Source organism: Cetorhinus maximus, chromosome 19 (assembly GCF_964194155.1).
Source record: "Cetorhinus maximus chromosome 19, sCetMax3.hap1.1, whole genome shotgun sequence".
In the NCBI taxonomy this organism is placed as follows: domain Eukaryota; kingdom Metazoa; phylum Chordata; class Chondrichthyes; order Lamniformes; family Cetorhinidae; genus Cetorhinus; species Cetorhinus maximus.
Window position 1 is genome coordinate 97,162,738 of NC_135897.1, and position 72,089 is coordinate 97,234,826.

General features: G+C 48.1%; 1 pseudogene across 1 annotated transcript; it reads right to left on the bottom strand.

The window, feature by feature from the left end:
* Nucleotides 1-11,746: 11,746 nt before the first annotated feature.
* On the bottom strand, nucleotides 11,747-31,800 carry LOC144694283 (uncharacterized; annotated as a pseudogene). Its single transcript, XR_013579701.1, has 3 exons — nucleotides 31,795-31,800; nucleotides 29,850-29,993; nucleotides 11,747-12,676 (listed from the first exon to the last, which is right to left on the bottom strand). The product of XR_013579701.1 is annotated as an uncharacterized LOC144694283 (transcript).
* Nucleotides 31,801-72,089: the final 40,289 nt, after the last annotated feature.

A 72,089-nucleotide genomic window follows, 5' to 3' on the forward strand; every position in this document is an offset into this window, starting at 1 on the left:
AGGGTCCTGGGATTGGACAGAGAGAGACAGAGCGTCCCGGGATTGGACAGAGAGAGACAGAGCGTCCCGGGATTGGACAGAGAGAGTCAGAGCATCCCGGGATTGGACAGAGAGAGACAGAGCGTCCCGGGATTGGACAGAGACAGAGCGTTCCGGGATTGGACAGAGAGAGACAGAGGGTCCCGGGATTGGACAGAGAGAGACAGAGCGTCCCGGGATTGGACAGAGAGAGACAGAGCGTCCCGGGATTGGACAGAGACAGAGCGTCCCGGGATTGGACAGAGAGAGACAGAGCGTCGCTGGATTGGACAGAGAGAGACAGAGCGTCCCGGGATTGGACAGAGACAGAGCGTCCCGGGATTGGACAGAGAGAGACAGAGCGTCGCGGGATTGGACAGAGAGAGACAGAGCGACCAGGGATTGGACAGAGAGAGACAGAGCGTCCCGGGATTGGACAGAGACAGAGCGTCCCGGGATTGGACAGAGAGAGACAGAGCGTCCTGGGATTGGACAGAGAGAGACAGAGGGTCCCGGGATTGGACAGAGAGAGACAGAGGGTCCCAGGATTGGACAGAGAGAGACAGAGGGTCCAGGGATTGGACAGAGAGAGACAGAGGGTCCTGGGATTGGACAGAGAGAGACAGAGCTGCGCGCCAACATATTCATCCTAGAGTTGCCGGGGTGAGTACTGTGCTATTTGATCAGTAATGGCTTTCTTCCTTTCGGAGGCACAACACCTCTCATTCCCCACAGGAAGATGCTATCCTGGCAGGTGAGCCTCTATCTCCTATTAAAAAAGGCTTCATTTCATCAAACTGACTCATTAGACCATCCCTGCAAGACTTGCTCCTTACGTGAGACAACACTGGATCGCTGTTTGTCCACTCTCTTATTTGTTTGGCATGTACTGGTGACAAATCCAGAAAGTTTAATAACTAGACAAGTTCTTGGGGAATTGAGACATTCACATTGCTGTCGTTTAGCAGTAATGGGCTTAATACGTCGGCATTGGCAATCAGGCTTCCCGGCCAGCGGGTAAAAGTATATTCGTAAGCAGCGAGAATCAATGCCCACCTTTGGATGTGCGCAGAGGCAATTGGGGATATTGCCTCATATTCCCTGAACATCTTTGTGATCAGATACGATGGTGAAGTGCTGACCATGGATGTATTGGTGGAACGTCGTAATGCCAAATATAATGGTTAAGCCTCTTTCTCTATTTGTGAGTATCTTTGTTCTCTGCAGCACTGAGTGTCCTTGAGACGGAACCAATGGGTCATTCAGAGCCATCCAGTGGGTGACCATCACTTCACCATCGTATCTGATCACAAGGCACTACTAGTCTTGTTCAGGAAATATGAGGCAATATCCCCAATTGTCTCTGCACACATCCAAAGCTGGGCATTGATTCTCGCTGCTTACGAATATACTTTTACCCGCCGGCCGGGAAGCCTGATTGCCAATGCCGACGTATTAAGCCCATTACTGCTAAACGACAGCAATGTGAATGTCTCAATTCCCCAAGGACTTGTCTTGTTATTAACCTGCCCCTACTCCATAAGGGGGTGCATCGCAGGTCAAAATTAATTCTTTCTTTAGGTTGAAATGTCCCAACAGGGCCGGTGAATGTAGCAACTGCTTTACAATCCAACAGGAAAGGGGGCGCTGCTAGACCTGGTTCTTGGGAATGAGCTGGACCAAGTAGAGCAAGTGACGGCGGGGGAACATTTAGTGAACAGTCATCATTGTATCAGGAGGTTTAGGAAAATGGTGGAAGATGACATTGGTCAATCCAGAGTAAGAATAATCAACTGGCAGAGAGCCGACTTCAATGGGGCAAGAACGGAGCTGGGCCAGACAGACTGGAACCAAAGGTTGGCGGGAAAAACAGGAGCTGACCAATGGGCTACCTTCAAAGAGGAGATGGACAGTCAAGGGATGTTCCCTCAAAATGGAACGGTAGGACAAGCAAATCCACAGCTCCCTGGATGACAAAGGAGATAGAAATTAAATTAAAGAAGAAAAAGGGTGTTTACGACAGGTGTAGGGTAATAAATACAATCGAGAACCAAGCTGAACACAGAAGGTTCAGAAGGGGAGTAAAAAATCAAATACGAGAAGCAAAAAGGGATTATGAGAAAAAACTGGCAGCTAACATAAAAGGAAATCCCAAAGTATTCTATAAGCACATCAATAGTAAAAGGGTGGTAAAAGGAGGAGCAGGGCCGATTAGGGACCAAAAAGGGGATTTACACACAGCAGCAAGAGGCATAGTTGAGGTATTAAATGAATCCACCATCACCATCCCTGGGTATGTCCTGTCCCATCGACAGGACAGACCCAGCAGAGGTGGCGGCACAGTGGTATACAGTCAGGAGGGGGGTGCCCTGGGAGTCCTCAACATCGACTCCGGATCCCATGAAGTCTCATGGCATCAGGTCAAACATGGGCAAGGAAACCTCCTGCTGATTACCACATACCGCCCTCCCTCAGCTGATGAATCAGTGCTCCTCCATGTTGAACACCACTTGGAGGAAGCACTGAGGGTGGCAAAGGCGCAGAATGTACTCTGGGTGGGGGACTTCAATGTCCATCACCAAGAGTGGCTCAGTAGCACCACTACTGACCGAGCTGGCCGAGTACTAAATGATATAGCTGCTAGACTGGGTCTGCGGCAGGTGGTGAGGGAACCAACAAGAGGGAAAAACATACTTTTTTCCTGCCTGCCGCAGATGTATCTGTCCATGACAGTATTGGTCAGAGTGACCACCACACAGTCCCTGTGGAGACGAAGTCCTGCCTTCACATTGAGGATACCCTCCATCATGTTGTGTGGCACTACCACCATGCTAAATGGGATAGATTTCAAACAGATCTAGCAACTCAAGACTGGACATCTATGAGGCATTGTGGGCCATCAGCAGCAGCAGAATTGTACTCGAACACAATCTGTAACCTCATGGCCCGGCATATCCCCCACTCTACCATTACCATCAAGCCAGGGGATCAACCCTGGTTCAATGAAGAGAGCAGGAGGGCATGCCAGGAGCAGCACCAGGCATACCTAAAAATGAGGTGTCAACCTGGTGAAGCTACAACACAGGATTACTTGTGTGCCAAACAGCATAAGCAGCAAGTGATAGACAGAGATAAACGATCCCACAACCAATGGATCAGATCTAAGCTCTGCAATCCTGCCACATCCAGTCGTGAATGGTGGTGGACAATTAAACAACTCACTGGAGGAGGATTCTCCACAAATATCTCCATCCTCAATGATGGATGAGCCCAGCACAGCAGTGCAAAAGATAAGGCTGAAGCATTTGCAACAATCTTCAGCCAGAAGTGCTGAGTGGATGATCCATCTCAGCCTCCTCCGGAGGTCCCTGGCATCACGGATGCCAATCTTCAGCCAATTCGATTCACTCCACGTGATAGCAGGAAATGGCTGAAGGCACTGGATACTGCAAAGGCTATGGGCCCTGACAATATTCTGGCAATAATACTGGAGACTTGCGCTCCAGAACTTGCCGCGCCCCTAGCCAAGCTGTCCCCAGTACAGCTACAACACTGGCATCTAACCGGCTATGTGGAAAATTGCCCAGGTATGTCCTGTATACAAAAAGCAGATCAAATCCAACCCGGCCAATTACAGCCCCATCAGTCTACTCTCCATCATCAGTAAAGTAATGGAAGGGATCATCAGCAGTGCTATCAAGCAGCACTTGCTTAGCAATAACCTGCTCACTGATGCCCAGTTTGGGTTCCGCCAGGGCCACTCAGCTCCTGACCTCATTTCAGCCTTGGTTCAAACATGGATAAAAGAGCAGAACTCCCGAGGTGAGGTGAGAGTGACTTCCCTTGGCATCAAGGCAGCATTTGACCGAGTGTGGCATCAAGGAGCCCGAGCAAAACTGGAGTCCATGGAAATCAGGGGGAACCTTGGTGAATTCCTGCAGTGCATCTTGTAGGTGGTACATGCCGCTGCTTTGAGAAGATGTAACTCTTTTCGAGTCAAAACAATTAACTAAATTAACAATAACAAGGGATAAATCAAGCACAGCCCCTAATTCAGGTCAGCTGTAAAACCAAGGACAAAGTTTAAAGGAAACTTACAAACATTAAATCAAAATGTGATTAAAGGGGTCAACAAAACACCCCAGTCCCCGCGGCGCCCACCGGGCACGGAAGGCCTCGATGGTGCTGACAGACACCGCGTGCTCCCTTTCCAGGGACACCCGGCCGCAAACGTAGCCGCAAAAGAGGGACAAACAATCGGGCGGGACTCCCCCCTCGATCGCCCGCTGCCTGGACCTGTTAATGGCCAACCTGGCCAAGCCCAGGAGCAGGTTCACGAGGAGGTCCTCCTCCTTCCCGACCCCCTTCCGCACCGGGTGTCCGTAGATCAGGAGCGTGGGACTGAAGTGCAAACAAAACAGCAACAGAAGGTTTTTTAAATAACGGAAAAGGGAGTGCAGCCTACAACACCCGATATAAACATGGTCCACGGACTCCACAAGACCGCAAAAAGAGCAGGTGTCTTGGGAGTCTGTGAACCGACACATTCTCCGGTTGTAGGGGACTGCTGTGTGCAACAGGTCTCCACCCCAGGTCCCCGATAGAAAGAGGGAGAACACCTCCGTAGAGGGCCTCCCATCGGGGGCCTCCGCCGCCAGACGGCAACAAGGCACGCCAGGGCGTGTCCGGGCGGCGGACCAGGGCGAGAAAATGGAAGGTGTGCAGCAACAGTCCATACAGAAAACCCCTCCGCGCCGTGCCAAATGGCATGGAGGGCATGTCCCCGAGGCGGCTCATATTATTGCGGGGCACCGGCACCCGAGGGAGGGTTCGGGGCTTGGGGCCAATGTGGAATTCCGTCCGAACAGGGGAACGTTGAACCGGAAGATCACCGCGCACCTGGGCCACCTCGAGACCTAAAATGACTTCGGGTCCGAGCACGACCGTTCTTAGGTCTTGGATGGCATCGGTTGCGACCTGGACACTCACTGACGCGCGGCGCGCCAACTCCTGTGGGAGCATCCAGCCCAGTCCTCCGCCACCCAGCACGTCCCCGATCCTGGTCACCCCGGCAGCCACAGCCCTCCTCTCCGCCAGCCACTGAAAGGGACGGAGGGGCGGATTCCTGAGCAGCGGCTGACGATAGCTGCTACTCCTGACGGGGGAGAGCTGCGTCGCGAGGCGACCACGTTCCAGACTTTGATCAGGTCCTGGTAAAAGACAGGCAACGCCTGGAAGGAGCCACCGAGGCCCCTCTGCTCTATAAACAGGAGCTGCACGTTATAATTCAGGCCGTGCACCTGGCGGAAGAAATACGTCGCCAGGGCAACCATCTCGGAGGGGGCTCGACGTAAAGGTATCGCTGCAGGGTCTGAAGGCGGAAAGTTGCCTCCTGGGTGTATAGGCACAGCAGCGCCTGACCGCCCTCCACGCCAGCCCCTGACCGCCCTCCACGCCAGCCCCTGACCGCCCTCCACGCCAGCCCCTGACCGCCCTCCACGCCAGCCCCTGACCGCCCTCCACGCCAGCCCCTGACCGCCCTCCACGCCAGCCCCTGACCGCCCTCCACGCCAGCCCCTGACCGCCCTCCACGCCAGCCCCTGACCGCCCTCCACGCCAGCCCCTGACCGCCCTCCACGCCAGCCCCTGACCGCCCTCCACGCCAGCCCCTGACCGCCCTCCACGCCAGCCCCTGACCGCCCTCCACGCCAGCCCCTGACCGCCCTCCACGCCAGCGCCTGACCGCCCTCCACGCCAGCCCCTGACCGCCCTCCACACCAGCCCCTGACCGCCCTCCACGCCAGCGCCTGACCGCCCTCCACGCCAGCGCCTGACCGCCCTCCACGCCAGCCCCTGACTGCCCTCCACGCCAGCCCCTGACCGCCCTACACGCCAGCGCCTGACCGCCCTCCACGCCAGCCCCTGACCGCCCTCCACGCCAGCGCCTGACCGCCCTCCACGCCAGCGCCTGACCGCCCTCCACGCCAGCCCCTGACTGCCCTCCACGCCAGCCCCTGACCGCCCTACACGCCAGCGCCTGACCGCCCTCCACGCCAGCCCCTGACCGCCCTCCACGCCAGCCCCTGACCGCCCTCCACACCAGCCCCTGACCGCCCTCCACACCAGCGCCTGACCGCCCTCCACACCAGCGCCTGACCACCCTCCACACCAGCCCCTGACCGCCCTCCACACCAGCCCCTGACCGCCCTCCACGCCAGCCCCTGACCGCCCTCCACACCAGCCCCTGACCACTCTCCACAGCAGCACCTGACCGCCCTCCCTAATCGGAAGACTCAGGACCTCAGCCGTGACCCAGCGCAGCCTTTTGTCCCAGAAGAAGTCGACGAGCATTCTCTGGATTTTTGTGACAAAGTCCGGGGGAGGGGTCAAAGTGACCAGCCGGTACCACAACATGGCGGCAATCAGCTGGTTTATGACCAGAACTCGACCCCGGTAAGACAGCACTCGGAGCAGTCCTGTCCAGCGCCGCAGGCGAGCGGTGACTTTCCTCTCCAGTTCCTGCCAGTTCTCCGGCCAGGATTCCTCGGCAGGGCAGAGATGGACCCCCAGGTAGAGGAGGCTGGTCCTGCTCCAGGTGAAAGGCCTGAGCTCCTCGGGTAGTGGATCCATCTGCCACGGACCAACCAGGAGTCCAGAATATTTACCCCAGTTGATCCTGGCAGAGGGCGCGGCAGAGTAAACCTCCTGGCACTCGCGCATCCTCCGCAGGTCAGCGGGGTTGGTAAACATGAGGATCACGTCATCAGCGTGAGCCGACAGGACCACCCCGATACCCGGCCCGTGCAGAACCAATCCCGACAACCTCCTCCGCAAGAGGCACAGGAAAGGATCCACACAGATAGAATACAACTGGCCAGACAGGGGGCAGCCCTGACGTACCCCTCTCCCAAAGCGAAGGGGCACCATCAGGGACCCGTTAACCTTCACTAGACACTCCGCGGCCGTGTACAGAAGTCGGATCCGGGCGACAAAATGCGTCCCGAACCCGAATGCTCGCAGAGTCCCGAGTAAATATTCGTGATCCACCCTGTCGAACGCCTTCTCCTGATCAAGGGACAGGAAGGCGCTCGACAGACCAGCCCTCTGGGAATGGTGGATTATGTCCCGGACCAGATGGATGTTATCGTAAATTGTACGGTCCGGGACGGTGTAGGACTGGTCAGGGTGGATCATGTGGTCCAGCACGGTGCCGAGCCCAGAAGACATGGCTCTAGCGAATATTTTATAGTCGGTGCTGAGGAGGGAGACCGGGCGCCAGTTTTTAAGTAGGCGGAGATCCCCCTTCTTCGGCAACAGGGCAATCACGGCCCTGCACCACGAAAGGGGCATCTCCCCGGTAGCAATGCTCTCCCCCAGGACCCCCGCGAAGTCGCTCCCCAGGACGTCCCAGAACGCCCTGAAGAACTCCACGGTCAGCCCGTCAAGTCCCGGGGATTTGCCCCTTGAGAGACCATCGAGGGCGCCGGTCACTCCCGCAGACTTATAGGGGAGTCAAGCTTTCTGGCGCCCTCCGGGCCGACCTGCAGCAGGTCCTCCCACAAAACTCTGCAAGCATCCTCGCTGGACGGATCCGGAGAGAACAGGGCAGTGTAATAGTTTCGGGTCATGGCCCTGATGCCCTCCGGATCCGAGACAAGGGATCCGTCGTCGGACAGCAGCGTAAGGAGCTGCTGACGGACCCCGTGCCTTTTTTCCAGCGAGTAGAAGAAGGGGGAGCCACGGTCCAGGTCCTTGAGGAACCGGATCCCTGACCTCACGAACGCGCCCCGGGACCCGGCGAGTTGCAGGTCCCGCAGTGCGCCTTTCCTCTCATCGTACACTGACCGCAGGGCCGGGTCCGCATCGTACACTGACCGCAGGGCCGGGTCCGCGTCGGGCTGACGGAGACGTGCCTCCAGATCGAGCACCTCCTTCTCCAACTCCTCGACCCTGGATTTCCGCTTCTTTGTCGACCCCTTCGTGACCTCCTGACAGAAAACTCGGACGCGAGTCTTGCCCACGTCCCACCTGAGCCTCAAGGAGGGGAAGCCTCCCCGCCTCCTTCTCCAGCCGGCCCAGAAACAACGAAACGAGTCCAGGAACCGCTCGTCCTCCAGCAACAGGTTGTTAAAGGGCCAGTACGCGGACCCCGTCCGAGCGCAGAACGGAGCGAGCTCCGCCCACACCAGACGGTGGTCCGTGCACGGCACCTGCTGCACAGAAGCCGCCGGAACGCAGGACACGTGCGCCCTCGAAATGTAAAGACGGTCGAGTCTGGATGCTCTGACTCCAGGTAACACAAAGGTGAAAATGCTGGAATCAGGATGGAGATTTCGCCAGACGTCCACCAAGTCGAAGGGCCTGACCAGGTCCTGTAACTTACTCACACCGAGCGGGCGGTGCTGGGCACCGTGACAGTCCCAGGCCTCGAGGGCACAGTTAAAATCCCCCCCGAGGACGATGCACTCGCCCGCGTCGATGGAGCCCAGACGAGTGGACACTTCCTCAGAGAGTCTCGCTTGCTGCTGTGCGCCCAGGGGAGCGACACACTCACACAGTGAAGCGCCGCCCCCCCCAGTCGCACAGTCAGGGGCAGCAACCGGCCCAACACCGGCTCCTTGACCCCCAAGATCTCCGGCTGAAAATATGGGGCCAACAAGATAGCCACCCGGCCAGAATTGGAGGCTAGGTGACACATGTAGACCCCCCCTCGCCACTCCAGGAGCCTCGTAGCTTCGTCTCCCGGAACGGTCTGGGTTTCTTGCAGGAAGCTCACCGCATACTCCCCATCCCGGAGGACCGAGAAGTTCTGGAACCTGTGCTGTGCGTCCCTGCTGTCGTTGATGTTGAGGCTGGCTATAGTCGTCTTCATTGTCAAAGAGTATATACCACCATCACCTTATTTAAAAGGAGAGGACTTTTTAATCCTTCCTCTCCCTCAAGAGCCCAGCGAGAAACGTTTGGACCCTCCGCCGGGCGTTCCTGTCCAACTCGGGAGCCTTGAGGGCCTCGCGAGTGGACCAGAACACCAGCGGAAAAGAATGCCACCGGGCCAAGGCCAACTGGACTCTGTTTCGGCGACCGCGATGACTCGCTAAAAAGTCCCGGAGTTCCCGTGGGGGGATGAGGGGAGAGTCAGTGGAGGGCACCAGGGTTTCCATCGACTCGCTTGAGAACGAGTCGAGGTCATCCCCGGTGCTCACCACCGAAACTCCGTCCTCCTCCAGGTCGTCGCCTCCAGCTTCCAACCCCTCCCCTGTATTGAGTACGGGGGCTGGTCCGGAGCTGCCAGTAAGCTCCACCTCCACCTCGATCCCACCCCCAGGATCAAGGCCAGAGTGGTCCTCTCTGGTCTCCTCTAATAAATTGGGGCCAGAGGGTGGCGGCACTACGGATGCCCGCTCTCCTCCTGGCACCGGGTCGTCCGGGGAGCTCAAAATGAGTTCCTGACCTAAAAAGATGACGCCCGGTGCTAAGTTCTGGGAGGGAGTGGGAAGGCCTTCCTCGCCACCACCACCCAATGACCCAGTTAAATTTTTAAAATTATTAATCTCACAGTCCCCCGACGGGCCAGAGGATACCTCGGGGGTATTAAGTTGTTCTAAAATGGGCACCCCCACAAGGGAGGTGCCCTCAGTGACCCCCGAGGGGCCCTGCTCAGAGGAGTGCAGCAGGTTGGTGGGGGGAACTGTGGGTGCAGGGGTAGGGGTATGTGATTCCCCCAGAGGGCAGGTCGAGGTCTTGTTGGGTGGTGGAGACTACCACCTCTTCATCAGGGGAGGGGACACACCCAACCTCTTCAGATTGGGCGTTGCACTCCCCCTCCTCTTCCTTCTCTGAGGGGTGGTGTCTCTTCTGAGGGAGGCTGGGGGCTAGGGAGACCTCCATCTCTGGGGCCTCCTCCACCTTGTCCAGCCTACCCGGACGCCCCGCCCTCTGGGGTTTGGGGTTTTCCTTTTCCCCCGGCTCGGGGACACGAGTCTCGCCCCCGCTAGCCCCGGGAGCTCGCGCGGTGACGACGCAGGGGCCGGATGTCGAATTATCCCCCGAGCCGGTGTCCACAGGGGTCTGGGGAGTTTGAGGGGTTTGAGGGGTCTCGGGGACCGCCCCCAGGTTGCGGGTCTTCCTCCGCGCCTTCTTATGATGCGGGGGCTCTCCCCCCGCCTCACCGGCAACCGAGATGGCAGTGGCTGCCGGCGACGCCTCCCCTTGCGGAGAGGTAGATGGAGTAGTGGAGGGGGGAGGAGGGGCGGTGCCAGCCGCGGCCGCCTGAGTGGTGCTGGCGGCCTTGAGGACGGGGCGGTTCTTTCGGACATGCCCCGCCTCCTTGCAAGCCCTGGCACCGCATGCCCTCCGCGGTCCAGAAGACCCGGTAGGCGGTCCCCTCATAATTAATGGAAAAGGCCCCCTCCAGGCACTCCTCCCGGTCTAAGCGGACGAATACTTGGTGCCGGAAAGAGTACACGTGGCGGAGGGGCCGCGTCCTTGAGGCCGAGCGGGATCGGCACCACCCCCGACCTGACCTCCCCCAGTTTACATAGGTGGGGGAGGAGGAGCTCACTCGGTAAAAAGGGCGGGACGTTGGAAATTAAGATCCTCTGGGCGGTGGCCTCAAGAGGGTCCACCGCCAGAAAGGTCCCGCCCACAGTGAGCCCCTTTTGTAGAGCGAGGTGCACCGCCCGCTCGGACCTCAGGAACAATATGGCCTTTCCGTACATTTTTGAGGCCGCGACTATGGCCGAGGGGCCGACGACCCCAGCCAGAGCCTTAACACAGGCCTCTATAGTCATGTCAGGGTGAGCGTAGCTCTTTACCCCTAGGGCCCTCGTGAGGAGGTGGAATGGCGACAGGGCCGCGGGAGCAGCAGGAGCTGCAGAAACAGCCACCCCCGCGTAGGTCTTTTTCGAAGGCCCTGCCACCGGTGACAACACCACCTCCACGTTAGCCCTCGAGGGCCCGGCCACAGGCGATGGTGACTTGGACTTTGGGCCCGAGCTACACCCACCCTGGGAAGGATTGGCCATTGTATTGGTGTTTTTTTTTAAATATATATAAGTTTTTTAAAAATTTTTTAATAAAGCTCCTTCCTGGGGGGAAAGGGGGAGAGAGGGTGAAATAACCTCCCCCTTTTATGCAGGAGAGGAGCGGAGGGAGAGAGGCAGAGGACAGGGAGGCACAGGAGGGAAAGGGGAAAACTCTAGGTGGGTGTCTCTGGTTCTAAGAAGGAATGTGGGTGGGGGCTTGTTGGTCTTCCGGTAGGGGGGGGAGGCGATGGCTTCAGCCAATACTGGCCACTGGAAAAGGCTGGGTTGGGGGGTGCGGGAGGGGTGGTAGCAAGATGGTTTGTAACCACACACACACCCTCCCTCTTCCTTCCCCAAGTCCTCTGGATGGTCTTCTGGCCTCCCCCTACAATACACAGTTCTTAATAACCCCCACCTGAAAAACAAAACAGAAAGTCCAAACACCCACCTAGGATGTTGTAAGTCCCAAGGTCAGGCCTCCTGGCCTTCCTGTCCTGCAGCAACCAAACAGAAGAAAATGGTCTTCTTGTTCTTCTTCTTCTCTCTTCTCTCTTCCTCTCTCTCCTCTCTGGCCCCTCAGGAACACCAGCAGTATCTAAATGTTGAACTCAGTAGGCAAAGCAGCAGCAGCAGGAACACCTCCTCTCTCCTCAGTGTCCAGCTCCAAACTGAGCAACAACGAGCTCAACAAGATCGTTAAGATGTTTTTTTTTCTCAGGACAATTTATTTATTTCTGTTTCCAGATACAAAAATGTGATACACTTCAACAGGAATCTGATATTAGAACAAAAGAATACAACACAGTTATGCAGGAAAAATAAATGCAGGTTACTGGATTTAGTCTCTACTCTAAGATGTGTACTCTTTTAAAAAAAACATCAGTCCTACCCGCGCCATGTTTTCCACAAAGGGGGAAAAGGAAGCATGAAAAATTAAGTTAGAAACAAGCCCTTACATTTAAAATCAAATCAAAAACCCACAAAGAATGAAGATTCCCATACAACTTCAAAGAATGTAAACAAAAAAAAACATTCATTCTAAAGTTCTGCTTTGCAACTTAGTCATTTCGGTCAGGACTTGCACTTCTACGAGAGTTTTCGGATGGTGTACGACTTCGCTTTGGTGAAAGTGATCTAGACTGCGAGCGACTTCGAACCGGAGATCCGGACTTGGATCTTCTTAGAGGAGATAGAGACCTGCTTCTCTGCCTCGACAGAGACCTGGATCTGGATCGTGACCTCGATCTAGACCTGGACCTTTTAGGAGAAAACGACCGAGACCTTCTTGGTGAAAAAGACCGGGACCTCCGAGGAGAAAAAGACCTGAACCTTCTGCCATGGTTACGGCTGTGTGAGCGGGTGTACCTTCTTCCCCGCGAGCGTGAACGCAATCTAGTCCTGGACCTGCTCCTTCTGCGTCGGCTATAGCGAGGACAGTCATAAGCATAATGACCCTTTTCTCCACATTCATAGCATCGATCATTTGGGTCAAAGGGTCGGCGTGCTGGTGGCCGCTCAAAGCGTGAGTGCCGAGGCATTCCTGTTGATAGTTCCACTCAAACGCGTGAGCCACAAATGACCTCTTCCCTCCGCCCATTCTCCATTAACTGAAAGCGAAGCCCATGTTGCACAGCCTGGGCACGAGTATTAATCACTCATACTTAAAGTTCACTATTGTAAATAAACTCTCAAGAATGTCTCCCTGCCTGTGGTTCCTTGTTATGATGAGCAATGTTCGTGTCACTCAGATGTGAAACCTTCGTTCTTGCATAAGATAAAGGCAGGTGTCTCAGTCCAGGGCCACTTCCCTCGGCTCTGTGCAGCCTTCAGACCTCAGTGATGGTCCAGCCTCACACTCACTGGACACATTACTGATACCTGCACCTCGATGGTGTTGGTCTTTGCTGCCAGAATGTCGTGGGCAGGCGTTACAGAGTTCCATCATTCTCTCTGTGTGCTCTCAGCAACTTTAAGGTGGGGCTGGCCCCCACATCTCTTCAGCATCTGTGACCAGTGATGCTGTGCTCTTAAATTTCACAGCTGTGTCTCGATGATATGACCCTGATCGTGGAGCGCAAGCGATCTGCCCTTAGCGAGGCAGGAGTCAGACATTCTCAGAGGCTATGTGAAGATCTATGGAGTGTCCTCACTGCATGTCATCATCATCCTCTTGGAATCTAGCGATTATTAGGGCCCCCACTGTGTCTCCATGACAGGAGCCTGAGCGCTGAGAGTATGTGCGCTGCCATCAGCCCCACAGGAGTCATTCACAAATGCAAGGTGAGGATGTCAGGTCTGTCTTCACTGCACCCCGTCATCATCCTCCATGAATTTTGCAGCTATGAGGGACTCCCGAGCGTGCCTGCCTTGTCTGGCCAATGCAATGGCCTCATCACCTTCATCCCCTTTGGCGTCCTCCTCATCGGAGGATACGTGCAAGAAAGACCCAAACCACCCTGTCGCTTGCCATTTTAACACTCCACCCTGCTCTCTTGCCCACATGTCCGTCCTTGGCTTGCTGCATTGTTCCAGTGAAGCTCAACGCAAACTGGAGGAACAGCACCTCATCTTCCGACTAGGCACTTTACAGCCTTCCGGGCTGAATATTGAATTCAACAATTTTAGATCTTAAACTCCCTTCCCCATCCCCACCCTCTTTCCATTTCTTCCCCCTCCCTTTTGTTTTTTCCAATAATTTATATAGATTTTTCTTTTCCCACCTATTTCCATTATTTTTAAATCTATAACTGTAATACCCTGTCAGTCTTTCCTCCCCACCCCCACTAGAGCTGTACCTTGAGTGTCCTGCCATCCATTCTTAATTAGCACATTCTCTTAGATAATATCATCACCTTTAACACCTCTCTGTTCCTTTGTCTATAACATCTTTTGATTATCTGCTCCTATCACTGCTTGCTTGTCCCTACAACCACCACCCCCCACCCCCAACTTCTCTCTCTCTCTCTCTCTCCCCCCACACCTTAACCCAGCTTATATTTCACCCCTCTCCTAACTTCACTCAGTTCTGCTGAAGGGTCATGAGGACTCGAAACGTCAACTCTTTTCTTCTCCGCCGATGCTGCCAGACCTGCTGAGTTTTTCCAGGTAATTCTTTTGTTTTGGATTTCCAGCATCCGCAGTAGTTTTTTGTTTCCTCCATCTCCTCCTCAGTCAGTCCTCCCCTTGTTGCAGTGCCAGGTTGTGAAGTGAGCAGCAAGTGATGATAATGCACGACACCCTCTGGGGACTGGAATGCAGTGCTTCACCAGATCTGTCAAGGCACCAGGACCTCATCTTCAATGTGCCTATCGTTTGCTCCACCAAAGTCTGGGTCACGGCATGAGCCTCGGTACCACCATCACTGCAGCCTGAGGCCACAGCACGGGTGTCACCAGCCACGGCCTCTGTGCATAGCCCTTGTCCTCGAGGAGCCAACCCTGAAGCCTCTGTAGAAGGTGTCAGGGATCCGAGACCTGCTAAGGATGTTGGAGATGTGGACGCTCCCTGGGAATTGTTCGCAGACCTACAGGATGTGTTTGTGGTGGTCACACACCAGCTGCACGTTCAGTGAGTGGAAGCCCTTGTGGTTGATGGAGTTTGACTGCTGGTTGGGATCCAAGTGCAAGGTGAGTGCAGTCGATTGCACCCTGCACCTGTGGAAATCCAGAGATTCTGCACAAATCCCAGTGCTCTTGCTTCCTGGCCAGATCCCGGGTGAAATGTACAAAGTTCTGTGCATTTGCACAGATGGCAGCCATGACCTCCTGGATACACTTGTGCGTGGAGCTTGCGAAATCCCGCACAGGTCACCTGTGGAGCCCTGGAAGGAGTCACAGTTGTAAGAATTGAGCACCTCAGTCACTTTCACAGCCACTGGCAGTGGATGCCCTCCATGTTCCCGTGGCACCAAATCCCACAGCAGCTGGTAATGTGACCAGCCAGTTCCCTAGACATGCTCAGTCTTTGGTGACACTGGTTCTCAGTCATCTGCAGGATTGACAGGCACCGTCTATAGATCCTGGGTTTAGTGAGGTACCTACGAGCGATGGCTCTCTGTGGGTCTTCAGTAACGTGTTCAGCAGACCCTGCTGCCCCTTCATCTTGAGGGAGATGCTCCTCCCTTTGCCAAGCCAGGCGCCTTCACTGCTCTGAAGAAGAGTCACACGGATTTGAAACGTTAACTCTGTTTTTCTCTCCAAAGATGCTGAGCTTTTCCAGTATTTTCTGTTTTTGCCTCCGCTGCTGTCTTTGTCTTCTTCTCTGCTCCCTGTAAACCATGAGGCATCTGCTAAATCACCAGGCTCCATGATCCTGATGTTCTCCTCCTGCAGGATCAAAGAGAGAGATGCGTGGGTTAGTATAGGTGTACTAAGAATCTCTCTTGGTTAAGTCTGAAGACCCCTTCACACATGCACGAGAGTGCTGGCTGCTATTTGGATGGTCAGTGTGTAGTGTGCTCATTGGCTATCTGAAACCCCACCCACCTCCGCCCCATTCTTCTTGACCGATTGGCAGCAGCTTTGCCCATTGGACTGCACGCTGTGCTCTCAGCTCAGGCACAGGCATTCTCCTAACCCGCACTGCGAGGCTGCAGTGTTAGCTTGAACCATGGGGGAGACTGGTCCAAACCTCCTTAATAAAGACATTACAAGGGGCTGTGAGCGTCTCCGCCAGTGACTGTGCCATGGCCGCCTTTCACAAGGGGATTGTACAACTTGCCCAGTCGGCCAATAGCTTTGCTGCCCCTGAAACTCACATTAATTTGCAGCCTGCACCCGAGGGGTGAAAGTTCTGGAGCATTTGGTGGCACTTGCTTTTGTGTTGCTTGAGTGGGCAGAAAAGCTTCAGAGGCTCCCACTCCTGGCAGGTCAATGTGACACGAACATTGCTCATTGTCTTATGAGTAAAGGTTGGACAGACTGGGATTGTTTCTGCTGAAGTTTAGAAGAATGGGGGATGATTTGACTGAAGTTTATAAATGGGTCTTTTTCTGATTGGCAGAATGTGACGAGTGGAGTCCCACTGGGGCCTCAACTTTTTACAATTTATATCAGTGACTTAGATGAGGGGAGTGAAGACATGGTAACTAAATTGCAGATGACACAAAGATAGGTAGGAAAGTATATTGTGAAGAGGATATGAGGAGATTGTAGTCGGTGATAAATAGATAGAGTGAGTGGACAAAGATCTGGCAAATGGAGTTTAATGTGGGAAAATGTGAAGTTGTTCACTTTGGCAAGAAGACCAAGAAAGCAGAGTATTATTTAAACAGAGAACGACTGCAGAATTCAAGGTACAGAGGGATCTGGGTGTTCTAGTACATCGCGGTATCACAGTATCTTTACAGTGCAGAAGGAGGCCATTTGGCTCATTGAGCCTGTACTGGCCCTCTCAAAGGGCACTCCACCTAGTCCCACAAAAAGTAAGTTTGCAGGTGCATCAAGTAATTAAGAAGGCTAATGGAATACTATCCTTAATTATGAGAGGAATTGAACATAAAAGTAAGGATGTTATGCTTCAGTTATACAGGGCATTGGTGAGACCACATCTCAATTACTGTGTGCAGTTTTGGTCTCCTTATTTGAGGAAGGATGTAAATGTATTGGAGACGGTTCACAGGAGGTTTACTAGATTGATACCTGGAATGAGTGGGTTGTCTTATGAGGAAAGGTTGGACAGACTGGGCTTGTTTCCACTGGAGTTTAGAAAGATAGATAGGAAAGTAAGTTGTGAAGAGGACATAAGGAGGCTACAAACAGATATAGGTGGGTTAAATGAGTGGGTAAAGATCTGGCAAATGGAGTATAATATGGGAAAACGTGAAATTGCCCATTTTGGCAGGAAGAATAAAAAAGAAGTATGTTATCTAAATGGTGAGAAATTGCAGAGCTCTGAAGTGCAGAGGGATTTGCGTGTCCTAGTGCATGAATCACAAGAGACTAGTACGCAGGTACAGCAAGTAGTTAGAATGTTATCATTTATTGCAATGGGAATCGAATACATAAGTAGGAGGTTATGTTTCAGTTATACAGGGCATTGGTGAGACCACATCTGGAGTACTGTGTACAGCATTGGTCACCTTATTTAAGGAAGGGTGTACTGCATTGGAAGCAGTTCAGAGAAGGTTTACTAGATTAATACCTGGAATGGGTGGGCTATCTTATGAGGAAAGGTAGGACAGGTCAGGGTGGTATCCTCTGGAGTTTAGAAGAGTAAGAGGCGACTTGATTGAAGCATATAAGATCCTGAGGGGTCTTAACAGGGTGGATGTGGAGAGGACGTTTCCTCTTGTGGGAGAATCTAGAACTAGGGAGTCACTGTTTAAAAATAAGGGGTTGCCCTTTTAAAACAGAGATGAGGCAAAATTTTTACTCTCACAGGGTCATGAGTCTTTGGAACTCTCTTCCAGAAAAGGCAATGGAAGCAGGGTCTTTATATATTTTTCAGGCAGAGGTCAGTAGATTCTTGGTAAACAAAGGGGTGATAGGTTATCGGGGGTGGGTGGAATGCAAATTTGAGGTTACTATCAGATCAGCCATGATCTTATTAAATGGCCGAGCAGGGTCGAGGGGCTGAATGGCCTGCTCTTTCTCCGTGTTTGTATGTTCATAGAAGATTGAGGGGTGATTTGATTGAAGTCTACAAGATCCTGAACGGCCTTGACAAGGTGGATGTGGAAAGGATGTTTCCTCTTGTGGGTGAGTCCAGAACTAGGAGGCACTGTTTTAAAATTAGGGGTCACCCTTTTAGGATAGAGATGAAGAGAAATTTTCTCTCCGAGGGTTGTGTGACTTTGGAATTCTCTGCCTCAGAAGGTGGTGGAGGCAGGGGGGTCATTGAATATTTTTAAGACAGAGGTAGATAGATTCTTGTTAGACAAGGGAATCAAAGGTTATCGGGGGGTGTATGGGGATGTGGAAATTGAAACACAAACAGATCAGCCATGATCTTGCTAAATGATGAGCAGGCTCGAGGGGCCGAATGGCCTTCTCCTGCTCCTATTACTGATGTTCTTATAACAAGGAGCCATAGGCAAGGAGACATTCTTGGGAGTTTATTGACAACAGTGAACGTTAAGTACATGGGACTAATACCTGTGCCCAGGCTGTGCAACTAGGCCCTCTTAACCTCCCTAACCCTGCTACTATATCTTGGTGAATGGTCTCAGCTGAACATTCTCAGCTGCTAAGAATGTTCACTTTTGACAAGTCTTTCCAAGTGTGTGGCCACTTCCCTCACCCCCCCCTCCCCCCATCCCCTAAGCATGTGCTTGAATATTTCCTTCAGCCTGTCTGTGCTGCCTTGACCCCAAACCCTCCAACCCCCGCCCCCCCGAGCCTGACCTGCGCTGGAGCCCTTGCCCTGTCACTGCACCGGAAGCCAGCTAGGAGAAAGCGACTTGCCTGTGTCCCTGCGAATGTGCAGCGCCTCTTCCTTGATGTCCTGCAGGCAATGCTCGGGAACGCTGTGCTAGGCTGCGTTCACTCAGCTCCAAGTTCCCCTCAAAGCTCAGGTCACCAGGTGCACGCCTTTTATAGGCAGTCGTGAATCGCGGCATTCTGAAGTCAGGCCGATGTGGATGGTCAGTTTGACATGGGGGATGATTCCGATGAGCAGGGCTTATAAAGAGATGCAAATATATTAAAATGACATTACCGATGTGCGGCTGTGGGAAAAAATGGATTATCATCGACAGATGGAGTGGACAATCACAAAGTGGTTTTATGACGGCATTAAGCTGGTTTTTGGCCTTCTTGCCATATTGTTCCCCCAGCCTGCCATGATGCCCAATGCCAATGGGGCCGGAAAATTCCAGCCGTTGTGTCAGTCTTCATGGAGGAAAACACTAAAAACAGCCTTCTGTGGCAATGAATTCCATAGATTCACCACTCTCTGGCTAAAGAAGTTTCTCCTCGTCTCTGTTCTAAAAGGTCTTCCCTTTACTCTGAGGCTGTGCCCTCGGGTCCTAATCTCTCCTACTAATGGAAACATCTTCCCCACGTCCACTCTATCCAGGCCTTTCAGTATTCTGTAAGTTTCGATCAGATCCCCCCCTCATCCTTCTAAACTCCATCGAGTATAGACCCAGAGTCCTCAAACGTTCCTCGTATGTTAAGCCTTTCATTCCTGGGATCATTCTCGTGAACCTCCTCTGGACCCTCTCCAGGGCCAGTACATTCTTCCTGAGATACAGGGCCCAAAATTGCTCACAATATTCTAAATGTGGTCTGACCAGAGACTTATAAAGCCTCAGCAGCACATCCCTGCTTTTATATTCTAGTCCTCTCGAAATAAATGCCAACATTGCATTTGCCTTCCTAAATACTGACTCAAACTGTAAGTTAACCTTAAGAGAATCCTGGACTAGGACTCCCAAGTCCCTTTGCACTCCAGACTTCTGAATTCACTCCCCATTTAGAAAATAGTCTATGCCTCTATTCTTCCTACCAAAGTGCATGACCCCACTCTTCCCCACACTGTATTCCATCTGCCATTTCTTTGCCCATTCTTCTAACCTGTCCAAATCCTTCTGCAGCCTCCCCGCCTCCTCAATACTACCTGTCCCTCCACCTATCTTTGTATCATCTGCAAACTTAGCCAGGATGCCCTCAGTTCCTTTATCTCATTTATTAATGTATTAAGTGAAAAGTTGTGGTCCCAACACTGACCCCTGCGGAACTCCACTAGTCACCGGCCGCTATCCTGAGAAGGACCCCCTTATCCCCACTCTCTGGCTCCTGCCAGACAGCCAATCTTCTATCCATGCTAGTACCTTGCCTCTAACACCATGGGCTCTTATCTTACTGAGCAGCCTCCTGTGCGGCACCTTGTCAAAGGCCTTCTGGAAGTCCAAGTAGATAACATCCATTGGCTCTCCTTTGTCTAACCTACTCATTACCTCCTCAAAGAATTCTAATAGATTTGTCAGGCATGACCTCCTCTTGATGAAACCATGCTGACTTTGCCCGATTTTATCATGCACTTCCAAGTATTCTGAAATCTCATCCTTAATAATGGACTCTAAAATCTTACCAATGACCGAGGTCAGGCTAATCGGCCTGTAATTTCCTGTCTTTTGCCTCACTCCCTTTTTAAATAGGGGGGTTACATTAGTGATTTTCCAGTCCTCTGGGACCCTCCCTGACTCCAGTGATTCCTGAAAGATCGCCACTAACGCCTCCACTATCTCTTCAGCTATCTCCTTCAGAACTCTGGGGTGTAATCCATCTGGTCCAGGTGATTTATCCACCTTCAGACCTTTCAGTTTTCCTAGCACCTTCTCCTTGGTAATAGCCACCATTCTCACCTCTGCCCCCCGACTCTCTTGAACTTTGGGGATGTCACTCGTGTCTTCCACTGTAAAGACTGACGCAAAGTACCTATTCAGTTCCTCCGCCATTTCTTTGTTCCCCACTACTACTTCTCCAGCGTCATTTTCCAGCAGCCCAATGTCCACTTTTGCCTCTCTCTTAACCTTTATATATCTAAAAAAACTCTTGCAATCTTCTTTTATATTACTGGCTAGTTTACCCTCATATTTAATCTTCTCCCTCCTTATTTCTTTTTTAGTTGTCCTCTGTTGGTCTTTGTAGGCTTCCCAATCCCCTGGTTTCCCACTGCTCTTCACTACATTGTATGCTTTCTCTTTAGCTTTTATGCTGTCCCTGACTTCCCTTGTCAGCCATGGTTGCCTCGTCCTCCCTTTAGTATGCTTCTTCTTCCTAGGGATGAATTTTTGCTGTGTCTCCCAAATTACTCCCAGAAACTCCTGCCATTGCTGTTCCACTGTCTTTCCTGCTAGGCTCATCTCCCAGTCAATTCTGGCCAGCTCCTCCCTCATGCCTCTGTGCTTGCCTTTATTCAACTGTAATACCGTTACATCTGATTTCAGCTTTTTCCTCTCAAATTGCAGGGTAAATTCTATCATATTATGATCACTTCCCCCTAAGGGTTCCTTCACCTTAAGCTCCCTTATCAAATCTGCCTCATTACACATCACTAAATCTAGAATTGCCTGTTCCCTAGTGGGCTCCACCACAAGCTGCTCCAAAAAGCCATCTCGTAGACATTCCACAAATTCCTTTTCTTGGGATCCACAACCAACCTGATTTTCCCATTCTACCTGCATATTGAAATCCCCCATGATCACTGTAACCTTGCCATTCTTACACACCTTTTCTATCTCCTGGTGTATCTTGTGCATCCTGACTACTGTTCGGAGGCCTGTATATAACTCCCATTGTGGTTTTTTTACCTTTGCGGTTCCTCAACTCTACCCACACAGATTCTACATCATCTGACCCTACATCATTTCTTGCTATCGATTTAATTTCATTTCTTACTAACAAAGCAACCCCACCCCCTCTGCCAACCTGCCTATCTTTTCGATAGGATGTATATCCTTGGATATTTAGCTCCCAGTCCTGATCCCCTTGCAGCCATGTCTCCGTGATGCCCACCACATCATACCTGCCAATTTCAATCTGCGCCACAAGCTCATTTACCTTATTTCGTATACTGCGTGCATTCAGATACAACACCTTCAGTCCTGTATTTCCCGTCCCCTTTCTCATTGTCGTCCCTTTATCTGATGTGCTTGAAGTTAGATTCCTAGTCCTTTCCAAACACTCTGTCCTATTTTGTGTTCTGGAGACTTTAATAGCCTCTCCTGGGCTCTCCTTTCTTTTCAGTTTCTTCATAATTTTCCATGAAGTTGAATCCACCCCTCCACATGCTAACCTGCTGCTTTGTTTCCCATTAGTCATACTTCTTGGGGTTTTACCCTTCCCTCCCCCCCACTTTCTAGTTTAAAGTCCTGTTGACCACCCTATTTACCCTTTTCGCTAGAACATCTCAAACATGTCAATTGAAAATATAGGTTATGACAGTTATTTAAAGTTTCCCTCTGGGATTTTAAATAACTCAGCCTTTACAAATTGTTGTGTCATAACACCCGATGATCCACACCCAGAGTGTGAAAGACGTGGTGGCAGGGATAATGGATGCATTGGTGGCCATGGTTCCTGCAGATTGGAAACTGGCAAATGTAACCCCACTACTTGAGAAATGAGGGAGAGAGAAAACAGGGAACTACAGGCTTGTTAGCCTGACATCAGTCAAAGGGAAAATCTGTAACAAAGATGTGATAACAGGACACTTAGAAAATAATGGTAGGGTTGGGCAGAGTCAACATAGATTTATAAAAAGGAAATCAGGTTTAACAAACCTGTTGGAGTTTTTTGAGGATGTAACTAGCAGAATATATAAAGGGGAACCAATGGATATGGTATATTTAGATTTTCAGAAATCTTTTGATACCAAAAAGTTGGTAAACAAAATTAGAGCACATGGGATTGTGGGGAATATACTGGCATGGAGTGAGTACTGGTTAAAGGACAGAAAACAGAGAGTAGGAATAAATGGGTCATTCTCGCTTTGGCAGGTTGTGACCCGTGGGGTACCACAAGGATCAGTGCTTCGACCCCAGCTACTCACAATCTCTATCAATGCTTTGGTTATGGGGATTAAATGTTATGTTTCCAAGTTTGCAGAAGACACAAAGCTCGGTGAAAGTGTGAGTTGTGAGGAGGATCCAAAGGGGCTGCAAAGAGATTTGGAGAGGCTAAGTGAGTGGGAAAAAATTTGGCAGATGGAATACAGTATGGAGAAATGTGAGGTTATCCACTTTGGTAGGGGGTGGGAGAGGGGGGTGGGGGCAGGGGGCTGAACGGGTAGGGGGTGTGGGGGCATGGGGGTGGTGGGGGCTGGGAGGGGGGGGTTTGGTGGGGGCGGGGAAGGGATGTGAGGGCAGGGAGGGGGGGTGGGGGTGTGGGGATGGGGGCATGTGGGGGCAGGGGGGTATGGGGGCAAGGGTGGTGTGTGGGGGCAGGGGGGTGGTGGGGGAGGGGAAGGGGTGTGGGGGCAAGGAGGGGGGGTGGGGGTGGGGGAGTGGGGACAGGGTGGATGGTGGGGGCACGGGAGAGGTGTGGGGGTGGGGGGGGTTGGTGGGGTGGGGGGGAGTGTTGGGGGTGGGGGCTGGGGGGTGTAGGGGTATGGGGGGGGTGTAGGGGTATGGGGGGAGTGTGGGGGCAGGGTGGATGGTGGGGGCAGGGGAGGGGTTTGGGGGCGGGGGAGTGCTGGGGTGGGGGGAGTGTGGGGGTGGGAGAGGGGTGTGGGGGCCGGGGGGTGTGGGGGTGGGGGCAGGGGGGGCGTGGTCCAGAACGAGGGGATTCAGCCTCAGAATCAGGGTCAGGTCATTTAGGGCTGAAATGGGGAGGAATTTCTTCACTCAGAGGGAGGTGAATCTTTGGAATTCTCTACCCCAGAGGCTGTGGAAGCTCAATCATCGAGTATGTTCAAGACAGAAATTGATAGATTTCGACACGTTAAAAACATTAAGGGATATGGAGATGGAGCAGGAAAACGATGTAGAAGTATAAAATCAGCCATGATCTCATTGAATGGTGGAGACGGCTCGAAGGGCTGAATGGCCTATTCCTGCTCCTATTTCTTATGCTCTTATCTTCTTAACATAAAGACTTCCTTAACAGACATGTTCTGTAACCAACACCATTACAACCTGGTGTCAGCTGGGGATCAAAAAACCTTCAACCTCACAAGAATGCTGGAAAGCTAAGAAAAGGAAAATCTTCAATAGATTCTGAACTGAAAGAAGCTCCTACAGATGCTGAGAAAATTCATCAGGAAAAGCTGTGGAGAGAAGAGCCTGAAAGCTAAAGGCAGAAGTTTTGCTGCAGCAGAAGATTCCACACAACCTCCCTTGGAAGTTCAGCTTCAGCAGGCAGAGCTCATAGCCTGCGAGGGTGAGCGAAACCCTTTCCATAGCCTGTAGGAGTGAGCGAAACCCTTTCCATAGCCTGTAGGAGTGAGCTAAATCCTTTCCATAGCCTGTAGGAGTGAGCTAAACCCTTTCCATAGCCTGTAGGAGTGAGCTAAACCCTTTCCATAGCCTGTAGGAGTGAGCTAAACCCTTTCCATAGCCTGTAGGAGTGAGCTAAACCCTTTCCATAGCCTGTAAGGGTGAACTTAACCCTTTCCATAGCCTGTGAGGGTGAGCGAAACCCTTTCCACTTCCAGGCTGCAGCCCGTCCTGAGAAGCCCCTTTTACTAATTCACTCAGAAGCACCAATTGAATGGCATTGACCCTAATCCCCAACTCTAAACTTCAACACGTGGCACCGAGTTGAAAAGAACAAAAAAATTAACTTACTCAACTCTTGGGAACCTCATGACTGTCCGAACCCTTAAACAGCAAGCTTACAGTTAATTTAAATACTTGGTACTCACAACACTGCATCACTGAATAAATCAAGTCGACAGATAGCCAACCCATGCAGCCATTGTTAAAATACTTTTCAGCCAGAAGTGCACGGCTGCCATTTTGTGGAGCCCGCCAAAACCAGCGAGTGCAGGAACCCTCCTTTGTCTCTAAAGAGACTGGCGATGCCATCTTAAAAACAAGAGAGCAGCAATAAACTCCACTGAAGAGAAAAAAATGCTCAAAAACAGCAGGCAGAATTCAAAACACACTTCTCAGGATCTTTTGTCTGTTTTAAAAATTCATTAGAGGGCCCAAATGATTTGTTTCCAATGTTTCCTGCAGGGAGAACAGTTGATAAGTTTTTAAAAAAATAGCCTGTGATCACAGTGGGAGTTGGCCGAAACTGACACACAGAAAGAACAGAGAGAGAGAAAAGAAAAACAGCAATAAGGGAGCCATTTTGAAGGGGGAAAAGCACAGTTACTGCACAGCCATTCTTAAAAGGACAATGACATTTAAATCTCTAAGTGCAGAAAACCAGAGAAGAAACACATGGTTACTACATAGCCATTCCTAAAAGGCCAACCACATTAAAAGCTGTGACTGCAAAAGAAAAAAAATAGAATTCCAGGGAGCAGAGTCAGAGGATGGAGTTCCAGAGCGGTGAGTATAAAAACATGACCTCAGGGATTCGTGGCCTAGTTCCAGGGAGCAGAGTCGGAGGACAGAATTCCAGAGCAGTGAGTATAAAAACCTTACCTCGGGGATTCACGGCCTAGTTCCAGGGAGCAGAGTCGGAGGGCAGAGTTCCAGAGCGGTGAGTATAAAAACCTTACCTCGGGGATTCGCGGCCTAGTTCCAGGGAGCAGAGTCGGAGGGCGGAGTTCCAGAGCGGTGAGTATAAAAACCTTACCTCGGGGATTCACGGCCTAGTTCCAGGGAGCAGAGTCGGAGGGTGGACCTCGGGTCTTAAAAAAAGTTAAAAGTGGCGTCACGGTAAATCCATGACCTGATTGGCTGGTAGAGAATCTACACTGAATTTGAAACCAAGACATTTTTAAACTAATTAAACCAAATAAATTAATCACTTAATTAATAAGTAGAGGGCATCTTGACCAGAAGCAGGGGAATTACTGTTCTTAGAATTTAGCATTTATAGTAGAAATCTAGCCCTAGGGAATGTATAGTTAATAAGGAGTCAATAAGCAGTTATTAGATTTAAATTAATTTATTAAATAGTTGTAGAAATGCCAGTTGCTGGGGTGAAGTGCTTCACCTGTGGGATGTGGGAAATCTCTGACGCTTCAAGTGTCCCGGACAACTACATCTGCAGGAAGTGTCCCCAATTGCAGCTCCTCACAGACCCGCATGGATTGGTTGGAGCAGCAGTTGGTTGCACTTAGGAGCATTCAGGCAGCGGAAACCGTCATTGACAGGAGTTTTACAGACGTGGTCACACCCAAGGTACAGACAGATAGATGGGTGACCGCTAGAAGGGGCAGGCAGTCAGTGCAGAAATGCCCTGTGGCTGTCCCCCTCTCTAACAGGTATACCATTTTGGATACTGTTGGGGGGGGATGGCCTATCAGGGGAAAACAACAGCAGTAGCCAGAGCAGTGGCACCACGGCTGTCTCTGTTGTTCAGCAGAGGGGGTCAAAGCACAGAAGAACAATTGTCATAGGGGACTCTATAGTCAGGGGCTCAGATAGGCGCTTCTGTGGTGGTGAAAGAGACAGCAGGATGGTATGTTGCCTCCCTGGTGCCAGGGTCCAGGATGTCTCTGATCGGCACAGGACATTCTGAAGGGGGAGGGAGAACAGCCAGAGGTCATGGTTCACATTGGTACTAACGACATAGGCAGGAAGAGTGACGAGGTCCTGCAGCGGGAGCTCAGGGAGTTAGGCAGAAAGTTAAAAAACAGGACCTCTCGGGTTGTAATCTCAGGATTACTCCCTGTGCCACGTGCCAGTGAGGCTAGAAATAGGAAGATAGTGCAGCTAAACACGTGGCTAAATAGATGGTGTAGGAGGGAGGGTTTTCGATATCTGGATCATTGGGATCTCTTCCGGGGCAGGTGGGACCTGTACAAGAAGGATGGGTTGCATCTAAACTGGAGGGGCACCAATATCCTGGCTGCAAGGTTTGCTAGTGTCACTCGGGAGGGTTTAAACTAGTATGGCAGGGGGGTGGGAACCAGAGCAATAGGTCAGCAGGTGAAATAAATGACTGGGAACTAGTGAATATGGCCAGTAGGACTAAGAGGAAGAGCAGGCAGGGAGAAATTACTGAACACAGTGGGACTGGGGGTCTGAAATGCATTTGTTTCAATGCGAGGGGTATAACAGGCAAGGCAGATGAGCTTAGAGCTTGGATTAGTACGTGGGACTATGATGTTATTGCTGTTACAGAGATTTGGTTGAAGGATGGACAGGATTGGCAGATAAGCGTTCCAGGATTTAGATGTTTCAGGCAGAATAGAGAGGGATGTAGAAGAGGTGGGGGAGTTGCACTGCTGGTTAAGGGGAATATCACAGCTGTACGACAGGAGAACACCTCGGAGGGCTCATGCAGCGAGGCAATATGGGTAGAGTTCCGGAATAGGAAGGGTGCAGTCACAATGTTGGGGGTTTACTATAGGCCTCCCAATTGCCGGCGGGAGATTGAGGAACAGTTATATAGGCAGATTTTGGAAAGATATAAAAGCAATAGGATTGTTGTGGTGGGTGATTTTAACTTTCCCTATATTGACTGGGAATCACTTAGTGCTAGGGGTTTGGATGGTGCAGAACTTGTAAGGTGCATCCAGGAGGGCTTCCTGAGACAATATGTAGATAGTCCAACTAGGGAAGGGGCAATACTGGACCTGGTATTAGGGAATGAACCCGGCCAGGTGGTCGAAGATTCAGTAGGGAAGCATTTCGGGAAAAGTGACCATAATTCAGTAAGTTTCAAGGTACTGGTCGATAAGGATAACAGGAGTCCTCAGGTTAAGGTGCTTAATTGGGGGAAGGCTAATTATAACAATATTAGGCAGGAACTGAGGAATCTAGACTGGAGGCGGATGTTTGAGGGCAAATCAACAACTGACATGTGGGGGGCATTCAAACGTCAGTTGATAAGAACTCAGGACCGGCATGTCCCTGCTAGGATGAAGGATAAGTATGGCAAGTTTCAGGAACCTTGGATAACGAAGGATATTGTGAGATTAGTCAAAAAGAAAAGAGAAGCATTCGTAAGGGCTAGAAGGCTGGGAACAGATGAAGCCCGTGGAGAATATAAAGAAAGTAGGAAGAAACTTAAGCAGGGAGTCAGGAGGGCTAAAAGGGGTCATGAAAAGTCATGGCAACAAAGATTAAGGAAAATCCCAAGGCCTTTTATACATATGTAAAAAGCAAGAGGGTAGCCAGGGAAAGGGTAGTCCCACTCAGGGACAGAGGTGGGAATCTGTGTGTGGAGCCAGAAGAAATGGGAGAGATACTCAGTATTTACCAAAGAGAAGGACTTAGCGGTCGATTTGTCCGGGGAAGAGTGTGTAGATAGCCTGGATCATGTTGAGATCAAAAAAGAGGTGTTAGGCATCTTGAAGAATATTAAGGTGGATAAGTCCTCAGGGCCAGATGGGATCTACCCCCAGAGTACTGAGGGAGTCAAGGGAGGAGATTGTTGGGGCCTTGACAGAAATCTTTGTATCCTCACTGGCTACGGGTGAGGTCCCAGGGGACTGGACAATGGCCAATGTTGTTCCATTGTTTAAGAAGGATAGCAGGGATAATCCAGAAAATTACAGGCCGGTGAGCCTTACGTCAGTGGTAGGGAAATTATTGGAGAAGATTCTTCGTGACAGGATTTACTACCATTTGGAAGCAAATGGGCGTATTAGTGAGAAGCAGCATGTTTTGCGAAGGGGAGGTCGTATCTCACTAACTCAATCGAGTTTTTCGAGGAAGTGACAAAGATGATCGACGATGGAAGGGCAGTGGATGTTGTATACATGGATTTCAGTAAGGCCTTTGACAAGGTGCCTCATGGCAGACTGGTACAGAAGGTAAAATCGTGCGGGATCAGAGGTGAGCTGGCAAGATGGGTACAGAATTGGCTTGGTCATAGAAGACAGAGAGTAGCAGTGGAAGGGTGCTTTTCTGAATGGAGAGCTGTGACTAATGGTGTTCCGCAGGGATCAGTGCTGGGACCTTTGCTGTTTGTAGTATACATAAATGATTTGGAGGAAAGTGTAACTGGGCTAATTAGTAAGTTTGCAGATGACACTAAGGTTGGAGGAGTTGCAAATAGTGAAGAGGATTGTCAAAGGATACAATGGGACATAGATCGGTTGGAGACTTGGGCGGAGAAATGGCAGATGGAGTTTAATCCGGACAAATGCGAGGTAATGCGTTTTGGAAGGTCTAATACAAGCAGGAATTATACAGTAAATGGCAGAACCCTTAAGTGCATTGATGAGCAGAGGGATCTGGGTGTACAGATCCACAGGTCACTGAAAGTGGCAACGCAGGTAGATAAGGTAGTCAGGAAGGCATATGGCATGCTTGCTTTCATTGGCAGGGGTATTGAGTATAAAAGCTGGGAAGTCATGCTGCAGCTGTATAGAACCTTGGTTAGGCCACACTTGGAATATTGTGTGCAATTCTGGTCGCCACATTACCAGAAGGATATGGAGGCATTGGAGAGGGTGCAGAGGAGGTTTACCAGGATGCTGCCTGGTCTGGAGGTTATTAGCTATGAGGAGAGGTTGGAGAAACTCAGATTGTTCTCACTAGAGCGATGGAGATTGAGGGGCAACTTGATAGAAGTTTACAGTTTAAAATTATGAGTGGCATGGACAGAGTAGATAGTCAGAAGCTTTTTCCCAGGGTGGAAGAGTCAATTACTAGGGGACATAGATTCAAGGTGAGAGGAGAAAACTTTAGAGGAGATATGCATGGCAAGTTTTTTACGCAGAGGGTAGTGAGTGTCTGGAATTCGCTGCCAGAGGAGGTGGTGGAAGCAGGTACGATAGTGGTGTTTAAGAGGCAGCTTGACAAATACATGAATTGGATGGGAATAGAGGGATACGGACCCCGGAAGTGCAAAATGTTTTAGTTGACGGGCAATATGATCGGCGCAGGCTTGGAGGGCCGAAGGGCCTGTTCCTGTGCTGTACTTTTCTTTGTTCTCTGTTCTTTGTTCTTTGTAAATGGCCAAGGATCAAAAATGCAAATTACCAGATCAATTTAGACTGATCCCACTGCCAAACGAAATGGAAAATTGGGTGTTCTGGAGAACAGAGTTTTTAAACTGCTGGAAAACATCAGGTCTCAGTAAGAAATCTTTTTATCCTTTTTATCCTTGTTTGCTGAGTTGCTGATGATGTAATCCTGATGCAGTGTATCGATGAGTCCTCAACCAGCTTTAATGAAATATCAGCAGCCTTTAAGGAATTTTTTAATCTTCAAGTGGAGGAGTTTGCAGAGCTTGAAAGAGGCATCGAAACCCCCCAGCAAAACATTGGAATGGCAAAGGACAACACCTGAACAAAGCACAAGAGGGTGCCAGAGAGGCACAGAACTTTCCAGAAGCCCCAGTCATCGATCTCGATGGGTAACTTGAGCCAGAAGACGTGAATGATTTCTTTTTGGAAGGTGTGGACACGTTTCCAAAACCGTACCAGCAACTGGTAGTGAATCACAAAATCACAGAATCACAGTGCAGAAGAGGCCCTTCGGCCCATCGAGTCTGCACCAACATGTGAGAAACACCTGACCTACCTACCTAATCCCATTGACCAGCACTTGGCCCATAGCCTTGAATGTTATGACGTGCCAAGTGCACATCCAAGTACTTTTTAAAGGATGTGAGGCAACCCGCCTCCACCACCCTCCCAGGCAGTGCATTCCACACCGTAACCACCCTCTGGGTAAAAAAGATTTTCCTCACATCCCCCCTAAACCTCCTGCCCCTCACCTTGAACTTATGTCCCCTCATGACCGACCCTTCAACTCAGGGGAACAGCTGCTCCCTACCCACCCTGTCCATGCCCCTCATAATCTTGTAAACCTCGATCAAGCGCCCCTCAGTCTTCTCTGCTCCAACGAAAACAACCCAAGTCTATCCAACCTCTCTTCATAACTTAAATGTTTCATCCCAGGCAACATCCTGGTGAATCTCCTCTGCACCCCCTCCAGTGCAATCACATCCTTCCTATAATGTGTCGACCAGTCTGACAACTCTGCAGGGACTATTATTTATATGGACCATAGTCCTCTAACCATTTAAACAAAATTTTGCATCAAGGATCCGGGGAGATTATTTCATTGGAGTTTAATGCTGCAACCATATAATTTGAAAATCATTCATGTAGCAGGAAGAGACAATATCATATCAGATACTTTATCGAAAGTTTAAATATGGAGGAACATGGATGTTGTGATTAGAATGGACATGTGAAATATAATTTTTATGTAATGTCATTTTTCTTTGTATATTTAATGTAAATACATTGTTACTGCTAGAGTAGGTCTATATAATTAATATAGAGATAGTGATGAGAGGGAATTGTTTAGTAGAAAATGAAAGCATTTCTTAAAGATGCCTTTTCATTTTTTTCTGCGGGGAGATGTTTGGAGCAATATATAATTTTGAAGTTGCATATATATATTTGTTTGTGAATTAAGGTAAAAAGGGTTCCAGTTTCATTTGGGTTTTTAATGTGTGAACCTTGGTGCTGGGAAATCTGGATGGACTGTTGACTAAAAGGTCAGGTTTTATGAGTTTGTTTGTCTATATACATTTTAAATGAGGCTTTACAACCCCTGAAGTTAAGAGATGGGTTAGAAGTTTAGTGATTGTGGAGAAAATAACACAAAGGAGAAAAAACTGTGCTGTTGCTGGGTGACAGTGATCAAGTGACACAGAGACAGAGGCAGGAGAGAGTTCTGTGTGTGTCAGAGAGAGAAAACAGTGATTTTAAGCTCTCTGAGAAGTAAAGGCACAGTCTATTGGGATTTTAGTTAACTGAAGGATCAGTTATGGAACTCAGTAAAGTGATAAGTTTAGCAGAGGTGCTACCAGAAGAATGAGTATAGGGAACGCATGTGTTTTCTCTGCAATTGAAGCAATAGTGAGTTTAGAGTGCAGTTTTGGGAGTCTCAGAGAGAGATACGAGTTGGGTGAAAAGCGTTGAGTGAATGCTCAGGAATTCACTGGAAGAAAACCATTTGCAACTGTGCCAGTCTCAAGCAAGAAACCTTTGTGTCAAGTTACTGGTAAATCTTCACTGGTTCATGTGTCTGTAAAGATATTACTGGGTAAAGGAATAGTGTAATTTAAATCATTTTCTTGTGCTTGTATTGCAATCTTCTCAAATTTCTTTTTGTCTGACGTAATATAGTTCACTTTTCTTGTTTTAATAAATATTTTATTCTTTGTATTAAAAGCTCATCAGCGGGCTGTTGTGAATGTGTTCAGTAACTAACCTCCATGGTTTCAAAAGCAAAGTTAGGGCCTATCAAGCCAGGTTTCACTCTGGGATCTGACTTGTCCAGTATTAACAGCAGCTGGGATGGTAACAAGGAATGTTATGGGACCAGCGATTTCGGGCACTGAAACCTGAACAGAATTGTGAGAATGTGAGGGAGCTAATGATACTGGAAGAACTTCGAAACAGTGCCCCAGATTTCTAATGGACGGGAAGTGACTGTCCTGGCAGTTGGCTATGGTACATCACATAGGCAGCTAGGGGGCAGTGGATCTCCATTTGTAAACCCACAGGGACGCTCTGTGTCACTGGACTCCTGTCGGTCGGCAACAGCACTTTTTACTACATTACGTTTTTTCCAAAATCGTTAAACTTCTAATTCCTTTTAACCCATCCCCTCAACTTCAAGGGTTGTAAAACCTGATTAAAAATATATTTATAAAAACAAATCCAAAGAAACGGAGTTTTTTGTTAGGAGGCCAGTCAGACTCCCTGGCTACAAGGCTCACAAATTCTAAATGAAACTAAAACCACGTTTCAACTTCCTTAATACACAATTATACATATTCAACTCAAACATTATACATTGTTCCTAACAGTATCATTGTTACTGTTTTAACATCCAGATGAACATACAGACAAGGGGCAGGAGTCGGCCATTCAGCCCCTCGAACCTGCTCGGCCATTTAATAAGATCATGGCTGATCTGACAGTAACCTCAAATCTGCATCCCGCCCACCCCGATAACCTATCACTCCCTTGTTTACCAAGAATCTACTGACCTCTGCCTGAAAAAAATTAAAGACTCTGCTTCCATTGCCTGTTCAGAAAGAGAGTTCCAAGGACTCACGGCCCTCTGAGTGAAAAAAATTCACCTCATCTCTGGTTTAAATGGGTGACCCCTTATTTTTAAACAGCGACCCCTAGTTCTAGACCCCTCAGGATCTTATATGTTTCAATCAAGTCGCCTCTTACTCGTCTAAACTCCAGTGGATACAACCCTGACCTGTCCTACCTTTCCTCATAAGACAACCCACCCATTCCAGCTATTAGTCTGATAAACCTTCTCTGACTGCTTCCAACCCATTTACATCCTTCTTTAAATAAGGAGATCAATACTGTACACAATACTCCGTATCTGGTCTCACCAGTACCCTGTACAACTGAAGCATAATCTTCCTACTGTTGCATTCAATTCCCCTCACAATAAATGATAACATTCTATTAGCTTTCCTAATTACCTGCTGTACCTGCATACTAACCTTCAGTGATTCATGCACTAGGACACCCAGATCCCTCTGAATCTCAGAGCTCTGCAATCTCTCACCATTTAAACAATAAGCTTCTTTTTTATTCTTCCTGCCAAAATGGACAATTCCACATCTTCTCACATTAAACTCCACCTGCCAGATCTTTGCCACTCACTTAACCTATCTCTATCTGTTTGTAGCCTCCTTATGTTCTCTTCACAACTTATTTTCTGACCAATCGTTGTACCATCACCAAATTTGGCAACCATCCCTTCAATCCTTTCATCCAAGTCATTGATATAAATTGTAAACAGTTGAGGTCCCAGCACTGATCCCTGTGGCACACCACTCATTACATCTTGTCAGCCTGAAAAAGACCCATTTATGCCTACTCTCTGCTTCCTGTTAGCCAACCAATCTTCTATCCATGCCAATATGTTACTCCCTTTTATATGGGACTTTATCATCTCCCATTTCCTTTCCTGGCACAGCCTTTACTGAAGACTTCTTAAACTTTTCTATTACTGTTCCAATTTAGTGCTCAGCTTCCAACAATTGGCTTTAAGAGGCTTTGTTTTATGGAGAAGGCCGAAGCTGTTCCAGCCAATAGAAATGCTAGTTTAGAGATCAAAAATGATGGAAAGAAACAAGAATGCTTCCATTGCCATAAAACAGGTTTAAAAAAATGGTTAGGATCCATCCAGCCAGGTTTTACTCTTGTCCAGTATTAACACAAACTGGTATCATAACAGTGCAATTAAAAAGTTTCCCTCAGAACCTAGAAGAACAGCTCCCACAACACTCAAAAAGCTGGACACCATCCAGGACAAAGCAGTCCGCTTGATTGGCACCACATCCACAAACATTCACTCCCTCCACCACTGACGCACAGTAGTAGCAGTGTGTACCATCTACTGCACTGCAGGAATTCACCAAGGGTCCTTGGACAGTACCTTCCAAACCCACGACCAGCACCACCTAAAAGGACAAAGGCAGCAGACACATGGGAACACCACCACCTGCAAGTTCCCCTCCAAATCACACAACATCCTGACTTGGAAATATATCGCCGATCCTTCACTGTTGCTGAGACAAAATCTGGAACTCCCTCCCAAACAGCGCTGTGGGTGTACCTACACCACATGGACTGCAGCGGTTCAAGAAGGCAGCTCACCACCACCTTCTCAAGGGCAATTAGGGATGGGCAATAAATGCTGGCCCAGGCTGCAATGCCCACATCCCATGAATGAACAATAAAAATGAAAGGTGGATATGGCTTTCGGGTAGTCGAGGGGCTTCTTCCTTGAATACTGCTAAATTGAGGCAAGATTATAAAGGTTTCATACCAAAGGGAGGAGTGTTCCCTTACTCCTCCAACAAAATCATAGCTGGTGGCTGACGATACAACTGTGTTCCAGATGGTTTGATGAAGGGAAAGAAACAATACTAACAGGGTGTTTTCATGTAATTTATGAACTTATTCCCTTGTGTTATGCCAATTTATGAAGTGGTTTAGTAAACATAATTGTTACTATGGCAATTGTTCCTATTGAAGCGGTTGATTTTGTAACGGGTAATGATTTGACCAGCATAGACTGTAACATGGCAATGACTGTGTTACAGTAGTTGCTTGATCATACTGACTTTGCCAAATTCCCCAAAATTACTCTGGCCAAACACAAGGAGCTTATTGCTGATAACAAACAATTGAAGGAAAAACTGATCAGTGCAGAAAACCAACTTACACAAACAAAAGGTGAGTTTGCTCATGAGAAATGAGAGCTGGTGAGAGCACTGAAGTGTGGGTCACAGGCTGTACAACACTTGATTGAGGGCTTTAAATGTCTAACTGATAAATTTGTAGAAGCAAATTCAACAAAGATAGATCTTCAATTAAAACTTGATGAACTGCAAATATCAGAAGCTTTCGTTAAGCACCGTGAAAAAAACCTTGAACAGGAAAAGGAATTGCAGAACAGTTGGTTGAATGCTGAATTAAAAACAAGACTGATGAACTGTTGGATTTTCATCATGAATAGAGCAATGACATCCTTGAAATCTGATGCAATCCGGAGAACAAAAAGGATGGAATGTGTCGTATGGAGGAGTAGATGCAGAATTTTAAAGCAACTATGGAAAATTTGAAGAAACAGATTGATGATCGAACAAGTGAATTGAAAGAGTCTAAGGAGCAATCAGTGACCATGAAAGAAAGATTCTGAAATGAACTGAATGCCCGTGTGAAGTTGTTAAGCTAGCATAAGGACTCTGCGCATGACTCTGAAATGAAGACAACTGAACTGAGCTAGTAGTCGTTGAGCTGAAGCAACAAAATAATAAACTTGGAACAGAATTGTAAGAGAAGGGAGCAAACAACTATTTGGATGAAACTGTGAAAGAAATGGAGAAGGAGGTTACATTTTCAAGGGCAAACGAGGAGAATATGAGACTGAGAGTGGAGTCAGGAGTTAAAAGAGTGCAAGAAGGAGTGAGAATGAGAGTGAAGCCAGAGAGTTAAAAGAGCGCGAGAATGGGCGAGACTGAGATAAACCCAGTAAATTGTAGTGTACGTAGGAATTAATATAAAGTAAGGTAATAATTAAAACAAATTAGTAAATACTGTAGTAAACACTTCATATAAAGTATAAGGTATGTCAGTGCAGCTTGGAATGTGCATCTTGCAGGATATGGGAAGTCATGCAGGCACAAAGTGCCCTTGATGACTTCGTCTGCAGGAAGTGACACCAGCTGCAGAAAATTGAGCTCCGAGTTGTGGAACTTGAGCTGGAGTCATTGTGGTGCATCCACAAGGCGTAAGGCTATGTGGATAGCACGTTTAGATGGCAGCGAAGAAGTACACAGGTAGAGAGGGAATGGATGGCCACCAGTGTATCTGAGAGGAACATGCAGGTAGTCCAGGAATCCCCTGAGGCTATCTCGCTCTCCAGCTGTTTTTCCAGTTTTGACAGTGGTGAGTGAGGTGGCTCCTCAAGGGACTGTAGTAAAAGCCAGGTCCGTGGCACCACAGGAGGCTCAGCTGCACAGGAGGGGAGGAGGAAGAGTGGAGGTGCTATAGTATTAGGATATTCCATAGTTCGGGGACAGACAAGCGTTTCCGTGGCCATAGGCATGACTCCAGGATGGTATGTTGCCTCACTGGTGTCAGGGTCAAGGATGTCACAGAGTGGCTGCAGGACATTCCCTTGGGGGAGGTGAACAGCCAGAAGTCGTGGTCCACATTGGGACCAATCACATAGGTAGGAAAAGGGATGAGGCCCTGAAAATCAATTTTAGGGAGTTAGACCATAAGACATAGGAGCAGAAATTAAGCCATTCGGCCCATCGAGTCTGCTCCGCCATTCAATCATGGCTGATAATTTCTCAACCCCATTCTCCCACCTTCTCCCCGTAACCTTTGATCCCCTTACCAATCAAGAACCTATCTATCTCGGTCTTAAATACACTCAATGACCTGGTCTACAGCCTTCTGTGGCAATGAATTCCATAGATTCACCACTCTCTGGCTAAAGAAGTTTCTCCTCATCTCTGTTCTAAAAGGTCTTCCCTTTACTCTGAGGCTGTGCCCTCGGGTCCTAGTCTCTCCTACTAATGGAAACATCTTCCCCATGTCTACTCTATCCAGGCCTTTCAGTATTCTGTAAGTTAGGAAGGGGATAAAAAGCAGGACCTCAAGAGCAGTAATCTCAGGATTACTCCCAGTGCCACATGCTAGTGAGCATAAGAATAGGAAGATCGAGCAGCTCAACAAGTGGCTGGACAAATGGAGCAGGAGGGAGGGCTTTAGATTTCTGAGGCATTGGGACTGGTTCTGGGGCAGGTGGGACCTGTACAAGATGGGCAGGTTACACCTTAACAGGACTGGGACTGGTGTCCTTATGGGGAGCGTTTGCTTGTGCTGTTGGGGAGGGTTTAAACTAGATTGGCAGGGGGATGGGAACCTGAGGGGAAATTCAGAGAGGAGAGGAGAAAAACTGGCAGTGGGGAGTAGAGAAATATCAACTGATAACGAGGATATATCAGAGAGTAGTATCTTGTAGAATACTTGGAGCGTTTGATCGAATTAGAGTCGGCAATAGTAAGTCATTAGATAGGGTCAGAATAAGGGGGAAAGTTAAAAAGCCTAAATCAGGGTTAATGTGCATGTATGTGAATGCACAGAGTGTGGTTAATAAGATTGGTGAACTGCAGACACAGGTTGACAAATGGAATTATAACATTATTACTACAGCAGAGACCTGGCTCAAAGAAGGGCAGGCCTGGGTGCTAACTATTCCTGGGTATAAGATGTTTAGGAGAGACAGGAAAGGAAGTTCATCAGCTAACTCTTGTAACTCAGTTCAGTAACCACTCGCCATGTATCTAAACAAACAAATTAAAAGTTAAGATCTATCAAGCTGGGATCAGGCTTGTCCAGGGGTAACCTCAGCTGGGGATCATAACACCATTGTATCATAAGGTTTAGGATAATCATGGAAAAGGACGGGGAACAATCCAGAACAGGGATAATTAATTGGGGGAAAGCCAACTTCGATGGGATGAGAATGCATCTGAGTCGAGTGAGTTGGAATCAAATGTTGGCAGAAAAGGCAGTGGCTGAACAATGGGCCACCTTGAAAGAAAAAGTATTGCAGGAAATGTCAAGATACATTCCCTTGAAGGGGAAAGGTAGGACAAATAAATAAGTCCTGGATGATGAGAGAGATAGGGGTAAACATGAAAAGGAAGAAACACATGTATGACAGATGTCAGGTAGAAAATACAATGGAGAATCAGGCTGAATATAGAAGGACCAGAGGGGAAGTGAAGAAACTAATAAGAAAAACAAGGAGAGAGCATGAAAAGAGGCTGGCAGTGAACATAAAAGGGAACCACAGGATCTTCAATAAGCCTATAAATAATGAAAGGGTGATAAAAGAAAGAGTAGGGCCGATTAGGGACAAAAAAGGGGACTTGCATGTGAAGGCTGGAGAAATGGCAGAGGTGTTGAATGAATACTTTGCATCTATCTTTACAAAGGAAGAATTTGCTGCCCAGGCCAAAGTGAGAGAGAAGGTAACTGGTGCATTAGAAGAGCTTACAATCGAGAGGAAGGATGTGTTGGAAAGTCTATCTTTACTTAAAATAGATAAGGTACCAAGACCGGATGAGATGTATCCAAGGGTACTGAGGGAAGTGAGAGTGGGAATTGCAGAGGCACGAGTGATAATCTCCCAGTCTTCCTTAGACACAGGGAAGGTGCCAGAGGACTGGAGAATTGTGAATGTTACATCCTTGTACAAAAAGGAGTGTAAGGATAAAGCCGACAACTACAGACCAGTCAGTTTGACCTCAGTGGTAGGGAAACCTGTGGAAACTATAGTGTGGGAAAAATCAATAATCTCTTAGACGGATGCAGGACAATTAAGGAAAGCCAGCATGGATTCTTCAAGGGAAAATCATGTTATACTAAATTGCTGGAGTTTTTTGAGGAGGTAACAGAGAAGGTTGATAAAGGAAATGCTGTTGATGTGGTGTTAATGGATTTTCAAAAAGCATTTGATACAGTGCCACACAACAGACTCGTGAGCAAAGTTTGATGTCATGGACTAAAAGGGAAAATAGGCACTTGGATAAGAAATTGGCTGAGTGATAGGGAACAGAGAGTTCTGATAAATGGTTGTTTTTCAGATTGGAGGCAGGTCTGTAGTGGAGTTCCCCAGGGTCAGTGTTGGGACCCTTGCTCTTCCTGATATATATTAATGACCTAGACTGTGGGGCTCAGGGCATGATTTCAAAATTTGCAGATGACACAAAGATTGGAAATGTTGTCAACTGTGATGGGGATAGTCGTGAACTTCAAAAGGACATAGACAAGTTGGTGAATTGGGCAGACAAGTGGAAGATGTAGTTCAATGCAGAGAAGTGTGAGGTGATTCATTTTGGCAGGAAGAATATGGAGAGACAGTATAAAATAAAGGGAGAAACTCTAAGGGAGGTGCAGGAACAGAGGGACCTCAGTGTATACATACATAGGTCATTGAAGATTGCAGAGCATGTTGAGAGAGCAGTAAATAAAGCATCTAGTATCTTAGGCTTTATTAATTGGGGGTATTGAGTATAAGAGTAAGGAGGTCATGTTGAACTTGTATAAGACACTAGTTAGTTCTCACCTGGAGCACTGCGTCCAGTTCTGAGCACCATGCTTGAGGAAGGCATTGGATAGAGTACAGAGGAGATTCACAAGAATGTTTCCAGGGATAAAGAACTGCAGCGGTAAGGATAGAGGAAGTGGTGGTGTAGTGGCATTGTCACTGGACTGGTGATCCAGAGACCTAGTGTAATGCTCAGGAGACCAGGGTTCAAAACTCAACGTGGCTGATTGTGAAATTTGAACTCAATAAACATCTAGAATTTAAAAAGTCAACTGTTGTAAAAACCCATCTGGTTCACTATTGTCCTTTAGAGAAGGAAATAAGCTGTCCTTACCTTGTCTGGTTTACACATGACTCCAGATCCACAGCAATGCAGTTGATTCTTAAATGCTCTCTGAGAAAGGGCAGTTAGGGATGGGCAATAAATGCTGGCCTTGCCAGTGTGCTCCCACATCCAATGAATGGTTAAAAAAAAAGAATGATTAAAAAAATAGATTGGAGAGGTTGAGAAAGTTTTCCTTGGAGAAAAGAAGGCTGAGATGAGACTTGATTGAGTATTCAAGATCCTGAGGGGTATGGACAGGGTAGATAGTGAGATACTGTTCCCACTTAAGAGCATCAAGAACTAGAGGGCACAGATTCAAAATAATTGGCGAACGGAACAGATGTGAGGAGAAATTTTTTCACCCAGAGGGTGGTTGGAGTCTGGAACAAACTTCCTGAAAGGGTGGTGGAGGCAGGTTCGATCGAGGTATTCAAAAGGGAATTGGATTGCTCCCTGAAAAGAGGGAATGTGCAAGGTTACGGTGATAAGGCAGGGGAGTGGGACTAGGTGGAATGCTCTTTCCGAGATCCAGTGCAGACTCAATGGGCCGAATGGCCTTCTGCACTGTAAAGATTCTGTGACACTGTGATGTACAGAATGTGGGAACTTTCTTGGATAAGCTGGAAGATGACTTGAGTAAAGAGAGGAAAACTCCCTAGGTGCAAGTTTATTCATCTAGTCTTCATCAAAACAATGAAATGAGAAAATTTGGTATGGAGGAAGTGAGTGAAGAAACTAATTTTGAAGCTGATTGTCAATCTGATGTACATGGTTTCCGTAGCAAAATTAAAGGCATTTTTCTATTCACAGGGTAGAAAAGTAAGAAAAACTCCATGTTCTTCTGTATTAAAGCTGAGAAACCGATGTGAAAGTCATTTGTATCATGTAGCATGATTCAAATGCATCCATTTGAGAAGAGGCGAATATCACCAGAGTACAAGGTGTTCAGGAAAGAGAGGGTAGGAGGTCTAGGAGGAGGGATGGCGGTATTTGTTAAGGAGAGCGTTGCAATGCCAGAGAAAGAGGGTGTCCCAGAGGGTTCAAGGACAGAATCAATTTGGCCAGAGCTAAGGAACAAAAGGGTTCAATTACATTGCTCAGTGTAGTCTATAGACCACCAACTAGTGGGAAGGATATAGAGGAACAAATCTGCAGGGAAATTACAGAGATGTAACCATTATAGAGTAGTTGTAATGAGTGACTTTAATTACCTGAATGTAAACTGGGGCTGTGGTAGTGTAAAGGACAGAGAGGGGCAAGAGTTGCAAGATTCAGGAGAATTTTCTACAGCAGTATGTGTCCAATCCAACAAGAAGGGTGCACTGTTGGACCTGGTTCTTGGAAATGAGGTGGGCCAAGTAGATCAAGTGTCAGTGGGGGAACATTTAAGAGACAGTGACCATTGCATCATAAGGATTAGGATGATGGAAGAAAAGGACAATGGGCAATCGAGAGTAAGAATAATTAATTGGGGGAGAGTTGACTTCAGTGGGGCAAGAATGGAGCTGGGCCAGAGAGACTGGAACCAAAGGTTGGTGGGAAAAACTGTAGCTGAACAATGGGCTACCTTCAAGGAAGAAATGGTTCGGGCACAGTCAAGGTTTATTCTCTCAAAAGGGAAGGGTAGGGCAAGCAAATCCAGAGATCCCACATTTCCCAATATATCACCATTTAAATAATACTCTGCCTTTCTGTTTTTCACACCTAAGCGTATAACTTCACATTTATCCGCGTTATACTGCATCTGCCATGTGTTTGCCCACACACACAACTTGTCTAAATCACCCTGAAGCCTCCTTGCATCCTCCTCACAATCCCGCCCAGTTTTGCGTCATCAGCAAACTTGGAAATATTGCGTTTGGTTCCTTCATCCAAGTCATTGACATATATGGTGAGTAGCTGGGGCCCAAGCACTGATCCCTGCGGTACACCATGGGCTGAATTTTCTGGCTGTCAGGGGAGGTGGAGCGGGAATGAGTGCGGACCCGATCGCCGCCCGTGATTGGCTCTGCGCCGCCATTTTACGCAGGCGGGCCAGTTAAGGCCTGCCCAGTGTGAATGGCGGCTCCCGAGGGCAGCAGGAGTGGGCGGGCGGCGGCAGGTCTGCAGTGACCACCGGGTCCAATGGCCGACCTGGCCGCCTGGTTTAAAAAGCTGCTGCAGCTTTTCCAAGACTGTGAATTCCGGCCAGTGGGAGGTCTCCCCAGAGCGCGGCTGGTGAGGAGACCAGGCAGGAGGGGAGGGCAGGGGGTTCACTGTGCCCCTCATTTTTCCAATGATTGCCTTGCTGCCCTCCTCGAGGAGGTGGCAGCACAGTGGGAGGTTGCTCGTACCCCAGGATGGGAGGAGGAGGACCCCCCACATGACCAAACATGCCTGAGGGGGTAGCGGAGGTGGTGAGCTCCCGCGATGTGGTGCGGCGCACCTGGATCCAGTGTCGCAAGCGCTTCAATGACCTGTTGCGCTCAGGAAGGGTGAGGACGATGTTGACAATAATCCAGCGCACATGGCCACAGACATTCGGAAATAATTTGTGTTGCATAACAATTTCTCAGAGGTCGACTTTGGATCTGAACTTCTCTCCAATCATTGAATGAGTGGAACATCCTATTGCTGTGCCTGAGTCGGGAACTGGTGCCTAGAAAATGATGATATGTAACGGTAGGGAAGGAGAACATATGAATTAAATGGCTGTAGAAGCCGTAAATTAGTAGTGACTGGGGCATTCATACCTGCCTCAAATGGAACCCAGTGTAATTGATGTTTTTGTCAATCCAGCCATATGAGATGGAAGGCTGAGGTGGAGTTGCTCTTGGGAGGGGTAATGCCCTAAACTGCTCCCTGACACAGCTACTGGCTCGATACTGGGGGGCGGGGGTGGGGGGGGTGTTAGGGCGGGGCAGGATTTTTTAATGCGTTTGGGAGATGCGAATATCACTGACAAAACCAGTATTTATTGCCCATCCCGAACTGCCCTTCAGGATGTGGTGGTGAGCTGCCTTCTTGAATTGCTGCAGTCCATGTGGTGTAGGTACACCCACAGTGCTGTTAGGAAGGGAGTTCCAGGATTTTGACCCAGTGACAGTGAAGGAACGGCGATATATTTCCAAGTCAGGATGGTGAGTGACTTGGAGGGGAACTTCCAGGTGGTGGTGTTCCCATCTATCTGCTGCCCTTGTCCTTCTAGATGGTAATGGTCATGGGTTTGGAAGGTGCTGCCTGAGAAATCTTGGTGAGATTCTACAGTGCAACTTATTAATAGTAAACACTGCTGCCACTGTTAATGTTATGTTAATTGTATTGTTAAAGATAAAGATAAAACTTAAAGATAAGCATGTGAAGCATATTGAATGATTAAGTATCTTGAGCACATGCAGCATAAACAGGGGCTGGTGCCTCTTTAAGTCTATTAGTTAATCAGTTTATTTCATACTCAAAAGAGTATAAAGAGGTGCAGTTGGAGTACGAGTGGGTTGGTAGATTGGAGGCTGATACATGCAATGCTGCATTCTGTAAATAAACAAGCTATCAAGAAAAGGATTTATGTTTCATTTCATACTTCACCATCTGGCTTGGGTTCCATTTATCAGCTACTGTGCATCACTGGGGGTGGAAGGGGACATTTAAGGTGGTGGATGGGGTGCTGATTAAGTGGGCTACCTTGTCCTAGGTGGTGCTGAGTTTCCTGAATGTTGTTGGAGTTACACATATCCAGGAAAGTGGGAAGTATTCTATCACACTTCTGACTCATGCCTTGTAGATGGTGGGTAGGCTTTGGGGAGTCCGGAGATGAGTTACTCATCTCAGAACTTTCAGGCAGTGGGAACGGGTGATAGAGGGCCCTGAGAACCTAGAAATAGTCCTTTAAAATAATCTCACCTTTAAGAGGCAGGGTCTGACCTCTTTAAGAACATAACCTTCAAAAAGTAGTTGCACCTGGAGTACAGGAGACTTTCCCTGGCCAGCTGAGCATAGAAGGTTGAGTTCAAGAGAAGTAAAAAGATGTTTTGTGTGGTTTAGTTTTGTATTTGAAACTAAGATTGTTTGAGAATGACTGTCTGCAGGAGAAAGAAGCCTGTGAATCGGTAAGGAAGTGTAACACGTTAGATAAATATAAATTCTTTCTTCCTCCCTTCCAGGTCTGAACAGCGTCATAAGATCACATGTTGCTCTTGGGATTGGCACATAGTCATTAACGAGTGCCTGAGATCTGCTGAGTGCTCACTTTCTGCAGGAGCTCAGCTGCTGTTCAGTTGAACTGAATTTTACAAGATAATCTTTTTAAATTTATGCTCTGACTAACCTGAGCCCTCAGGAAGTGTGATGTGAGAGCACCCTGCTCTTCCAAAAAGATTAGGTTTTGTTTTAATGCGCTGAGCAGAAATCATTTAAAGAATATTTTCTGCATAATTTCACAAACCATTTAAAAAACTTATGATCTCATAAAATTTGAATGTAACACAGCAGTTGCAGGGAATCCAGACCTGTTTTTATTAATAAGACACACTAAAGGCAATAAAATGTTTCATATGTTCTTTAATTGTTCCTCACCCTGTCTTCTGTTTCCTTCCTTGATTTGATTTTAGCAGGTTTGTGTTCACATCAAATCTCAAACCTGAGCTGGTGGGAAATCTTTGCATTACACTTTGCTTAGATTTATTGAATTACAAAGCACAAGGAGCCTATTTAGCCTATTGCCAATGTGCCGCTGCTCTGAATGAGCAATCGAGTTAGCCCCATTTCCTCGCTCTGACTCCACAGCACCACAATATACTCCCCCCTTCGAGTGTTAATCCCATTCCTTTTTGAAAGTTACCCTCGAAGCTGCCTTACAGACAGTACACTCCAGGTCAAGATAACTTGGTGTGTTTTATGAAAAAAATTCTCCTGCTCCTGATGGGAAGGTTCACGAGTGTGATTGCGGTGGTTTTAAATTAATTGGCAGGATGGCCCCACAGTACAAAAATGAAAAGAGGAATAAGGTGGATAATACGAGAGAAGAAAGTGGTACCATACTAGATAGCAGCAGACTAAGAAGGGCAACAAGGAATACAAAAACATTGAATGCATTTACGTAAACACATGGGGCAGAATTTTCCCTCCGAAGGGGGGGAAGTTGAAGGATGGGCGTGCACAGATGGACTCCCGATCAGCGCCCCCGATCAGAGGCGCGTTGCCATTTTACGTGGGCGGGCCAATTAACGCCCGCCAAGCGTGATGTCTGCACAGAAGTGCTATCCGCTCCCTGTGCGGGCAGGGGGGAGGGGAATCCCAAAATCGAGAGTGTGCTCTTTCACGCATGCGCACGATAGAGAGCATTCATCTCCCTGAGGCTAAATGCTGCCTCAGGGAGATCGGCTCAAAATGTACAAAACCTAAAAATAGAAAAGCTAAATTTCCCTAACATGTCTCCTCATGTGACAATGCCACATGAGTTGGGACATGTCCATAATTTCACAAAAACTTTGTTAAAATTTTTAAAATCCTACATGAAACCTCATCCCGCCACTGGATGAGGTTTCATGCTTTCTCTAGTTCCCACTGGGGCTCCTGGCCGACCTGCCAAGCTAAAGGTTGGACGGGCAGGTCCTTTAATTACATAATTGACTCTGTCAATGGCCTCAATTGGCCATTGACAGGTCGGTGGGCGCACGACTGATTTCACTGTGCCCCAGCCTTCCTGAAAATGTAAATGGGGCGTGGTGACGTCGGGAGTTCCCTCTGGCATCACCGCACGTCATTCTACGTGTCGGTGAGTGGGGCCCGCCCACCGATCGCTGACGTGTGAAACCCTGCCCATTGTGTGGTGAGTAAAATTGGTGACCTACAAGTGCAAATTGACAAAGAGAGTGGTTTTGAACCTACACAGAGAAAGGGCCTACGGACATGAAGCTATGCCTGAGTGAGACATAAATTGAGTGAGCCATTGGGAATTTCGTTAGCCGATGGGAATTTGGTGCAGAGGCGCAAAGAGGTTCTCCTTTACCTACCTCCTTCTCAGCCTCCAGTAGTTGGTGAGTTTCCTTCCTTGTCTCCAAGCTCAGTAAGTGCAACTTCCTATTACTTTATCTGTCTAAATTATTAACTAATTAACTGATTAAAATAAAAGGTTGGACAGGAATGGTAGGGCTGGTGGTGTGTCATGACCGCAACATGTGGGAATCTGAGAAATGCACTGGAATCCCAGACAACCTACCTGTGTGGATGAGGAGAAGGACTGCAACGTGGATGAGTGGACTGACCATCACACCATCGTGAAGGATGCCATTCAAGTGGGGGGAGTGAAGGGGAATTTGGTAGTGATAGGAGACAGTATAGTCAGGGGGGTAGATACTGCTCTCTGCAGTTGAGAGTGTGAATTGTATTTATTCACACATCGGATGTGGGCATCATTGGCTGGGTCACATTTATTTTCCATCCATAATTGCCCTTGAGAAGGTGGTGGTGAGCCGCCTTCTTGAACCGCTGCAATCCATGTGGTGTAGGTACACCCACAGTGCTGTTAGGAAGGGAGTTCCAGGATTTTGACCCAGTGACAGTGAAGGAACGACGATATATTTCTAAGTCAGGATGGTGAGTGACTTTGAGGGGAACTTCCAGGTGGTGGTGTTCCCATCTATCTGCTGCTCTTGTCCTTCTAGGAGGTAGCAGTCATGTGTTTGGAAGATGCTGTCTAAGGAGCCTCGGTGAGTTCCTGCAGTGCATCTTGTAGATGGTACACACTGCTGCTACTGTGAGTCGGTGGTGGAGGGAGTGAGTGTTTGTGGATGGGGTGCCAATCAAGCGAGCTGCTTTGTCCTGGGTGGTGTCAAGCTTCTTGAGTGTTGTGGGAGCTGCACTCATCCAGGCAAGTGGAGAGTATTCCATTACATTCCTGACTTGTGTCTTGTAGATGGTGGACAGGCTTTGGGGAGTCAGGAGGTGGGTTACTCATCGCAGGATTCCCAGCCTCTGACCTGCTCTTGTAGCCACAGTATTTATATGGCTCGTCCAGTTCAGTTTCTGGTCAATGGTAACCCCCAGGATGTTAATAGTTGGGGATTCAGTGATGGTAATGTCATTGAACATCAAGGGGCGATGGTTGGATTCTCTCTTGTTGGAGATGGTCATTGCCTGACACTTGTGTGGCGTGAATGTTACTTTCCATTTATCAGCCCAAGCCTGGATATTGTCCAGCTCTTGTTGCATTTGAACATGGACTGCTTCAGTATCTGAGGAGTCACAAATGGTGCTGAACATTGTGCAATCATCAGCGAACATCCCCACTTCTGACCTTATGATGGGAGGAAGGTCATTGATGAAGCAGCTGAAGATGGTTGGGCCGCTTGAATCTGGAAAGTTGTGTTGCCTGCCCAGTGCCAGAGTTCAGGACACCTGCTCTGGGCTGGAGAGGAACTTGTAGTGAGAGGGGTCCATGTAAGTACCAACGCCATAGGCAGGACAAGGAACAAGGTTCTGCATAGTCAGTATGAGAAGTTAGGTACCAAATTAAGAAGCAGAACCTCAAGGGTAATACTCTGGATTATGAGCTAAGCCATGTGCAAATTGGCAGAGGGCAAATAAAATTAGAGAGATGAATGTGTGGCTCAAAGACTGGTGTGGGGTAAGTGGTTCCTGCTTCAAGGGACATCAGTACTGGGGAAAGTGAAGGCTGTATCGTTGGGACAGTCTACACCCACATTGTGCTGGGACCAGTGTTCTTGTGAATTGCATAACTGAGGAAGTAGAGTGGATCAAGATTGGGTAAATGTGGCAAATCAAGGAGTAGATTCAAAGTAGGAGACCATAATAGTAATATGGGAAATGAGGGTCATAGAATAGCAGCGAGGGACAGAGAGATAAAACCTAAGAATACACCAATCTTAATCCCTCACCTCCCCCTTGTTTAGTTTAAAGCCCTCTCTACTTCCTCAGTTATATGATGTTACAAAGATAACAAAAAGACAAAACTAAAGGCTCTGTATCTGAATGCGCGTAACATTCATAACAAAGTAAATGAATTGATGGCACATTGAAGTAAATACATATTATCTGATAGCCATTATGGAGATGTGGCTGCAGGATGACAAGGATTGGGTCCTGAATATTGCAGGGTATATGGTATTCAAGAAGAATAGGGAGGTAGGCAAAGGTGGAGGGGTAGCACTGTTAATCAAAGATGGCATTGGTTAGAGATGACCTTGTTTCAGGAAATCAGGATGTAGTATCGGTTGGGGTGGAGATAAGGAATAGTCGGGGAATGAAGTCACTAGTGGGAGTGGTTTATAGGTCCCCTAACAGTAACCACAATGTAGGACAATGTATACAAGAAGAAATATTGGGTGCTTGTGATAAAGGGACAGCAATAATCATGGGTGATGTTAATCTACTAATCTATAAACTGGAAAAATCAGATTGGCAATAATAGGCTGGATGAAGAGTTCATGGAATGCTTTTGAGATAGTTTCTTAGAGCAGCATGTTTTAGAACCAATCAGAGAGCAGGTTATATTAGACTTGGTATTGTGTAATGTGACAGGATTAATTAATGATCTCAGAGTGAAGGCACCCCTAGGTAGCAGCGACTACAATAGGATTGAATTTTACACCCAGTTTGTAAAGGAGAGGAGTGGGTCTAAGGCTTGAGGTGGAATTTTACACCAGTGGTATTTTACGGTCCTGCCGAAGTCAAGGGAGTTTCGAATGGCTCACTGCATTTTAAGGTTCCATCTGCTGTGATGAGGCCATAAAATTGGGGCCTAGTATTTTAAACTTAAATAAGGGCAACTATGTCAGTGTGAAAGCTGAGCTAGCTGAAGTGAACTGGGATACTAGGGGCTCAGGGATAGATCAATAGAGAAGCAATGGCAGACTTTAAAGAACAATTCAGAATACTCAGAATAAGTATATTCCTACTGTAAATAATAAGATCGCTTCTCGGCCTTTTGGCTAAGATCAAGTGTTGCAGGGGCGACACCATGGTCCTGCCAAGGCAAGGTCGGGATGGAAGGGCGATAACCAATCGCAATCCGAATCCATACCGTGGGTTACCTATCACCGTCCGAGTCACGGTGAACCACAGCGACGAAGGAGGATCACCTATGGATCGGGGCTTCTTCACCAGGAGGATCCTGTTGAAGGCGTGCGGCTTCCAAGCTACGGAGATCTTCACCCTGCACGACTCCCGCAAAGGTGGTTATTTTGACGTGACGTTCAAGCGAGTGGCAGACTGCGTCCGGCTCCTGAGGGTGTTCGAGGAGAAGAGAGACCTGCCGGAGATGAAGATCCTGACGGCGGAGCCGCACTTTTCTCTGCCGTTGCAACGGGAACGTGAGGTGATGGTGCATGTGTACAACCCCTTCGTCCCTGTCGCCGACGTGGTCACCTTCCTCACCAGGTACTTCGATAAGGTGGGGAGCGGCACCGAGATTCGAGACGACTTGGGGATCTGGACAGGCAAACGCCTGTTTAAGGTCACGCTAAAGACCGATGGTAAGGGAGCCATTTTCCACCCTCCCTCCAGTTTCGCGATCGGGGGAAACCGGGGCTACCTGGTCTACGCTGGGCAACCCAAGCATTGTCGCTCATGCGGCAAGGCTGGTCATGTGGCGGCCAACTGCAGCGCCTCCCTCTGCAAGATCTGCAAACAGGAAGGGCACCAGACAAAAGACTGCAAACAGGCCAAGTGCTGCAACCTGTGTGGCGAGGCAAGTCACCTCTACAGGACCTGCCCCAAACGCTGCCGTACTTACGCACAGGCAGCCAAAGCCGACCAGGGGGAAGCAGAAGAAAGGTTTCGTGTCACTCCAACCACCAAGGCCCCCAGGGAGCCCAACGGGACAAAGGAGGACACAGAGAGAGACAAGGTGGAGAAAGAGATTGAGGCAACAGAGAGCCAATCAACAGCACTACCCCCTGAACCTTCCAGTCCTCAGGACAGCGAATCAATGGAGGAGGAGGCAGCAGTGGAAAAGCAGCAGGGGGAGTGGCGGACGGTGAAGAACAAGAAAAGTAAGAGGGAGCGAAGAAGAAGCAAAGGCGTTTCCCAGAGAAGCGGCAAGAGGCGTCTCCCATCCGACACGGATGACAAGGGCAGCAGCTCTTCGGATGAGGAAGTGCCAGAGCGGCACCGACAGAAGAGGCGGCAAAGCTCCAGGGCGTTGGAGGACGAGACACCCGAGCTCCAGAAAATTGGAGACAACAAGGAGCCCAGCGCACCCCAACTTTGCCTGCAACCTGAGGAGGCCAGTGCACCACAGCCCCTGGAATCTGGGAGCAGTGAGGCAATCATCGCACCCCAGCTCCAGGAAGCCGGGAACAGCAACCCCCCAGAGGGGGTGAGTTTTGGAGAAGCTTCTCCAGCAAAGGTCATCTCAAAACCCGCTCTCTACGTGAACCTCCAGATGCCACTGGAGCAGAACACGGCCAAGGAGATCTACCTCAGCCCATCCAAAGTGAAGGAATTTGAGCTCACTATGGGTATGAAGGAGCAGACTAAAGGTCTGGGACTCTCAGAGACAGTGGGTTTGGTAGGAGAATAAATGCTTTAAAATGGGTTTAAAGATTGTATCCATAAATGTGCGTAGCATTAAATCTACTACGCGATGTGTTGCGACCTTGGACTACCTAGCCAAGGTCAAAGCTGACCTGTTGTTTCTGCAGGAGTGTGCGATACCGCACCTCAGCTCCTACAGGCAATGGTCACGATGGTGGTCCCACGGGCCATCGATCTGGTCGGGCGGAAACGACTCTCGTTCCTCCGGCCTGGGTATTCTGCTGCGGGGAGGCAACTTCACCGTCTCCGAGGTCAAGGAGGTGGTGGGCGGGCGACTCCTCGTAGCGGACGTAATGTACAAGAACGCTCCACTCCGGTTAATTAACGTGTACGGCCCGGCACAAGGGGCTGAGCGGCTGGAGGTTTTTCAGCAGCTCCCACTGCTGCTGGCGACCTCCAGGCCGGTCATTCTGGGCGGGGACTTCAACTGCATCATCGATGCGGCTGGACGATCCGGCAGGGCCGGAAGCAGATTGGACGCTACGTCCAGATCCCTGATGGAAACAGTTAAGGATGCCAAGCTGCACGACGTCTTCAGCAACCCTGCAGACGGAGCGCAGCGTAGATACACCTGGTCGCGGCCAGACGGGTCCATTCGTTCCAGGATAGACTTCCTGTTTGTGTCCCGTGCATTCACAGTCAGATCCACCGACGTCAAGCCGGTGTTCTTCTCTGACCACTGCCTCCTACTGGCGGACTGCCACTTGGAGGAAGACCTGAGGGTGGGCAGGGGGGCATGGAAGCTAAATGTGCAACTGCTGACCCCAGAGAACATTGAGGAGCTCAAGAGGGATTACAAAGGTTGGAGAACCGTGAAACCCCTCTTTGAGTCCCTGACACACTGGTGGGAAGTGATCAAGGGAAGCATCAAGAGGTTTTTCATCCGCAAAGGCACCCAGAAAGCTAGAAAGGAACAGAGGGAAATGTCCCGACTCCAGGAAAAGATGCAGAATCTGCTCCGGCTGCGGTCGATGGGGGTCGATGTCAAAGAGGAGCTCCAAGAGGTGAAGGGCCAGCAAGCCTCGCACTTTGCCTCGGAGGCCTCCAAGATCATCTTCCGTTCCAGAGTCCGCTCCGTGGAGCAGGATGAGACGTGCTCACGTTTCTTCTTCCAAAAGGTACACAGAGAGCGCTCTGTGATCAGCAGCCTGAAGGAAGAAGACGGCTCAGTAAAGTCATCACGGTCCGACATTCTGAGGATCAGCAAATCCTTTTATGCCGGACTGTATGACGTGAAGCCCACGGACAGCACGGCCTCCCAGTCCTTCCTGTCCTCTATCACGGAGGTCTTAGACCACAGTACGCGGGAGAGCCTAGACAAACCGCTAACTCCTGACGAACTGACTAAGGCCCTCGAGTCCTTCGAGAAGAGTAAAACCCCCGGAAGCGACGGCCTGCCGGCGGAGTTGTATTCGGCTCTGTGGGACTTGATCGGCCCAGACCTGCTAGAAGTGTACGAGAGTATGCTCCTGGCCGGCAGCATGTCAGAATCCATGAGGAAAGGCATCATCACCCTCATCTACAAGCACAAGGGGGAAAGGGAGGAAATTAGAAATTGGCGACCCATTTCACTGTTGAATGTGGACTATAAGATTCTGTCCAAGGTCATCGCCAACCGGGTCAAATCCGCTCTGGAATTGGTGATTCACCCTGACCAGACCTGCTCTGTGCCAGGCAGGAAGATCTCTGACAGCCTGGCGCTGCTCAGGGATACGATTGCCTATGTACAGGACAGGGGTGTGGATACCTGCCTCATCAGCTTGGATCAGGAGAAGGCCTTTGACAGAATATCGCACACCTACATGGGGGATGTGCTCTCCAAAATGGGGTTTGGGGAGGGAATTCGAAATTGGATCCAACTGCTCTACACTAACATCAGTAGCGCAGTCTCAATCAATGGGTGGGAAACAGATAGCTTTCCGATTAAATCTGGAGTCAGGCAGGGCTGTCCTCTCTCGCCTGTCCTTTTCGTGTGCTGCATAGAACCCTTTGCCGAGTCCATCAGGAAGGATCCGGGCATAGGAGGAGTGACGATCCCAGGCAGTGGAGGCACTCAGGTAAAAGCCTCCCTGTACATGGACGACGTCGCCGTCTTCTGCTCGGATCCGCTGTCGGTGCGCAGACTGATGCACGTCTGCGACCAGTTCGAACTGGCCTCGGGAGCCAAGGTAAATCGTGGGAAGAGCGAGGCCATGTTCTTTGGGAACTGGGCTGACCGATCCTTTGTCCCCTTCACTGTCAGGGCTGACGGCCTGAAGGTGCTGGGGATATGGTTCGGAGGGACCGGGGCATGCGTTAGAAACTGGAAGGAGCGAGTGGCTATGGTGAAAAGGAAACTGGGCATGTGGGAGCGACGCTCCCTCTCCATTGCGGGTAAGAACCTGGTCATCAGGTGTGAGGTACTCTCGCTGTTGCTGTACGTGGCGCAGGTCTGGCCCATTCCACACTCCTGCGCGATGGCGATCACTCGAGCCATCTTCCGCTTTATCTGGAGGTCGAAAATGGATCGTGTCTGCAGGGACGCGATGTACAAGCCTCTAGATAAAGGGGGAAAAAACGTGCCCAACATCGCCCTCATACTGATGGCCACCTTTGTGTGTGGCTGCATCAAGCGGTGCGTAGACCCTCAGTACGCAAACACCAAGTGTCACTACGTGCTGAGGTTCTACCTGTCCCCGGTGTTGCGAAGGATGGGTCTGGCCACGCTGCCGCGGAACGCTCCAAGTAGTTGGACCGTGCCGTACCACCTGTCCCTGGTGGAAAAATTTATGCAGAAAAACACCTTTGACCACAAGTCCATCAGGCAGTGGTCAGCACGTAACGTCCTAGAGGCCCTGAGGGATAAGGAGAGGGTGGACCCTGTGGGATGGTTCCCCGAGCAGACTGTCAAAGTCATTTGGCAGAATGCCTCATCGCCAGAACTTTCCAACAAGCACCAAGACGTAGCTTGGCTGGTGGTGAGAAAGGCCCTCCCCGTCAGATCCTTCCTACACGCCAGGAGTCTCACCCCCTCTGCACGATGCCCTCGAGGTGGCTGTGGTGGGGAAGAGACCGTTGTTCACCTCCTTGTGGATTGTGCCTTTGCAAAGAAAGTCTGGAGAGAGATGCAGTGGTTGCTGTCGAGGTTCATCCCGAGCAGTTCTGTGACACAGGACTCTGTGCTCTACGGGCTGTTCCCAGGGACACACACCGAGACAAACATCGACTGCAGCTGGAGGATCATCAACTCGGTGAAAGACGCGCTTTGGTCTGCCCGAAACTTGTTGGTCTTCCAGCACAAAGAGTTGTCCCCGACCGATTGTTGCGGACTGGCACAATCCAAAGTCCAGGACTACGTGCTGAGGGACGCACTAAAGCTTGGGGCAGCTGCCGCAAAGGCGCAATGGGGAAGGGTCGCTGTCTAAGACCTTTCTACCACAGCGCACCGAGAGACTGGGAACTGTTTAGAGCCCCTCGGGCTGTACAGATCAAAATGAAAGGCTGTAAATGATTGTAATATTGTTTGTACTGATGCACCTGGTGATACATTTTGTAAAAGTTTAACCTGGATTGTACCCTTGTAATGTTGTTTTTGAAATGGTTTTGAATGTGATTGAAGATTTTTTATGAATAAAGTATATTTTTACAAAAAAAAAAAAAATATTCCTACTGTAAATAAAAATTCTAAAGGGAAGATCCACCATCCGTGGTTAACTAACGAAGTTAAGGAAAGCATCAAACTTAAGGTGAAAGCATGTAACTGCGCAAAGATGAGTGGCAGGTCAGATGATTGGTCAGAATATAGGGCTGAATTCTGCAGGCGGTGAGCAGGGGTGAGCGGGTTTCCCAATGTCACCGCGCCTCATTTAGATTTCCAGTTTGGCGGGCGTGCAGTCAAGTCAGCTGCGCACCCGCCGAACTGTCAAAGGCCTATTAAAGCCTGTTAAAAACTAATTAAAGCAATTAAATGAGCTGCCCATCAAACCTTAAGCCCAGGTGGCCTTCGCATTTTTCATGAAACCTCATCCACAGGCGGGATGAGGTTTCATGAAGAGCTTTAAAATTCAATAAACATTTTAAAAATACTTCTTTGGCATGTCCCAGCTCATGTGATGAAGGGACATGTTTTAAAAGTTTTTAAGTGCTTTATTTCAGCTTTTAAATGTCAAACTGATCTCCCTGAGGCACAGAGGTGCCTCAGGGAGATTTCTGCGCTCTTATGCCTTAATTGGCCCGCCCACTTAAAATGGCAGCACAGCCCTGAGCGGGGGTGCCAATCGTGTTAGCGCTTGCCCCCGTCCTCCCCCAGACAACCCCCCACCCCCCCAATGGGGGGGGGGATTTCTTCCCATAAAGAACGGCAGAGAATGACTAAAAGGTTAATCAGGAGAAAGAAATCAGAGTACGAGAGGAAGCTCGCTAGAAATGTACAAACCAATAGCAGAGTTTCTACAGGTAATTAAACAGGAAAAGAATAAGTAAAGTGAGTGTTGGTCCTCGAAAAAGTGAGAATGGGGAATTAAAAGTAGATAATAAGGAAATGGCAGATGAAATGAACAAATATTTTGTCTTCTGAATATTCTGTCTTCACCACAGAGGATACAAAATACATTCCAGAAATAGCTGTAAATCAGCAGGTGGAAGGGAGAGAGGAAATTGGTGAAAATACAATCACTAGGGAACTGGAACTAAGCAAACTGATGGAGCTGCGGGCTGACAAGTCTCCGGGTCCTGATAGATTACATCTTCGGGTCTTAAAACACGCAGTTGAAGAGGTCGTAGATGTGTTGGTGTTAATTTTCCAGAATTCGCTAGATTCTGGAAAGGTTCTATCAGATTGGAAAGTAGCAAATATAACCCTGCTGTTCAATAATGGAGGGAGGCAGAAAACAGGAAACTATAGGTCAGTTAGCTTGACGTCTCTCATGGGGTTAGAATTGATCATTAAGGAGTTATAGCTGGGCACTTAGAAAAGCTCAAGGTAATTTGGAAGAATCAACATGGTTCTGTAAAAGGGGAATCATATTTAACCAATTTATTGGAGTTCTTTGAAGACATGCACTGTGGATAAAGGGGAACCTGTAGATGTGGTGCACTTGGATTTCCAGAAGGTATTCGATAAGGTGCCACATCAAAGGTTATTGCAGAAAATAAAAGGGGTAAAGTATTCACCTGAACAGAAGATTGGCTGGCTGGTGGAAAACAGAGAGTATGCAAAAATGGGTCTTTTTCTGATTGGCGGGATGTGACGGGTGGTGTCCTGCAGGGGTCTGTACTGGGGCCTCAATTACAATTTATATCAATGACTCAGATGAGGGGAGTGAAGGCATGGTAGCTAAATTTGCAGGTAGCGCAAAGGTAGGTAGGAAAGTATGTTGTTAAGGGGATATGAGGAGGTTGCAGATGGGAATAGATGGAGTGAGTGAGCAAAAATCTGGCAGGTGGAGTATAATGTAGAAAAATGTGAATTTGTTCACTTTGGCAGGAAGAATAAAAAAGCATAGTATTACTTAAATGGAGAACAACTGCAGAATTGGGAGGTGCAGAGGGATCTAGGTGTTCTAGTGCATGAGTCACAAAAAGTTAGTATGCAGGTACAGCAAGTAATCAAGAAGGCAAATGGAATGCTATCCTTTATTACAAGAGGAATTGGACATCAAAGTAAGGATGTTATTCTTCACTTATACAGGTCGTCAGTGAGACCACATCTCGAATACTGTGTGCAGTTTTGGTCTCCTTATTTAAAGGAGGATGTAAATGTATTGGAGGTGGTTCAAAGGAGATTTACTAGATTGATACCTGGAATGAGTGGGTTATGAGGAAAGGTTGGACAGACTGGGCTTGTTTCCACTGGAGTTTAGAAGAGTGAGGGGTGATTTGATTGAAGTATACAAGATCCTGAACAGCCTTGAGAAGGTGGATGTGGAAAGGATGTTTCCTCTTGTGGGTGAGTCCAGATCTAGGGGGCACTGTTTTAAAATTAGGGGTCGCTCATACCAATGTAATTGGCTTTATTTAAGTTTAAGATTCTTATTTGTGATTGGAGTATGTTGCTTTGAAACTTTATTTATTTCTTCATGTGGGCATCACTGGCGAGGCCAGCATTTATTGCCCATCTCTAATTAGAAAAAGAAACATAGAAAATAAGAGCAGGAGTAGGCCATTCGGCCCTGCCCCACCATTCAATATGATCATGGCTGTTCCTCTATCTCAATGCCATACTCCCACACTCTCCCCATAACCCTAGATGCCTTGAGAGTCTAGAAATCTACCTATTTCCTTCTTAAATATATTCAGTGACTTGGCCTCCACAACCTTCTGTGGTAGAGAATTCCACAGGTTCACCACCCTCTGAGTGAAGAAGTTTCTCCTCATCTCAGTCCTAAATGGTCTACCTCATATCCTGAGATTGTGACTTCTTGTTCTAGACCCCCAGCCAGAGGAAACATCATCACTGCATCCAGTCTGTCCAGCCCTGTCAGAATTTTATACATTTCAATGAGATCTCCTCTCATTCTTCCAAACTCCAATGAATACAGGCCTAGTCGGCCCAATCTCTCCTTATACGACAATCCTGCCATCCCAGGATTCAGTCTGGTGAATCTTCGCTGCACTCCCTCTATGGCAAGTATATCCTTTCTTAGATAAGGAGACCAAAACTGCACACACTACTCCAGGTGTGGTCTCAGATCTCGGATCGGAAGATGTAGAATCCATGTTGGTGGAGGTAAGAAATAACAAGGGGAAGAAGACACTGGTGGGAGTAGTCAATAGGCCCCCTAACAGTAGCTATACTGTAAAACAGAGAATAAATCAGGAGACAATGAGGGCATGTAAAAAAGGTAGCAGATTAATCATGGGTGGCTTTAATCTTCATATAGGTTGAGAAAATCAAATTGGCAGAGGTAGCCCCAAGCAAGGATTCATAGAGCGTATTCGGGACAGTTTCCTAGAACAATATCTTGTGGATCTAACCAGGGATCAGGCTATTTTGAATATGGTCATGTGTAATGAGGCAGGTTCAATAAATGATCTCAGAGTAAAAGATCCCCTAGGAAACAGCGACCATAATACGGTAGTGTTAGGGGGAAATAAAGGTGTACAGTAATTATTAGGGGGAATATATGGGTACAGTAAGAACTTATTGAAAGGGAATGAATTACTTAAAATCTCCAAGCACATTGGCAGTTAAACGTTACCAGATGAACCTTGCACAGCCTTAAGGGCCTGCAAACAACAGAAAGGCCTTGGAGCCAGACTATAATCAGAGAATGGCAATAACAGTTAAGATTAAGTGTGCTCTTCAACAGATAGGGGAAGAACAAATGGTAAGGTCTCTGCCTGGGTGAAAACAAATAGGGATGTACTTGTTACCAGAGATGTCTTGTAATGTAAACCTATATGTTGATGCGATCGGAATCTGGAAACTGTTCTTGTACGTGACCAATAATGTATAAATATGATGAACACTTGTAGTTTAGCAGAGTGCTATCTCAAGCTGTATTGAGATGGTTCTCTCCTTGCATTTGCTCGAATAAATGATCATGACCTGTACCTGAGACTCCTGTGGTCCGTTTGTCAAAGACACCACATCAATTTGGCGTAGTCGGCAGGATACTTGGATCGGATCCTCGGGATGGCTCTGCAAAGTGGGTGAGTATATTCATTTACCACCCGTAGTTTGTGCAGTAAGCCTACCCGAGAACGGTCCGGTCAAGTATCAAAGAATCAGGAGGAGAACTCAGGACAGGAGATAGGAGGCGCCGGGGGTAAGAGGCGTAGCCGTGCAGGCGGGTTACGGTGCCAAAGCTGCGCAGGGAGGGCCGGAACCATTACCAGAGGAGGCAGAGCCGGGCTGGTGGGTTATGGTTTGAAATATAACCTTAGCCGAAGCCGCAGTTTAAGGAATTGCGGTCCGAAGTGGGACAGCAGCAAGAGACAGTAGACTGGAAGGAGTGGAAGGGGCCTATCCAGATGGATTCAGATCAGGGAACTCACTTCACAGGAAGAGTCATTAAAGAAATATATAAATTTAAATATAAACAGAAATTCCACATTCCCTACCAGCCACAGAGCTCAGGGATGGTGGAAAGGATGAACCGAACTTAAAAAAAAAATCAATCACAAAAGCAATTCAAGAGACAGGGAATAGTCCAATATTCTAATGCGCCTTAGGACTACCCCAAGCAGGACCACCAGGTTCACCCCATTTGAAATAATGGCAAGGAGAGCAATGCAGTTACCCGAGGGAATCATAGTGGGAGTGGAAGATGTAGGACCACTAAAAGGAAGGATGCGAGACTATGTGAGGGAAATAAGTCAGCAATTGCAGGAGTTAAGGAAGGAAGTCAGAGACTGACAGGTGATTAAGGATATGGAAACAGGCAAATCCAAATAGCAACAATAGACCAAGTGCGGAATAAGGTGATGGTCAAGGTGAGCTCGGAGCGAACAGGCTTGGACCATACGAGGTAATTATGACAGGTGATATAGGGGCACTTGTAGATATGAGAAAGGGAAGTAAATGGAGGCATTACACACAGTTAAAGATACATGACAATTGACCAAGCGGTAACCCGGAGAACAGGAGCCGATGTTAATGTCTCCATAGGTTTACGATCCTGATCGTGGGTGTGTCAGTACTGGCAACAAGGTCGAGGATCATCACTGCTTGTCCCGCACCGCAGGAGGAACTTTGGTACAGCACGGACAGTGCCGAACGCGACACGCAAAGGAGAATGATAAATTAGCAGTAGGAGAACAAGTGCTTTCGAATTGTAGTTAGGGTTTACTTCAGATCGGGCGTGGGAGGTCCACCACTATCCAGCCACTTTCTGCATCTACTTTCACAGTCCGAGTAGAGATAATTGAAGCCCCTCAAACCACATCGACTGACACACCTTGTCCGACTATGCATCCAGGACCGACGAATGGTTTGGTACTGGTTAATCAGAAGTTTTGTATGATAATGTAAACCATGAGCTGGTACCCGTAGTCTTGAACATATCTGGAATTGCCCTGCCCCAGTGGTGCTCAACCCATATTCGAGCACTATATACGGCTCTAACAGGCCAGTTGATGACTGAAGCATCTCAGTTCGACGGCGAGATGCGATCAGGCTTGGGAGGGAACTGCGTTAAGCGCAGCCTGATAAACGGTGCCGCTACAATATTCAATATAGGGACATCAGTGGTTAATTCAGAACCTGGCAACTGTTGACCAGAAGGTCCGGACCCTGAGCTTTAAGCTTAAGGAGATTCTAGAGCGGGGACAGGGAATTCACAACACTCAATTAAATACAGACCAGGACATGATACGGTTAATCCAAAACCTGGCTACTGTGCTCGAAAGTCATGCGGGGACTATCAATAAACTGATTGAAATAGGGAAAAATATTTCAGACGAAGTGAGCAGAAATGATGTTTGCAGCACCTGGAACAAGCCCAAGAGAATTTAAGACAGATTAATGAAGGGGTAGTTCCTTTATGGGTAACTAATGAACATTTATTTAATCTTTCACAACATAAGGATCATGACTTGACCGGTTGCCAGCTCAGAGGTTTAACACGTGTATATAGAATGAATGTTGAATGTATAGTGAATAGTAATATGCTAATAGGCATTGTATTAGTAATACCTGTCATACCTATGTCAACACCCGGCAGGACATTATATAGAGTAGAAAATATTGGGGTTATGAGGGAGAATTACTATATTAAGTATCACGATATTCCACCATATGCAGTAAACATAGAAGGGAATATAGTTAGCACCACAGTAGAAGAGTGTAGGATAGAGTCCACCGCAGTAATATGTGCACATCCGATATATGAGACGGAAGAAGCGAAGTGGATTTAAAGCAGCAGCAAACTGTGCAATGGAAACTATATGGGCTGCAAAAGAACCGACCCATGTTGCATATGCAGGGAATGGGAGATATTGTATCACCATGTGGCAGGAAAGAATCCAGTATGGGGGTAACCAGATATGCCCCATCTACAACCATTCAGTGTGCCCACACCCACAGGTGCCAGCAAGGGTAGGGAAAGTGGAACTGGTCAAAATATATGAGGGAGGAATGACTACTATTCAGGTCAAGGAAAGCCTTAAGAATAACCTGACACAGTATTTGAACCAGTTCTCCTAAGAAATTCCCCGAGCACCTAACCACGATTCGGAGACAGGCTCAGCAGATATACAGAACTTACTACACACGGCAGCAACAGGTTAGAGCCTTAAAGATGGATATTGAACAAATAGATGCTTCCAGCTGGTGGGAGGATCTGTGGAATTGGGGCTCGAATGTACAGATACACCCCTGGATTTGGATGATCTCCCATGCCCTTGTCATACTTCAGCTGATATTGATTATGTTTCTAATGCACTTGATATACCGCGCCCGGAGGTCACAAAAAAGGTGGCGTTGCGGGAGGTTTAGTAGGTGGAGTAGGAATCTGGTAAGCCAGAGATTCGGATTAAAGCACCGGATGATACAGATGGTTTGACCAGTACCCGTACGCTTTACGTGGCAAAGCTGGATACCTGGCCAACACCAATGGGTGGTGGTACGAAAAGGGTGGGGGGTTGGCGGGGGGGGTGGTAATGGACAACATCACTGTAGTTGGCTACCTTGGGCTAGGCCAAGCGCCAAAAGGGGGGACTGTTCGGGGGGAATATAGGGGTACAGTAATTATTAGGGGGAATATAGGGGTACAGTAATTATTATGGGGAGTATAGGGGTACAATAATTATTAAGGGGAATATAGGGGTACAGTAATTATTATGGGGAGCATAGGGGTACAATAACTATTAAGGGGAATATAGGGGTACAGTAATTATTAAGGGGAATATAGGGGTACAGTAATTATTAAGGGGAATATATGGATACAGTAATTATTAGGGGGAATATAGGGATACAGTAATTATTAGGGGGAATATAGGTGTACAGTAATTATTAAGGGGAATATGGGGGTACAGTAATTATTAAGGGGAATATAGGCATACAGTAATTATTAGGGGGAATATAGGGGTACAGTAATTATTAGGGGGAGTATAGGGGTACAGTAATTATTAGGGGAATATAGGGGTACAGTAATTATTAGGGGGAATATAGGAGTATAGTAAGAACTTATTGAAAGGAAATGAATTACTTAAAATCTCCAAGCACATTGGCAGTTAAACGTTACCAGGTGAACCTTGCACAGCCTTAAAACCTGCAAACAACAGAAAGGCCTTGGAGCCGGACTGTAGTCAGAGGATGGCAATAACAACGAAGATTAAGTGTGCTCTTCAACAGATAGGGCAAGAACAGATGGTAAGGTCTCTGCCTGGGTGAAAACAAATAGGGATGTACTTGTTACCAGAGATGTCTTGTCATGTAAATCTATACGTTGACGCGATCGGAATCTGGAAACTGTTCTTCTACGTGACCAATAATGTATAAATATGATGAACACTTGTAGTTTAGCAGAGTGCTATCTCAAGCTGCATTGAAATAGTGCCCTCCTTGCAATTAGTCAAATAAACGATCGTGACATGTACCTGAGTCTTCTGTGGTCCATTCATCAAAAACACCACATCAGTAGAATTTAGCATTCAGTTTGAGAGTGAGAAACTTGGGTAGGAGACAACTGTGCTAACCTTAAATAAGAGTAATTACAAAGGAATGAGGGCAGAGTTGGCTGGAGTGGACTGGGAAAGGAGTTTAGCAGAAAAGACGGTTGATGAACAATGGCAGACGTTTAAGAAAATAGCTCAGGACCCACAACAAAGATACATCCCAGTGAGGAAGAAGGATTCTGGGAAGGGGATAAACCAACCATGATTAGCCTAGGAAGTTAAGGATAGTATCAAATTGAAAGAAAAAAACATACAATGTAGCAAAGATTAGTGGTAAGCCAGAGGATTGGGAAAGTTTTAAAAACCAACAAAAGATGACCAAAAAAGTAATAGAGAGGGAAAAAATAAACTTTGAGGGTAAACTAGCAAGTAATATAAAAACGGACAGTAAGAGTTTCTTTAAATATATAAAAAGGAAGAGAGAGACCAAAGTGAACATAGGCCCTTTAGAGGATGAGGCCGGGGAAATAATAATGAGGAACCAGGGAATGGCAGAGGAGTTGAATAAATACTTCACTGTAGGGAATAAGAGAGAAGGCAAATGGAACGTTGCCCTTTATTTTAAAGAGAATGCAGTATAAAAATAGGGAACTATACAAGACACTAGTTAGTCCACACCTAGAATACTGTGAACAGTTTTGGTCTCCTTATCTAAGGAAAGACATACTGGCATTGGAGGTAGTCCAGAGAAGGTTCACAAGGTTGGTCCCGGCTATGGAGGGATTTTCTTATGGGGAGAGGTTAAGTTGGTTGGGCCTGTACTCATTGGGATTTAGAAGAATGAGAGTTGACCTTATTGAGACATATAAGATTCTTAGGGGGCTTGACAGGGTAGATGCTGAGAGGTTGTTTCCCCTTGTGGGAGAGTCTAGAACCAGAGGGCATAATCTCAGACAAAGGGGTCGCGCATTTAAAATAGAGACGAGGAGGAATTTCTTCTCTCAGAGAGTAGTAAATCTGTGGAACTCTTTACCACAGAGGGCTGTAGGGACTGGGTCGTTAAATATATTCAAGGCTGAGATAGATTTTTAACCAGTAAGGAAATCAAGGGTTATGGGGAAAGGCAGGAAAATGCAGTTGAGGATTATCAGATCAGCCATGATCTCATTAAATGGCGGAGCAGACTCCATGGGCCGAATGGCCTACTTCTGCTCCTACGTCTTATGGTCTTATGGTCTTATGGTCTTATGGTGTACAAGGACACCCAGGTCCCTTTGTACAGCAACATTTCCCAATCTATCACCATTTAAATAATACTCTACCAATTCTGTTTTTCCTACCAATATGGATAACTTCACACTTATCCACATTATACAGCACCTGCCATGTATTTACCCACTCACTCAACCTGTCTAAATCATCTTGAATTCTCTTAACATCCTTCTCATCGCTGACATTCCCACCAAGTTTTGTGTCATCAGCAAACTTGGAAATATTACTTTTGGTTCCCTCATCATTGATATAGATTGTGAATAGCTGGGATCCAAGCACTGATCCCTGCGGTACTCCACTATTCACCATCCTTGAGAAGGTGGTGGTGAGCTGCCTTCTTGAATCGCTGCAGTCCATGTGGTGTAGGTACACCCACAGTTCTGTTAGGGAGGGAGTTCCAGGATTTTGACCCAGCGACAGTGAAGGAACGGCGATATATTTCCAAGTAAGGATGGTGAGTGACTTGGAGGGGAACTTCCAGGTAGAGGTGTTCCCATCTATCTGCTGCCCTTGTCCTTCTAGATGGTAATGGCCTTGGGTTTGGAAGGTGCTGTCTAAGGAGCCTTGGTGAATTCCTGCAGTGCATCTTGTAGATGGTACACACTGCTGCTACTGTGCGTCGGTGGTGGAGGGAGTGAATGTTTGTGGATGTGGTGCCAATCAAGCGGGCTGCTTTGTCCTGGGCGGTTTTGAGCTTCTTGAGTGTCGTGGGAGCTGCACTCATCCAGGCAAGTGGAGAGTATTCCATCACACTCCTGACTTGTGCCTTGTAAATGGTGGACAGGCTTTGGAGAGTCAGGAGGTGAGTTACTTGCTGCAGGATTCTTAGCTTCTGACCTCCTCTTATAACCACAGTATTTTTATGACTAGTCCAGTTCAGATTCTGGTCAATGGTAACCCCCAGAATGTTCATAGAGTGGGATTCAGTGATGGTAATGCCATTGAATGTCAAGGGGCAATGGTTGGATTCTCTCTTATTGGAGATGGTCATTGCCTGACTCTTGTGGAGCACAAATGTAACATGCCGGCCCAATCCTGGATATTGTCCAGGTCTTGCTGCATTTGGACATGGACTGATTCAGTATCTGAGGAGTTGCAAATTGTGCTGAACATTGTGCAGACATAGTGGGACAGATTGGTTCAGAGCGCAGCAAGTTCTGGAGCACAAGTCTTCAGTACTATTGCCGGAATATTGTCAGGGTCCGTAGACTTTGCATTGTCCAGTGTCTTCAGCTGTTTCTTGATATCACATGGAGTGAATCGAATTGGCTGGAGACTGGCATCTGTGATGCTGGGGGCCTCCAGAGGAGGACAAGATGGATCATCCACTCAGCACTTCTGGCTGAAGATTGTTGCAAATGCTTCAGCCTTATCTTTTACACTGATGTGCGAGCTCCTCCATCATTGAGGATGGGGATATTTGTGGAGCCACCTCCTCCAGTGAGTTGTTTAATTGTCCACCACCATTCACAACTAGATGTGGCAGGACTGCAGAGCTTAGATCTGATCTGTTGGTTGTGGGATCACTTAGCTCTGTCTATCACTTGCTGTTTATGCTGTTTGGCACACAAGTAGTCCTGTGTTATAGCTTCACCAGGTTGACACCTCATTTTTAGGTATCCCTGGTGCTGCTCCTGGCATGCTCTCCTGCACTCTTCATTGAACCAGGGTTGATCCCCTGGCTTGATGGTAGTGGTAGAGTGGGGGATATGCCGGGCCATGAGGTTACAGATTGTGTTCGAGTACAATTCTGCTGCTGCTGATGGCCCACAGTACCTCATGGATGCCCAGTCTTGAGTTGCTAGATCTGTTTGAAATGTATTCCATTGAGCATGGTGGTAGTGCCACACAACATGATGGAGGGTATCCTCAATGTGAAGGCAGGACTTCGTCTCCACAGGGACTGTGTGGTGGTCACTCTGACCAATACTGTCATGGACAGATACATCTGCGGCAGGCAGGTTGGTGAGGATGAGGTCAAGTATCCATTTCCCTTCTTTTAGTTCCCTCACCACCTGCCGCAGACCCAGTCTGGCAGCTATGTCATTTAGGACTCGGCCAGCTCAGTCAGTAGTGGTGCTACCGAGCCACTCTTGGTGATGGACATTGAAGTCCCCCACCCAGAGTACAATCTGTGCCCTTGCCACCCTCAGTGCTTCCTCCAAGTGATGTTCAACATGGAGGAGCACTGATCCATCAGTTGAGGGGTGGGGCTTGGTTGGGGGGAGGGGAGGTTGTGTCATAGCTGATAGCCAGCAGGATGTTTCCTTTCCCGTGTTTGACCTAATGCCATGAAACCTCATAGGATGTAACATGGAATTCAATTGTATTGGGTTTACTAGTTCCCAGTGGGTCTTTTACTATGAGATTGCTGATTTATCATGCCTCATTCAACAATACTCTATATACAATAGCTTTATCCCTGGTTAGTTTTACAACATATTGCCCCAGGAAACTGTGATATGAACCTTCTACAAAGTTACCTTGTAGCCCACCCTTTCGAATTTGATTGTGTTATAACCCCAGTAGTGAGAACACTGGAGCAGCTGGATACTTTTTAGGATCTGGTTTGATTAAGCGTAATCATCGAGAGGATATCATGCATGGAAGAGCCAAGGGTAAGGAAATGAATGGCAGGACTGCAAGATTAAATTGAAACACCAAAAGAATATTTGCTATACAAACTTGAGCTAACAAAACACAAGCAATAATGATTAAATAGGCCCACTGAGCAAATAAGATAACGATTCTAATCCACATGAGTTTCTATCTTAAACTCAATCCAATAGACTTAGCCCAGTTTAACATTTTATTCTATGGCTTTCACTCTGATAGGCTTTTATATATACTCACGTTGTGGAAGGCAGTTCATTATTTCCACTGGGTTTGGCTGCACCAATCACAGCTCAGCTGTTTTGTACATTCCTAGCAATAGGCTCTACTGATCAAAGTATATATGTTGCTGATAGTCACACACATGACCCACCAGGCACAGGCAGACGCTCCCTGGGTGTCTATATCATAGCTGCACTTCTCTCTTTACAGAGCTAATTGGTCCTACACAATTCTCTGGATCTCCCTCTTTTCCTCTATAAATATACAGAACTGAGTTCTCTCGATAAACACGACAGACTGGATGTCTGCAGCATACAGGCCAGATTCTCTTGCAGTTTTTCCCTAAAAAAATACAAAAACCATCAGTTTTCCATTAGAGCATAGCTCCACCCTCAGCGCTTTTCTCCATAGCATCCCCTGGGTTGCCTTGCTTCGAAAACCCTCTCCGTTGGGTCAGAAGTTTAAGCATTGTTACAAACACACACAGGCATACTAAACCAAACCGAAAGTAATCAATCCCCTGTTCACCTTAAAATGAAACCAAAACTCTACATTTTAACTCTTAATCTCGCTCATCATAGAGAAAGTTATAATATCAGCCCCCCATAAAATGAAAATCGATCTGACTGAAAGTGAGGCATTTTCATTTGCAAACCAAATAATATATCTTATCATTCTATCGCTCTTAATTCTTATGTTTACATATACAGCCTGAACTAATATTCTATTTATTGTACACTGAAATACAGCTAAAAGATCCCTCCAAACTTGAGCTGTACAAATGAATTCTACAAAGTCAATGTCCCCAAAGAGAATATTTCAACAGTGTTAGGAAATAGAGATAGTTTAAGTTAGTTATTCGGGTGTGTTAGGAATAAGATACATCTTTAAGTTTAAACTTAATTTATTTATTTTTTCTACTTGTGGGTTAAAAGGTGAAACCTGGGATCTAGTTTCATTTTTGAGTGTAGACAGCAGGTCTAAATCTCTGTTTGTATACCTGCATTTCAAATGAGTTTTATGATTCTTGAAGAGAAGTTAAAGCAAATATAAGAGTCGAAAAAACTGTGTTGTTGTCGAGCAACAAGGGTCCAGAGGGGGAGGCCACACAGACACACACACACACACACACACACACAGACACAGACACATACACAGACACACACACAGACATACACACACACACAGACATACACACACACAGACACACACACACACAAACACACACACAGACACACACACACTCAAACACACACATACATACAAAAACATACATACACACACACACACATATACACACACACATACGCACACAGACATAGACACACACACAGACATACAGACACACACACACAAACACACACACACATACACACACACAGACATACACACACACAAACACACACACACATACACACACACACACACACAGACACACACAAAGACACACACACACAGACATACACACACACAAACACACACACGCACACATATACACACACACAGGCATAGACACATACACAGACATACAAACACACACAGACACACACACAGACATAGACACAAACACACATACACACACATACACAGACACACACACACAAGCACACACACACACAAACAAACACACACACATACACACAAACACACACACACACACACACACAAAGACATACACATACAAACACACAGAGACATACACACACACACACGCAAACACACAAATACGTTACACACACACACAAACACAGACACAGACACACACAGACATACACACACACACAAACACACAAATATGTTACACACACACACACACAAACACACACACAGACACACACACACACAAACACAGACACACACAGACACACAAACACACACAGACACACACACACGCACACAGACACACACACACACACAAACACACACAGACACACACACACACAAACACACACACACACACAGACACACACACACAAACACACACACACACGCACACAGACACACACAGACACACAAACACACACACACACACACTCAGACACACACACACACACACACAAACACACACACACACGCACACACAGACACACACAGACACACAAACACACACAGACACACACACACACAAACACACACACACACGCACACAGACACACACAGACACACACACACACACACACAGACACACACACACAAACACACACACACACACAGATACAGAGACAGAAAAACTAGAAAAAGCAGTTTGAGTTCAGTTGGAAGCAGCTACAGAGAGACCTGGATAGCAGAGGGACAGATAACAAGCATCAAGCTGAAGTTGAAGCCAGGATTCCAGAGAGACTGGATACTGGGAGAGGGAACTACAGAGAGAGAACAGATTTCCCAAAAGAACTGAAAGGTCTCAAGGCCAAGGAGTGAGAGAGAAAGGAGGGGTCCCGAGAAGGCCTTCTAGTTAAAGGAAGAGCAGGGGTCTGGAAAAGGTCCTATTCTGTGTAAGTAACAGTAAGGAGCAGGGGCGGGGGTTCCCAGCTTCAAGCTTAAACAGAAGAAAGCTGCGGGAAGCAGATTTAAAGCAAAAAGCCAGAAGGTCCAAAGAGACAACTGAAGGTCTGTAACTCTTTACTAAGTGCCTGTGAAGGAGTGGTGTTCTGCTGACCTCTGAGTCAGTGAGAGGGAGTGGGCAGAAGAAAGCTTGAATGCACGTGGTGATCCAGGGGAGAGAAACATCAGAAGGAGAGTTTGAAACCCTGGAAGTGGGCCCTTATGGAAGGCGCCTGAGAGAAAGTGTTGGTTTGGGAGAAGATTCCAGACTGAGTTCTGTGAGAGTGGAGATTAGAAACCCCCATGTGAAAGATGGGCCTGAATTTTACCCTTGGTCAGCACGTACCATCTGCACCGATGAGGAAACAGGCCCCCACCTGTGACCAGCCCATGACCGCAATTTCATGCTGGCCAATTAAGGCCTTCCCAGCGTGAAATGTGTCTCCCCACTGGTCGGAAGAGCCAGGCGTGGACAGGGGCGGGCGCCTGTTGGGCACCGGGTCCAATGGCAACCCAGTGGGTGGTTTAAAAATGGCACAGGCAGCTCCTTGATGGCTTCCAGGGAAGAATGTATCTTCTGCATTCTGGAGACCAAAGCTATGACCTCGTGGCTGGCGACGCCAGGCGGGAGGGCAGGTCGGGTGGGCACTCAGCCTCTCTGCGGCTTTCGGACGAGTGCCTCGTGGTGCTATTGGAGGTGGTGGCTGCCAGGAGGGACACCCTCGTCCCCAGAGATGGAAGGAGGAGGCCACCACACCAGACAAAAATATCTTGGGACAAGGTGGCAGCCAAGGTCAGCGGCCACGACATTGTGTGGCGCACACGGGTGCAGTGCCACAAAGGGTTCAACGACCTGCTGCGCTTGGCAAGGGTGAGCACCGTGTTGGCCTGGATCAGTGTGGAGAAGTGTTAAGGGCTACCCCCCACCCTGTGGAGCTCAGGGGTGTTAGAGTCTGAGTGCCAGCTGTCAATGACGCCGGAGCTGGCCAAGGGGGTGAGCCCTGGCTGCTTGGACTGAGCACCTCGCGGCTCGAGGGCCACGACTCGGATGTGCCCTGCGAGGTGTTCCTCAGCTGGGGTTGGCCAGGCTGCAATGGTGCTGCAGGTAGAGAGTGGACTAGTCAATGCTCCTCTGTCCTTTCAGGAGAAGACGAGCCATAGCAACACTGAGGGGTTGGGGAAAGGTAGAGCACCCCGCTCAAACCTCCTAATCCTGACCAGGTACGAAATGGATGCATTGGTGCTGGAGAGCCACCACCCACCTCGGTCAGCCGGTCGTGGAGAGGCTGGGGTGTCAGACGAAGGTAAGAGTGCAGTGCACAGAGCTGAGAGTTTCAAATGGTGCTTACAGTCTTGTGCAGTCTTATCATTAATGGGAACCTCAAACCTGGAGTCCCCATTGATCATTGGAAGACGAGGGCATCATGATGCAGATCTCCATGGTCTCACCAGGGTGCCTGGCATACACAGTGACAGTGTGATGACTATAAGTAATGACATGACGTTGTTTACCCTTAGATTCACCAGCAGGCACTCAATCGCAGGGCCCTAAAGGGCCACCCCTGACTACACTAATCCCATTTTCCAGCGCTTGGCCCATAGCCCTGGAGGCTATGGCAATACAAGTGAATATTTAAATACTTCTTAAATTTTACAAGAGTTTCTGACTCAACCACCCTTTCAGGCAGTGAGTTCCAGACTCCCACCATCCTCTGGGTGAAAAAATTCCTCCTCAACTCCCCAATTAGCCTTCTACCTCTTACCTTAAATCTATGCCCCCTGGTTATTGACCCCTATACTAATGGAGAAAGTGCCTTCCTACCCACCCTATCTAAGCCCCTCATAATCTTACACATCTCTATCAGGTCCCCTCTCAACCTTCACTGCTCCAAGGAAAATAACCCCAGCCTATCCAATTTTTCCCCATAGCTCAGACCATCCAGCCCAGGCAGCATCCTGGTATTGTAATATAGTTAGCCTTTTTTCTTGTTTAATAAATCTTTTATTCTTTTGTTAAAAGTTCAGCAGCTGCCTCCTGAGACTCTGTTCAGCAGTCACTCTCCATGTATCTAAACAAAATATAAAAGTCAGGATCTGCCAAGCTGGGATTTGGCTTGTCCAGTAGTAAGATCAGCTGGGGTCATGACAACAATCACAGTTCTGATAGAGCATCTACAATGAGGTTGTTTTTCCAACAACATGAACAAGATTAAAGTTGTAGGGTTGTAATATCAGACTCCAACAAAATAACTTACAGTTCTTATTGTGGAACTTCTCCAAAAACACTAAAGGATTATGATCCATGTAAACTGCCATCTTTCCTTTATTACTTGAAACAGATATTTCAAATTGTTGAAGAGCCAAGACCATTCTCAGGCCGGGATTTTATGACCCTACCTGCCGCCAAGATCTTCCAGTCCTGCCGAAAGCCAATGGGTTTTTGGCTGGCCCACCACATCTGCTTTCAATTGAGGATTATTTCTGTTGGTAAAAGTCGTCTCAAAAAATAACTGATTGGATGCTCAATTCCAGCACCATCCTCTTGTAAAAACACCACTGGCGTATCCCATCCATGGAGTATCCTCACTGCATGTCATAATGACGACGATGATGTGTGACGCCCTCTGTGGACTGTATTGCAGGGCTCCACCAGACCGGTCCAGGCACCGGAACCTCATCTTCAGCATCCTGATGGTCTGCTCCACCAAGTTGCGAGCTGCTGCATGAGTCCCATTATAGTGTCGCTCTGCTGCAGTCTGAGGCCACCTCATGGGTGTCATCAGCCATAGCATCTGCGGGCAGCCCTTGTCCCCGAGGTGCCAACCCTGTAGCCTCTGTGGACCCTGGAAGGCTGCAGGGATCTGCGAGCGGCTCAGGATGTAGGCGTTGTGCACACTCCCTGGAAACCGGGCGCATACCTGCAGGATGTGTTTCTGGTGGCCGCACACCAGCTGCATGTTCAGTGAGTGGAAGCCCTTGTGGTTTATGAAGTCCAATGAGTGTAGCGATGGAGACCTGAGCACCACATGAGTGCAGTCAATCGCACCCTGTACCTGTGGGAATCCCGAGATCAGGGTGAATCCAATGGCCCTGGCATCCTGGCTGTCCCGGTCCCGGGCGAAATGCACAAAGTTGTTGCCATGGAGAAGATGGAATCTGTGACCTCATGGGTACATTTGTGGGTGGAGGCTTGTGAAATCCCACTGAGGTCACCTGTGGAGCCCTGAAAGGAGCAACTAGCATAGAAATTGAGCATCGCAGTCACTTTCACAGCCACTGGTAGTGGATACCCTCCATGTGCCCTTGGCACCAAGTCCTGCAGTAAGTGGCAGATGCGAGCCATCAGGCCCCTGGACATGCGCAGTCATCGGCAACACTGGTTCTCAGTCATCTGCAGGAATGGCAGGCGGCGTCTATAGACCCTGAGTCTAGACGCCGACCAGCCACAGCTCACTGTCGCTCCTGGGCAGAGTGTGAGGGAGCTCCTGCTGCCCCTTCTTCATGAGGTTGCTGCTCCTGCCTTTGTGCAGCCAGGAGCCTCAGTCACTCTCCCCTCTGACTTCTACGCTCTCTGTGGGCCATCAGGCACACAGCTAGGTCACCAGGACCCATGATCCTGACGCGGTCCTCCTGCAGCATGAAAGAGAGAGAGATGTGGTTTTCATGGCTGTACTCAGCACCATTCCTGACCCTGTGTGACTGCCCCTTAATGCTTCCTGGAGAGTGCTGGCCACCCCTAGAGATGAGTGCGCTGTATGGCTGCCCTGTCAGCCTGCGATGTCGGGGAGCAAGGTCCGATCCGGGATGCTGAGATTGGAAGGGGCTGTTCGCACCTCCAGCAGTGACT